Raw genomic sequence first — 72089 nt, forward strand, 5'->3', positions numbered from 1 at the left:
GGTCTCCAGAACTCCCCAAGGCTACAGGCAAACAGCAGGAGGTAGGGAGTGGCTGGAACATCAGGCAAAGGTCCCAAGATCTTCCCTTCCCCTCCATGGAGTGGGGGTAGTCAACCCACCCAGCTAGGGGGACCTTCTGCACAGTATGGCTGAGCTCCCTGGGACTTCAGCAGTCTGGCTTAGAACTGTACAAAGCCCTTACCTAGGGTGGGGGAGGCCCTGAGTTCCATCCCCAGTAGTAAGGGAGGACAGGCAGGAGAGAACAGGAAGGAAACAGCGATGTCACACGATGGCACCATCAGAAAGAGGCTTTCACACCCACATAGCCGTGCACGCCAAAGGCAGTGGTCTAAGAACAGAAAATGTCTGGAAGCCACAGTCAGCAAGGCTTCCTGCCTCAACCTCCTGACTGTGGCCATAGCTTCATTTGGTCTCTCTTCTCCACCAATAGACTGACCAGGAAATACCCACCTCTCCATATATTCGGGCAAGGGAGTGAACACTGAAGACAACCAAGTTCAAAGCCCCTTCTTGGGAGTCTGTGCAGCATCTCCACACAGGTCCTGTTGGGTCTCACAGACAAGGCTGAGTTGTCTACTGAACATATATATCCCAGAGTCCCCCAGCTGTTACAGGGTCTGCCCTAAAGTCTTCAGCCCAGGGGCTGGGCTGTCCTTCCCTATACAGTCTAGACATTTTGGTTACCTAGTCCCTCTCATCTACTCTTTGAGTCTCCGGCTGCTGCACCTGGTCCTCCTCGCTCCCTTCCCCTCCTCCACTCCTCAGGTGGCTCAGGGTCAGGTGCACTCTGGACCCTCCAAGTGTCCCTGCCTCTGGCTATGCTCTCCCACACAGCTATAACCTCCGCCGCCACCACACTTAGGAGCAGTCACATCCTGTCCTTTTTCTTGTCTTTGTCCAGACTCCATCCTGATTGTGGCAAGAGGAAGCCTAGGATGTATGAAGACTGTCAGCCAAGAAGCAGAGGCTACCTATGTGGATCTCAGGGGCCAGCTAGCCTAGACTAAGTCTGTAGCATGTAGCATTAAGCTCCGTATAGTATGTATTTTATAGGCCTCGACACAGGGCCCTTGTTTGGAAGCCTGCATGTGTAATTAGTACCAGCCTGTGATCACAGTGACAGCCAAACTGCGAACTGCACAGCGCTGAGCTTGATCAAATAAAAGAAACCACTCAACTGAGATCCCATGAGCAATGATGTCACAAGAACACAAATAGGGTTTCGATGGCAATGTAAGCCACAACTAAATGACCCAATTCCCCTCACACCTTCCAACTTGAAGCTGTCACCGCAGGTGGAAGAAAGGAAGGGGTGGCACCCGCACTCCTCACTTGGTACCCCCTCTCTCCCAGCATCCCACAGCATCCCCGGTCAACAAACAAGGAGGGTTTTGTTCAGAGGATGAATGAGGACAGCTTTCTCCTTGGCATTTTATTAAAACTTGAAAGCCGTGGCTTGTTGCCATCGATGACGCCTGTGGGCTCCCCACAGCCAAACCTTCAAATGCCGCTTGTTAGCAACGGTCATCTTGCTGTGGCTGAATATTCAGCAAGCCTGAAGTGTGGGTCACGAAGGGTTTTCTAGAGTAACAGAGCAACTCGAGATTCTTTGGGCAATGCCTGGAAACACAACACAAGGCCCTTCTTCACTCTGAATCGTTCACAGAGTGACCAACATTTTATTTGTTTAAAAGTAGATAACACCAAAGTTATATATGGTACCCAAAATTCATTGCAAAAATGATGGCCAGTGCTTCTGGATCACCGCATGAACAGCTCAGACAATGGTTAGGACTGTATGTTAACCAACATGCAGTTCAGGGTCAGGCTGACTTCACGCACTACTGTTTGCAGCGGTTCCTGTGTGGGACACTGGCTGGGCTGTGTCAGACAGAGTGGTCACCCTAGGAGTCCTGACTTGTCTTTGGTGTCCTCCCATCTGGTCCGCTGATACTGAAAACCAGGCTGGTGCCACACAGCAAGCTCATCTCTAGAAACTAAAATCAAGCTTCAGGTTCTGTTGCGGGAGTTCAAGCTCTCAACACTGTAGCATGGGCTCAAACAGGGACACCCTCATCCCCATAGACAAGCTTTTCAAAACCACACAAGTCCAGGTAGGCAGTAGACGAAAGCACCTGTCTGTTGAAACAGAAAACAACGTAGTAGGTGCAGTGGTGTGCGTCTAGAGCTCTGGGTATCTGAGAGGCAAAGGCTGAAGGATCACTTGAACCTAAGAGGTCAAAGCTGGGTTGGGCAACAAAGCCAGACTGTACATCAAAAACGAAAACAAAACCAACCAAAAACACACCAGCAAATGGAAAAATGAAGGGTGTATTATGATCACAAAAGTTATTCTAGAAAGGTCTCCCTGCCAAGGAACTCCCACGTGTTTTAAGGACAAGAACTCGCAGAAACCACAAGGAAGATGCCTGCACCCATGAGTGGGGCTGAGGCAGGAGGGGATGCGATTAGACCCAGCCTGACTGTGGCCTGCTCCATATGTGTCTGGTGGGTGTCGGCAGCCCTTCTGTGCACTCGGCAAACGAAACCAAACCTAGGAAGTTAAAGCAATTCTGAGGGCCCGAGAGCCTGCGATTACAGAACCACAAAGTCTTTAAGGCGAGGTCTCTGCCATCAAGGATGGGGAGAGACAGAAAAGATCAGGCCAGACGGTGAAAAATAAGGCAAACTGGCTTCCAGGTTTAAGACCGCCACCAGGAAGGTCCACCGAGGAGGAAGAGGAGCCAGCGAATGGCAAATCAGTGGAGAGGTAAACGGGGTAACAATCACAGTTAGTGGGGTGACTTGGGCAAGCGATAAGCCCTTGAAACATCAAGGTCCATGTCTTTGCACGTGCAGGGTGTGACTCCAAGCAGCAATTTCTGGGGTTTGGAGGTTTGTCACTTTTTTGACCTTTCCCACCCACCAAAGGACACGACGCTGGAGCCCATGAAGAGATGAAATCAAGGAAGGTGTCTCTTCTGGGTGGGCTGGGCAAGGGTCAGGTGACTTCTGGTAACATGTATCTAGCATCTCCCCTATGGCTGGCTGGCCAAGTCCTACAAGCGCTTGTACGTGCCCAGGAGCACTTTGCAGTTGGGGCAGTAATGGTCCACATCTTGCAGGGCGTCTACGCAGAATGGGATGAAGCAGCAGCCGGCGACACACCTGGGAGGACAGACACACATAAGGAGCATGCCACCAACACCAAGAACCCCCGTGCTGGAGCCTCCTGAAGGGTCTGCGGCGGGCCGGTGTGGAGCTGAAGACCTGAGCTGGTAGAATCTGTCCCTGTAGGCACAGAGCCCAGCACCTGATCCCCAATATCAGGTGTGCAAGCCTATAACCCCAGCACTCAGGAGATGGAGGCAGGAGAAGCAGAAGTTCAAGGTCATTGCTGACTCCCTGGTGAGTTGGAGGCCAGCCTTGGATATATGAGACCCTGACTCAAAAAGGAAGGGGGAGGGTCTCTGCAAAAGTAATTAAATATCTTGATACAGGACCACCCTGGAAACTCGAGGTGGGCCCCTAAACCCAAAGATACTATCCTCTCAAAAAGCTATGACATGTGGCAGAGCCAAGCACGGTGCTACACACCTGCCACCCTATCACCAGAAAGACAGAGGCAGGAGTCAGCCTGGCTACACAGTGAGACTCACAAAGCAACAAAACCCCGGCACTGAGGATGTAGCTCAGTGGTAGAGCACTTGCACAGAATACGGGAGGGCTCGGCTTTAGCACCAGCACTTAAAAGAAAAAGTTAGGAGGAGCATTCTGGGGCTGTAGCTCCCTGGCAGATGGCTGGCCCACCATGCACAAAGCCCTGGGTTCCATCCTGAGCACCACATAAAACCAAACATGGTATAGGGCTGTAATCCCAACACTAGACCAGTAGAGGCAGGAGGACCAGGAGTTCAAGGGCATCCTTGGGTACAATGTGACTTCAAGGCCAGCCAGAGCTATATTAGACCCATAAAGGAGGGGGAGGAAGAGAAGGTCATCATCATCATCTCAGATGAGGGTGGCAAGCTGCTCTGTAAAGCGCCACAGTCCATGTGTTTGATGTTAGATGGCTCGTGGCCTGCGTTTTGTCTGGTAGCATGAACATGGAGCGCCAACAAGTGAGGCTGGCAGCACCCAGGCAAACTTACACAGGAGTGGGCAGGGTTTAGCCTGGGGGCAAAGTAGACTTCTGGGGTCCAGTGATTAGGAGATCCCCTTCCCCAGATGACTCCTCCCAACATCCATTTTCTGCACATGGATGGTACTTCCTACAGACTCGGACTCAGGGTGGAAACACGGCCTGCTGCTGACTGCTCACTCTTCTCACCTGTGACATCCCCTGTGACCCCAGACACACTGACCTCATCCACACCACACCCCCAGGAGACAGGAAGGGAAGTCGTCTGCCTCCAGGGATCACGGTGAGACTACCTCCCAAAGTTATTAAAAGTTGGGAGATAAAAGGCAGAAAGTCAGCCTTGACTTCAGGCTCAGCCGAGGATGAGCTTGTGCTGCCTCTTACCAGTTTCAAAGATAAGAGTTTTAATACAAAAAAGTTTCAAAGCAGCCAAAGTACCCTCCTTCCTTTCCTCTTTGAGACAGGATCTCACTGGGAAGCCCTGGCTGACATGAACTCCCTATGTAGATCAGGCTGGCCTCAAACTCTGATCTGCCTTCCTGCACCACCACAGTGGGCTGCTTTGTTTTTTATGCGTCTTTTTAGATAGCCCAACCTGGCCTTGAACTCACCTCAGCCTACCTGCCTACCTGTCTTCCGTGGCTAGGATGGCAGATGTGCGCTATTGGGCCCAGCAGCAATGTGTGGTACTGGGAATGGAAACCAGGCCTCAAATGCGCTAGGCGAGCTTTTCACTCCTGTTCTCTGCAGTATCCCCAGTCTTTATTTTACTATTGTTTTGGAAACAGGGTCTCATGTAGGCCAGGTTAGCCTCAAATTCCCTATGTGGCAGAGGCTGGCCTTAAACTGTGGATTCTCCTGCTCAGGCATGCTGAGCACACCACTACACACATCTTTCTTTCTACTTTGTGGACAGAGTCTGGTTCCCTTGCTCGGGCAGGCCCTGAGCTGGTGATCAGCCTGTGTCACACTTGAGCATGGGGATGGCAGACCTGGTCGCTTAAGCCCAGAGAGTGGAAGTGAGAGCCCACAGTGGAGCTGAATAGGCAGGTCGGAGAAGGATGGGTGGACAGGCCTGCGTGGCCCACTCCTTCCACAGAGAACAGAGGCCGAGGGCTCTCTCCACCCAGAGTCACAAGCGGAAAGTGAGGAGATGTACGTCAGTCACCGAGCAGCTGAGGTCCCTGCTCCTCCAGGCGAAAAAACGCAGCAGCGGCTTCCTAAGTGACGCACAGGCCAGAAAGGGTGAGGTTCCTGCTAGTATCTGCTTTAGGAAAACCATGTATTTGCTTTTGCTCGGATTTCTCCCCCAGAGCACAGACTAGCATGGCTTTTAGTGCAGACATAAATATTTATGTAATTCCCTGCTCTGGCAATGGGAAATCCCAGAGGTTGTAAGGGAGAAGCATGGCTGACAAGAGGCCTATAAAGTGTGTTAGTGCATGAAATGTTTGGAGCTTCTCTCGAAGTCATGCAAAAATTATTATTTAGGTCATGAAATTCTAGAAGGAAAAGAAGCCCAAGGGCCTCTCCCTCTGCAGATGTGAACAGCTGTTCAGCAGGTCTCTACATGAACACATCCAGCGATTTCCACGCATGTTTGAGCAGAGTTCCCAGCTGGGGGCAGGGGTAACTCCTGGTGGCTGCCCTGTGGGGAGGAGGTGCTGTGAACTTCTAGAAAGCTGAGCCCAGCTGTGCTGCTCCAGGCTTTCATTTTTAATTCATTCATTCATTCATTGTGTATATGTGAATACCTGTTCACAGTGCAAAAGTGGAAGTCGGGGGACAACTTTTGGGAGTCAGGTCTCTCTATGTGGGCTCTGGGGATCAAACCCAGATGGTGAGGCTTGGTGGTAAGCACCCTTACCTGCTGAGCCACCTGGACAGCCCTGTTTTGTGTTATTGAGACAATCTACCTTCACCTCCTCCTGCTGGTGCTGGAATTACAGCATATGCCACCACACTCAGCTTTACACATCCTAAAACAGGCTGAGCATGCAGAGACAGGGAACTAGCCTAGCAGCTGAGTACCCTAAAAACAGAAGGAGGAAAATTCCTACAGGTATCTGGGGGTAACTCAGCCAGTGGGGAACTTGCCTTGCAAGCATCAGGACCTGAGTTCAGTTCCCCTGAACCATGTGGTGAAAGGAAAGAAATGACCACGGAAAGTTGTCCTCTGACCTCGACACGTATACCATGGTATACGTCCATGAACACACACACACACACACACACACACACACACACACACGCACGCACAAGAAAGGATAAAAAGGGAAGTCATTTTAAAAATTATCTGTGAGGTAGTGAAGAACCAGGCTTATAATCCTGGGGTTGGGATTGTAGAGCAATGAGAGCTTGTCTCAATAGACAGACAAACTGCTAACCTTGGCCTTTCTACTCACACAAACACACACAGTCCGCCAATGCACAGAACAGCCCCTGCCAGTCTGAAGAGAATCTCCGCAGAGTGGGCGCACTCACCCCAGCAGACACAGACTGCCACAGGACAGCCAGGTGAGGGCGCCGGCATTGTAGGACAGCTGGGTCACGATCATCTTGCTGCAGGATGGGCAGCACATCTGGACAGGGCGGTCGAAAAAGGAGACGGGCTGCTGCACATACACCGTCTGCACGGCAACTGATGGAGGAAGATAACGCTATTCAGTGAACAAGCAGAAGAACGCTTGCTTACGTCTGCACATGAGAACTGGGGTTGCAGCGAACACCCCAGAACCTAAGCTCATAAAGGTGGTTCCCAAGGACGAAAGGAAAAATGCACTGCAGTTGCCTGGTCAACCACAGCTCAGCCTACAAGGGAAGCAGATTCTGACAGACACTGTGCTGAGTGAAATAAGCCAGTCACAAAACGACAAACACTGGGAGACTCCAGATGGATACAGAAACCCACTTTAGTCATTGTCTGGGGTCCAGACACTAACAGTGGACAACATGTCTGCCTAACACTACTGAGCCATGCTTTCAAATGTTTAAAGAGGTAGGAAGAACTTAAAGTTGGGAAGGGGACAGCTAGCAGAGGGCAGAGGGATGTGAAAGGGAAATGGATATGGGTGTGATCAAGACTACAAATAAATATATATGTATGTATATATATGTATATGTATGCATGAACATATATACATATGTATGCATGAAATGTTCTAAAAATAAATACAACTATTTTTTAAATGGAACAATTAAAATGGTCGATTTTTAAAAAACTATCTTTTGTGGTCATAAGATCTCACCATGTAGCCCACACTGCCTTTAAAACTGTGATCCTCCTGCCTCAGCAGCCTCCTCAGTTCTGGACGTTCAAGAATGTACCACTATACCATGCAGCCAGATGATAGATTTTATGCTGTATCTGTGTGGACACACTGTTTAGGAAGGGATGGGATGAAATAGTCTCTCGATGTAGTCCTGGAACTTACTACATAGACCAGGCTGAACCTGAATTTGTGGCAATCCTCCTGCCTGTGCCTCCTAAGTATCGTGCATGTTTTAAAACACACATACGCAGGAAAGAAAGAGAAGGAAGAATGATAAAGCGGACGTAGAAACGGTGACAGATGTCCAGCGTTTCCTGAGAGGTTTTAAAAGTCTACAGAAAAGAGATGAAGACTTTGTGTCCTGCTGGCATGTCCTCGCTCTCCTAGACCTCCTGTCCTGTGGGGTCCTTATTGAAGACACAGTTCCCAGGCTCTGGGCCTAGAGCTTGGACCAAGCATGAGCAGTAAGGTCCCCAAACTGCTTCTTCAGCTCTGCAGACAGCTCTACTGAGGTGGTTTGCAGAAGGTATTAGAGAAGCAGGGCATGCTGGGGTTTAGGCCTGATTCTCTACAGCCAAGAGTGGCTGCTGGAAGGTAAGAGGAGAAAGAGTGAGGTGGGGATGTTCTGAAGGTGGTGACTGCCTTCAGTACAGTACAGGGTAAACTTGAGGACTCATGAATTCCTTCTCTGCATAGCTGGAGAAAATTAAGTATTCTCTGCATATTTAAGTGGAAGGAAAAATTGCTATTAGGATTCTGGGAGGCAGGCACTGTCTATAGTCTCTGGTAGCACCTAATGTAAGATCACTGCCAACATATCTGTCTCCCCCCCCCCTCTCTCACACACACACACACACACACACACACACACACACACACACACGCCACGACTCCTGGTTAGACTCTGACCCCTGAGGATAATGGTATAAAATGTTTACCAATTGCGAAGCACAAACCCACAGCCAGGAAATTGAGCTGACACACAGCTCAAACACTGCTATGAGAACCATAAGCCACGAAACAAGACATTCATGGAGGTCAGGTGTACACAGAAGTTTCTGTCCTGCCTGGTCCCATAGTCACTCAGTTCCAAAGAAACACAAAGAGGCTTATATTAGTTATAAACTGGCTGCCCTATTGCTCAGGTTTATTACTAACTAGCTCTTACAACTTAAATTAACCCATAATTCTTATCTATGTTTAGTCATGTGGCTTGGTACCTTTTCTCAATAAGGCATTCTCATCTCTTCCTGTGTCTGGCTGGTAACTGACTCTCTGCCTTTCCTCTTCCCAGAATTCTCCTAGTCTGGTTGGTCTGTCTATACTTCCCTCCTGGCTACTGGCCAATCAGCATTTAATTAAACCAATATGAGCAACAAATTTTTGCAGTGTGGAAGAGCATTATCCCACAGCAGTCAGGACACAATCACTAGTGACAGAGGTCCTGAAGCTGCTTCAGCTGTGTGCCTGTCAATGACTCCCTCCACTGCTAGGTCCTTGGAAGGCCATTTATACAACCTGGAATTGGGGGACTAGGGACTACTGAGAATTAACTTGCTATTACCAAGACCCTGCTTCCAGAAAGCAAGAAGTATACCTTACTTAGCTATACAGAAATTTGGATTAAGTAATTTTTGTTCTGGTTCAAGAATAAGTTATTTCGCCGGGCGGAGATGGCGCACACCTTTAATCCCAGCACTCGGGAGGCAGAGGCATGCAGATCTCTGTAAGTTCGAGGCAAGCCTGGTCTAGAAGAGCTAGTTCCAGGACAGGAACCAAAATCTACGGAGAAACCCTGTCTCAAAAAAAAAAAAAGAATAAGTTATTTCTTGATCACTTGGTCTAAAAGAGACTAAAGTAGAGGGCTGTTGACACGGGCAACTGGCTGAGTGTCTAGTATGTGCAACCCCAAGGATTTCATAGACTGGGCATGGTGACGCAGGGTTGCAATCCTGGCACTCAGGAATTAGAGGTAATAAAACCAGGAGTCCAAGACTAGCCTGGTTTAGTGAGTTCCAGACCAACCAGGGCTACATAGTAATAACCTGTGAGCTCCCTCTTCAACCCAAGAATTCAGAACTGGACACAATGACCAGTTTCTTTATCAGGTTATGGCTCTGGCTTGACCCAGGAAGTTAATTTTAACAGAATGACTCATAAACTCAGGGACATGCTGATGAGGAAACTGAGCCATTAGAAAGGTGAGTAAGGGAACTGGAAATGTTTTCTTCACTCAGCCATTAAAAGCATTAGTTGCTCTTCCAAAGCTCAGGTTCTATTCCCACACCCACATGGTGGCTCACAACCACCTGCAAATTCATTCCCAGGTGACCCAAAGACTCCTTTGACTCCTTCTGGTCCCCTTGTGTGTCAGTCATGCAAAATGGTGCACATCCACCCATCCATCCATGCTAACACTTGCATACACACACACACACACACACACACACACACACACACACACACACACACACTTACTTTTACAGATTAGAATAAGGTGGCTAGCTCCTGCGGCTGACCTCTGGCCTCCACAGGTAACACACACAAACAAAACTAAAGCAGAAGGGCAGGGGACCAGCTCTGCTGGCCTGAGTCACAGGCTTGCTCTTTCAGATGGTTCTCATCAGCTTACAATGCTGAGTAGGTGCACACACGCACACACCTGGCCATCAAGGACTCTGCAGAAGCCACCCAAGGGTCCAGGTGAAATCCTGCCCCCACAGAGGGGCAGCAGCTTGGCCTCCCTTTGCTCACCCAGCACTGTGCCCACACCAGCTGGCCTCAGGACAGGAGTTCTCTAGTCACCCCTGGCTCTAAACTCAAACACTCCCACTCCCAAGTTCTCTCGGGCAAGGGGCAGTGGCAAATGCTATGAGCCCAGCAGGCATGTGGAGGCTCCTATGTATTTTGTTGGTTTTGGTTGTTATTTGTTTTGATTACATTTATTATTAATGTCTGTGCATGTGTATGTACACACATGTGCATGCATGCAGAGATTAAAGAATAACTTGGGGGAGCTGGTTCTTTCATTTGGGGAGAAAACTCAGGCATAGCAGCAAGCATCTTTACCCACTGAGTCATCTTGCTAGCCACTAAATAGGGAAATCACAGGTCTCAATAATGGGATGTCTGAAATATCCTATGAGAAACCCAGGGTGGGGTGGACGTCACAGTGCTTGTCACTTGGCTTTGATACTTTGGCACCTTGCTGTTGTCCTCTACCTCAGGGTCCACAGGTTTGGTGACTAAGGACTTGGGTGACATACATACTTGCATTGGCATTGGGAACAGGCAAAGGCTGGGTGTAGTACGAAGGTGGATTCATGCCCTTCCCGTCTGGGCCTGTAATGAGTCCTGTGGCTGGCCCCGGCATAGGTGCTGGGGGTGTTGGGTAGTAACTGTTGACACCCACTGTCTCTTCATAGGATGGGGGTGCGGTGGGCATTGCAGAAGGGCCTGCGGTCGCCTGGTAAGGTCCTGGAGCCGACATTTTACCTAAAGCAAAAACAGAAGACACCATAAGAAATTCAGCTGACCTGGGGGTGGGCACATGCCTGAGAGCCCAGTACTAGGGAGGTGGAAGCAGACCTTGAAGATCATCCTTCGCTATCTAACAAGTGCTGGAGACCAGCCTGAGTGACTTAAGACTCTATCTCAGAAACAACACCAAAGGGGGCAAGGAGAAAGAAGATGCTCACACGCCACTGCCCATCCCATCCCTCACAGCACAAACTGAACAACCAAGGAAACTATCACCTTCACAAGGACCTTCCAAGTACAGACGGAAAGTAAGTTATTACCCATAAAGACCAAACCCTTAACAAGCTGCCTCTGATCTGAGGAGCCTCCCCTTCAGCCCACACACTCCAAAACAGCATTTCTTCTATTTAACAATGTAGGTTTTCACTAATTGACTTGAGTCTTAGAAATGATGGCAGCTTTTAAATGCCAACCATGAGAAGGCGCAAGTAAAACCTGGTGCCCCAAGACACATGACAACCGATACCAGGGGAGAGAAATCTAGAAGGGTACAGGAGGGGCGCTTTGAGAGGCTGGCCATGCTCTCTTTTGTTATGTGGGGTTTTTTTTTTCACTTTAAAAAATCTCAATCGAGAATGGATTATTTATGTTCTTCTGTTCTGTTTGTTTTCCAGGTGAATGTGTACAGGGTACGGTGGCCCACACTGTAATCTCAGCACTGGGGAAGAAGAGGGAAGTCCAAGGACAGCCTGAGCTAGGTAACAAGGTGAATCTGCCTCCTTTTTATTTACTTTAAAAATATTTTTAATTGTGTGTGTTTCTGTGCATGCATGAACACAGTGCCAGAAGAGGCCATCAGAGGCTCTGGGGCTGGAGTGACAGAGTTTTGAGCCACTTTTCATGGATGCAGGGACCTTAACTCAGATCCTCTGAGAGAGCAATGTGTGCTCTTCAAGCCACTAAGCCATGGGTTGAGTCCTAGCGCCTCCGTGTAAAGGAGAAACTAACTGCTCTTTCGAGGACCAAGGCCACACAAGGCTCACAGCTACCTGGAACTCCAGCTCCAGAGGAGCTTTTCCTGGCTTCTGCAGGTACCGCACACACGTGAAGCATAAACATATACGCAGGAAAACACACAAACACATCACTGCTTTATCTTAAAATGAAGCATATTAGTTGGAGGTGTGGCTCTGTTGGGAAAGGGCTTGCCTGGCATGCATGAGGCCTTGGGCTCACTTGTAATCTCAGTACTTGAGAGTTAGAGAGACAAGCAGGAGGATCAGAGTTTAAGGTCATCATTGGCTATAAATCAATTCTGAGGCCAAACTGGGCTACATAGGAAGAGCCTGTCTCAGAACAGCCCAAAAGTGAACCCCCATCACATTACTTCCCACTTAGAAAGTGGAGCCCCAGGGTAGCTAGGGACATGGTGACTTCAGTGAGGGAGAGGGTTTTCTGCCCTTGGCAGAACTGGTGCCTGCCTGGACTGCTACCCGCCCGGAATTATACTCCAGAATCCAGGCTGTGCCCTGGCCTGCTGATGCTCGGCAGTCACGGGGCAGCTGCGGGGGGACACAGGGCCCCACTTTATGTGGTTGTTTCCCAGACAGGACACACGGGCAGCCAGGACTGAGGACGGTGTACCACAGCATCGGGGCTGGCCAGCCCTGCTACCTCCATCCACGGAAACCAGCTCCTGTTCCAAAACACGTGGGAAGCAAAGAGATGCAGGAAGAAGGCCCGAGTCCATCTTTAAACAAGCTCTACTGGCCCAAGGAGAGGAGTCTCCGGAAGTTTAGGAGGGCATTTCAAAGTGCGGAAAAAAGCAAGGGGTTGGAGGTGGGGGTGTAACATCGAGAAATGTCATGGCGATCTGTCAGTAAGGTGGTTCAGGGGGTAAGGTGGTCAGACAGTCAGGTGGCTCAGGGGTAACGGTGCTTCATGCTGAGCGTGATTATCCGAGTTTGGTCCCCAAGATCCACATGGTGAAGAGAGGGACCCTGCTCCTGCAAACTGGGCTCTCTGGATCCCTCCACAGATGTGTCACAGTGTGTGCGTCCACCACCGATGATAGATAGAGTGTGTCCACCCTAATTAATTAACCAATGTACACCCATCCCAATAAGTAAATACATAGGTATTTAAAAATTAACATCAGGCCGGGCGGTGGTGGTGCACGCCTTTAATTCCAGCACTCGGGAGGCAGAGGCAGGTGAATCTCTGTGAGTTCGAGACCAGCCTGGTCTACAAAAGCTAGTTCCAGGACAGGCTCCAAAATCACAGAGAAACCCTGTCTCGAAAAACAAAAACAAAACAAAAAAATAATTAACATCCACCAGGAAGTGGTGGCACACACCTTTAACCCTGTCACCCAGGAGGCAAAGGCAGGCAGATCTGAGTTCCAGAACGACCCAGGGCTATACAGAGAAACCCTGTCTTGAAAACCAAAACAAACAATATCAAGTTAGATGTCGATGTGAAGTACAGCCTAGATTTTAAAAACTTACTACACAAAACTAATGTGAGACAGCCCATCGGTAACTTAACCACTAGTTATATGATCAGTGGTACTAGTTACATGTGGAATTAGATTAATTTCAGTTCCATCGGGGTCTGTCTGTCTGTCTACCTTTCTTTTTCTTTTGTTTGATTTTTCGAGACACGGTTTCTCTGTAGCTTTGGAGCCTCTCCTGAAAACCAGGCTGGCCTCCTTGAACTCAGAGATCCGCCCGCCTCTGCCTCCCAAGTGCTGGGATTAAAGGCGTGCGCCACCACTGCCTGGCCTCTATTGGTGTCTTTTCTTTTCTTTTTTTTTTTCTTCGAGACAGGGTTTCTCTGTGGTTTTGGAGCCTGTCCTGGAACTAACTCTTGTAGACCAGGCTGGTCTCAAACTCACAGAGAGAGGCCTGCCTCTGCCTCGCGAGTGAGATCCGCCTGCCTCTGCCTCGTGAGTGCTGGGATTAAAGGCGTGCGCCACCACTGCCCGGCCTATTGGTGTATTTTTAAGAGCATTGCTACGGAAGAACTTCAGTGAGTGAGCTACATGATTCAAGATGAAGTCTGTATGCGCAGCAAACCAGCAACCCCAGGTGTGGGTGTCCGGGAGAAGAAGGAACCAAGTTCCCAAGGAGGGCAGGAAGGGGGTTTCAGAAGATCACAGCAGCGTGCTGTGAAAACCACTTCAGAGCTAAAAATAGACCAAAAGAATGAGAAGGGGCCCAAAAGCAGTTTGAGGTGTGCTGTGGGTTTCCTCTGACAGGAAAAGAAATGCAGAGAGAGGAAAAGTCACAGGCAGACCCAAAATCAGCTGATCATCTGGAAGATGCCCCTGCCCCCACCCCATCTGCTTTCGAGAGAGCACTGACTCGACCTGCAGAGACCCCTGACTTCTCTGCAGTAACCGACACTTGCCCTGTGATGGGAGGACAGGTGTGAAGGACGCGCTGCCCTTTCCTGTTCGGAGGACAGCCAGCCCCAAACTGCTTCATAGATTACCATGAAAATTAAGACTTATAAAAATTAAAAGATGGTGGTTCAGAAATTCTAAAATTGCCCCTGGTAGGGAGTGGGGCATGGGGCTACAGTGTGCTGAGGGGCAAGAAAGGGCTATAGTATAGTTGTGAAAATGGCCTGCGACCACCAGCTAAGCTAGAGAGATATCCTGGTACCTGCACTTGTTTTTTGATTAGGTAAGACTCCTATGTTGACCAGTCTGGTCTAGAACACATAACCTGCTACCTCCTCAGCTCCCCCAGGCTGGGATTACAGCCCTGGACCACCATGCTGGGTTTTAATAACTGACCTTCAGATTTAGGGATGGGCTGTGGGGTTCTCTCCTTCTCCTTCAAAGGAAGGAAGGGAGTGGACTTCCTGGCCTGGAGAGTAGGCCTTGGACCACCCCCACAACACACACCCCCTTACAGAATCTTCTGGAATATGCAGATGAACACTGTCTCTTTACTGCTTTTGGATCCAACAGACACATAAACACATTTATAATTCTACAAAAATGAAAAGGAAGAAGAGCAGCGACCAACAAATGGCTCAGCAGAAAGGGCACTTGCCACAGGGCTGGTTCTGCCACCCACCCACAGGCGGAGGAAGAAAACTGACTCTTGCAAGTATCCTCTGACCGCCACACAAAAGCTAGCTATGGCGGAAGTGTGCCTTGTCCTTCACAAAATCTGTTTGCTTAAAATTCAGCCTTGTAAGGTCTCTTTGGTGGCCCTGGGCAGTTGAGTGGTTACACTTGTCAAGTCAGGTGATCCTGACAGAATCTGGTTGCCATAGTTACTGGGAGCTGTGTGGGGTAACTCAAGCTGTCCCCCTTCCTATTACCACTGTTTAGCTGTCATTAAGATTTTTAATTGAGCTGGGCGGTGGTGGCAGAGGCAGAGGCAGGCAGATCTCTGTGAGTTTGAGATCAGCCTGGTCTACAAGAGCTAGTTCCAGGACAGGCTCCAAAGCCACAGAGAAACTGTCTCCGAAAAAAAAAAACATAAAAACGAAAACAAAACAAAAATCTTTTAATTATTCGTTCAGTCTTCCCTTTCCCAGCATTCACCAGGGAATCACGGGGAGCTGGAGTGGCTGTCCCACCATCTCAGGACTCCTCTGTCCTTAGCTAGTTCCAAACTTGGACAGGGGCATCCACGTACAAACCTGACAAGCTCAGATCTTGTTTGTTTGGTTTTCTGTTTTGAAGACAGGGTCTCACTATGTAGCCCTGGTTGGCCACCTGTCTCCACCTCCCAAATGCTGAGATATGGAGGTATGCCATTATGCCTAACTCCACAGCTCCTTTTTAAAGGTGAGAAGTGAGGCTGGCTTCACGGGTGGCATGTGTGTGTGAAGGGACAAGGCCAACTGCCTAGACACTCCAGGTCCTGCTTTTAGAAGGCCCAGAGCAAGAGTTCTCAGATGTGGGTCAAAACCTCTTCTGGGAGCTGGGTGGTGGTGGCATACACCTTTAATCCCAGTACTTGGGAGGCAGAGGCAGGTAGATCTCTGTGAGTTCGAGGCCAACCTGGTCTACAAGAGCTAGTTCCAGGACAGGTTCCAAAGCTACAGAGAAACCCTGTCTCTAAAACCTCCCAAAAAAACCTCTTCTGGGGTTGAAGGGCCCTTTCCCAGGGGTCTCCTAAGACCATCGGAAAACACAGATACCAACAATTCATAACAGTAACAAAATCACAGTTATGAAGTAGCAAAGAAAATAATTTTATGATTCGGGTCAACGTGAGGAACTGGATTAAGGGGCACAGCGTTAGGAAGGGGGAGAAACAGTGGCCTAGAAAGTCACACTCGGCACAATGTCCCTGCTGTGGCTACTCTAACTGAAATTCTTGGCACCTTTGAAGCCAGGCTCTGTGTTAGCATATTGTAGATGGTCTGAGGGTTACAGAACCAACTCCCACCTCTGCTGCAGACCAGCAAAGAGAAGTGGAGTCTGGGTCAATTCTGAGAATGCCCTAGTCCTGTCCCAACCCATTACTTAAAATCCCAAGACTCTTCATATCCGGGCCTCAGAGATTTGCTGTGGGGCAGATGGTATCTTAAATGACAGGCAGACTGTGTCTAGGAGGGACTCCCAGGAAGCTGCTACAGGGAAGGTCTTCTCACGCAGGCTCTTTCTATCACCACCACTCCATCCCAGGAAGAATAATTAAATTATATTTAACTCAATTAATTAATTTAAATATAATTTAATTTCTGCCTAGCAAGAGAAACTCAAATTAAGAAATAAGATTTTGTTGGGGAGAGCTGAGTTTGAGGTTCACACACTATTGTAATATTTACAACTTTGTTTTCACAGCCCCCACTTGGTCACTGCCCTGTGAGTGCACTCTTGAGAAGGCCAGCCTGTCCCTTACTTGGTGAGAGATGTCACCCTCCCAATACCACATTAACCCTTCACTGACAGAGCAGAGTCTGGCTCTCCTTCCATCCAGGCGGTCCGGCCCGGTCACAGCACATCTGTAGTGATGGAGACACACTCCTCTCCACTGCCCTGGGGCCAAGCACAACTGAGCTGGCTGCTGTCCACTTACACTCTGTCACTGGGTCACTCCTAAATCACCATCAGGTCCTTCAGACCCTTGTCTTGGGATTAACACTAAAAATGCTGTGTTTGGCCCAAGAGGGAAGAAGGCAGCGCCAGATGGCACCCGACATTGCCATTTATCTTTTATGTGTCGGATGTCAGGTGTCTTCCTTCACTGCTCTCAGCAAACCTGATGTTCAGTGAGGCTGGAAACCTGGAGTCCTGATCTTCCTGTCTCCGCCTCCCCGGTGCCGTATTACAGATACGTCTGGCCTTTTTGTGCTTTCTGGGGATCTGAACCCAGGCACTTTGCCAACCAAGCCCTACTGGGCATTTACCTTGAGGGAGCAAATCTCTTCCAGTGCCCACCTCCTCCCTGGATTCACACTAGGATGGGGCCTGGGATGTGACTTGGTGGTAGAGTACTTGCCAGCGTGTGCTGAGGCCCCGGGTTCCACCTCTCACGTTACCTAACAGACTGGTTCACCCCTTTACATGAGTCAGGGAGACAGAATATTATGGTTATTATCATCATCCCGATTTGTACCTGAACAAACGGGCTCAGGGGGTCAAGCTGCTCATCGGAAGTCACACAGGTAGGAAGGTGAGGGGCTGGGGCTTGAACCTCATCCACTAGGCTCCAGTGCTCTTTATACCTTACCAAAGCCCCTCCCAGCCCGGGAGAACATCAGAAGTGTCAGCCTTACTTTCCACAGGTTGCCCAGAAGCCAAGGTGACAGTCCCCAAACTGACTAGTAAGGGCCATTGCTTTCTCTGCCATCCTAACACTCAGTACATGACTTTAATAAAAGAAGTTTTTTAGCATAGTAAAATACTATTTCCACACACCCATACATGATATAAAAATTCCTCACCAAGTGTAGATTTCAACTATTTTATCACCAGACACTTCTGATTGAAAATTATCTGCTTTTTCCAAATCAGGGGTCTGGACTGGTTGGGGGTGGGAGATGTAAAATTCACAGGGCTGGTACCGCCACCACCTGCTTCAGAACAAAGAACCCCGAAGGCTCTGGGGTCCCTCACCTGAGAGTAAACTGGTGATCCTGCTGAAGGGAAATGTCCCAAAATCCATTATCAGGCTTAGTGATCTTTAGCGTTCTGAACTGTGGCCGGCGAACATCAGGGTGCGGAGAGACACCTCACACCCGGGCAGATTTGTTTCTAAGGAATTTGTCTTGAACAGCTCAGGAGAACCAGTTATTCCAGGCGCTGCCCACAAACCCTAGATCTTCCCGGCCTGTGCCCACAGCAGGTGTTCCTTCCATGTTGATTAAACCAGACTGGTTGTCCCCACACAAGTCACCCCAATTTAAAGCTAAAGATGAGGTTGCCAAAAGCCAAGAGGTCACTAGGTCACTAGCTTCTTGCTAGTGGATCCTGGCTCCAGCCATGGCTTGTAATGACCCTCAAAATCATTCTGCTAAGTCCAGACATCGAAGGCTTCCGATCCTGCAGCCCAAAAGGATGCCAAATGCCCCCAGACACAAAGGCTTCCGACCCTGCAGTCCGACTGGTGCCAAATGCCCCCAGACACAAAGGCTTCCGACCCTGCAGCCCGACTGGTGCCAAAATGCCCCCACATACCAAAGGCTTCCGGCCCTGCAGCCCGACTGGTGTCAAATGCCCCCAGACACAAAGGCTTCCGACGAACCTGACTGATGCCAAATGCCCAGAATAGGTAAGTCCATAGATATGAAAAGCAAGTTGGCTGTGGCCAGGGACTGGGGTATGGCACAAGAGGTGATGAGATATTCTGAAACCAGATGGAGATGATAGTCACACAATGTGGTGAGGTATGAAAAGCCACTGTTGCCTTTGAATGGTTAATTCTGCCAGGACATGCCTATAAGCTCGAATTCAGGCAATAGGGACAAGGGGACCTTAAATCTAAAGCCAGCCTGGGCTACTCGGTGAGACCTTGTTGCAAAAACACTAACTAGGAGTGGGGCGTTTGGCTCAGTCTGTAAGTTCCTGCCCACGTAAGCCTAAGTGCCAGAGTTCTGATCCCCAGCTGGTGGGCATCTGTCACCCCAGCATTGAGAAGGTATGTAGAGAACAAAGAATCTTGTGCACACAGAGAAGCCAGGAAAGGCAAACACACAGTCACCTAGGCAACGGAATGAGGTGCACAGCTTCTCTCTCAGGAATGCCAGCAATGATGCCGTTTTACAACCTGCTGATCCTTTGCTGTCTGATGGCACAGGCTGCCTTATCTCCCAGAATTTATGTTTTTAGTTATCCAAGACCGTTTTCCCTAAACCATAAGCATTGCTTTTAGACTATAAAACCCATCCTTATGAGTGAGGTCACTTGTACTGTACAACAGCCTAAGTGACTTCTGTGTTATCTTAGGGCCAGGCCAATCCTGACACTCACAGGCATTATGTTCACCTCAGTCATCCTCCTTAGACCTAAGTCTTGGGCACTCTCTCTGAGTCAGCAGTTCCCATTCTTGTGAAGGAAGCCAGATGTACTCGTAAAGAATCTCTGTGTGAACCTGTCTTAAATTGTGCACTTGGGACTGAGTTAATTGTTATCTGAATACTTTTTAAAAAAAAATTGTGCTGTGCTTAAATATGGTTAAAGTAAAAAAAAGTCCTGGTCCAGCACTGGTTACAATAAAATCGGGCTGAGTTTCATTCTTGTCTCTTCGTGGATCCCTCTTTTTCCCTGCATGCTGTGATTCTGTCTTAGAAGGCAGCACCCAAACTCTGGGGTGTGCTTTACTGTCTTCTGAGCACCTCTCTTTTCTCCTAGCCCCCCGTGCTTAAGCGTATATTAAAACATCTTCACTAAAATCTCCAACACTGGGAGTAGCGGACACATGAAGACGTTGCCAGAACTTTCCAGGTACAGCTTAATATTTGGGGCTCCATGTTGGTACTCAGGCATTCCAAGGACTGAAGACCTGAAACCAAGCTAGTGACCACCCAACCCCACGCCCTGATTAGGATAATCAATGTCCTGGCTTTCAAAGGCCAAGAGAGTTCCCCCTTCTGCCCACGGGATCTTGTTTAATCTCTATCATCACTGAGAATGTCCGCATTGGTAGCTTTGCTTCTATGTCCCCAGGCAGACTTACTTTCTCACTTTGCCTCCATAGGCCTCCCTTTGATAACTGGGCCAGCGCCTCCTCATTCCCTATACCCAGGCCTGCACTGTGTGCCTTTTGAGAAGTCACTCTGGCCTCCTCCAGTATCTCTACAAAGCTCAGCAAGGACACGGTTCACACATCCAGGTTCCCATGCCCTGTGAACGCGACGTTAGCGCATGGGTTTTCTTGCAAATGGTAGGTACTTCTTCTGGCTCTTTGAAGTACCCGTTTGAGGAGAGCACACAGAACACACGGAACAGGCACCCGGTCTTAGCTGCCAGTGTCCTACTTCTTCTGTAGCTGTCTTCACCTCGCTTCCTGACTAGCCTGTGGGTTCTGTGAGAACAAGAGCAGAAACGTGTTCATAACTGCATCAGCAGCTAGAACCACGGCCAAAACATCACAGTGCTTCACACGTGAGCCATACCCCAGTTTACCTGGGAGAAGACTTCTCTGAATAGGGAACACTTTAGGTACAAACCCCAGAAAAGTCCCAAGCAACTCAGGACAAGAGGGTCCCTCCTGGCGGCACTGAGGAAACACTTGCAGAGAACAGTAGCCATGTTTAAATGCCACAGGACACCCGTCTCCAACAACATCAAGATTTGGAAGCAGAGTTAGGTGTGGTGGCACAGGCCTGCTAATTCCTGAGGAAACTGGGAAAGGTAGCATCCTCTAGGGAGACAGATCAGCTGGTAATATGTTTGTTTTGCAAGCACAGAGACCTGAGTTTGATCCCCAGAACCCATGCTTGTTTGTTTTTAAAGCTAGGCATAGTACTACATGGTTGCGATAAAGCACGGAGGGGGTGGAAACAGGCAGAGGTCTGGGTCACTGACCAGCCCAGCCTGCTTGGTGACCTCTATGTCAGTGAGGGACCCTGTTTGGATGACTCCTGGGGACTACAGTCAAGGCTGGCATCTGCCCTCCACATGCGTGCACACACAGACACGATGGATGATCTGAGGAAAGGCCCTAACTTGGAATCTGAGAAGAGGAGGTGGTCACACAGGCACCACCCTCACACTTCCATTCAGACACAACGGTCTCCATACAACAGAGCAGTGAGGCTGGCCCCCTCAAACTGAGCCAGCAGCCCTTTGCGACCTCCAGATTCCTGAGGGTGCGATATGGCTCCACAGGGTACCTTGGAATATCCGAATAGGAGGTCAAGTCAAGGCGTGGGGTGGACAGACATGGAAACGGGAAGTGTGGAGGCGTTAGAGCAAGTTGAAACCAGACAAAGAAAAAAAGAAAATGCCAGTCTATTAGACTCAAGGCTTTGCAATCCTTCATGAAAGGTCATGAAGGGGCTTCTCCCAAGGTTTTGCCTCTACCCACTCTTGGTTCTAGGAAAAAATAAGAAGGGTGGAGGGGAGTGGTGGAAAAGCAGGACTCCTCCTCTCTATCACGAGGGTCAAAGGGATAACACAGGTTCAACGGTTCTAGAGGGTATCTGACCTCCCAAGGCCCTATAGGCTAAGCCTGTCAACATGTCCCAGCATCACCACAGCAGCCTGTCCTGAGGCCCGCCGTGAGATCCCTTCAAAAGCTGGACTCATGAGGAGCCTCTTCCTGATAACTCCCTACTTGGCTCAGAAGTTTCTGCCATTCTGAACCGACCCTGGGGCGTAAGTAAATTCTTGAAATTTTAACTTGGTGTATTACAGGCAGTGTATGGAAGGTTGCATGTCATCATAAGAGCCCTTATAAAAGGAAGGCAGGTCAGAGGTTATGCTGACACCTGAAATGTTGAGGAAGAGGCCATGGGACAAGGTAGAGCCCCACCTCAGAAGCCGGGGAAGCCCAAGGAGACACTTGAGCATGGGTCTTGCCCCCTGACATTCCTTACCTGTGAGTTATTTTTATTGTTGTTTTTAGGCAAGGTCTCATGTAGCCTAAGCTAGTTTCAAACACATTATGAACTTCCGGTCCTCCTTGCTTCTACCTCTCTAGAACTGAATTACAGGCCCGCGTCACCACAGCTGGGTTATGTGGTACTAGGGCTTAAACCCAGGTCTTCGTGCACACTAGGCAAGCAGTCTACCAACCAAGCGTGTTCTGAGCCCCCTCTGGTTTCGTTTTTAGTCCTGGGTTGGCTCCGTCTGTAATCAAGGCCAAAAGCTTCCAGAGTCTTCTGGTACAACAGCGTCTGTCTTCCCAGCCAGGACCTCTGCCCAGGCCTCAAAGGGGCCCACTTCTTATCTGTCATAGTGAAAAGTCCAGGTCTTGGCCTTGCCACCTATCTCTCTCACAGGCCCACCTTCCACATGAACTTCCCTGGCCTCATCCCCTTTCTAGTTTCTGTTTCCCTCAGGGTCTGGCTTGGGGACCACACCGTACTGGCAAGATAATGCCACAGCGACCCACACTTTCCAAACGGGTCTCCAAGAACTTGGGGTTTCATCACTCCTCAACCTCAAACCTCACAAATGGAACACAGTCCTTCTCTGGATTTATGTACCTCCAATCGTCTCTCAAAACAGGGAGCTGCCAAAAGACAGAGTTCACAGGCAGGAGAAGCGACGCAGGTTCTGTGAACCTGCCACCACAGTGGGAGAGAATGCCACAGCTCCGTGCTCCACACTCCTGGCCCATCTGGATGGTAAGAAAGCCTGTCACGGGGAACAGAGCCAGCATGGTCAAAATGGTCAGTCTCACAGCAAGTGAGCCAGAGACACCATTCTGGAACAAGCAGCAGAGAGGAAATGCCAACTAAATACAACGTGGATCCCGGGCACCGAAGTGAAACGTGGGGTCGGCTGAGAGCAGCAAGCCCACGTCTGTCCTGCCACGAGTCCAACCTGCCCTCAAAACAGAGAGCGTTGAAAACCTGTTGAAAACCTGTTCCCCGCTCCTCAGTTCTGGGAATACCCAGACAGCGTATTTTAGTGTGAAGGACCATTATAAAAAACAACTTAGCGCCCTTTTCCCCCACCACAAGGGGACTTGACGGAGGAAGGTCATTGGTTAAATAAAAAGAAACTGCTTGGCCCTCACTGGTTAGAAGATAGGTGGGAGGAGTAAACAGAACAGAATGCTGGGAGGAAGAGGAAGTGAGCTCAGACTCCACAGCTCTCCTCTCGGGAGCAGAAGCCTCAGAGAGAGACGCCATGCTCCCAGCTCCCAGGCAGACGCACGCGATGAAGCTCCGACCCAGGATGGACATAGGCTAGAATCTTCCCGGTAAGCGCTACACAGATGATTAGAAATGGGCTAAATTAATATGTGAGAATTAGCCTAGAAGAGGCTAGATAGAAATGGGCCAAGCAGTGATTAAATGAATACAGTTTGTGTGTTGTTATTTCGGGCATAAGCTAGCCAGGCAGCCGGGGTGCTGGGGACACAGCCCCGCCGCCCTTATTACTACAGGGACTCACAGTTCCTGCGACTGTAAACCAATGAGTTAAGTGCAGCCTGTCCCAGGACAAGGATAGGGTTCAATGGGTAGTGTTGCCTAGCATACATGAAGCTGCAGGTTTGAGCCCCAGCACCTGAACCTGGGTAGGGGGATGGGAAGTTCAAGGCCATCCTCAACTATACAGGGAGCTCCAGAGATTCACGGTGGGGTTGTTTCTAAAAAAGAGAAAGGAGGGTAAGAAGGGAGGGAAGAGGGAAGGGGGGAGGGAAGAAGAGAAAAGAGAGAGAAGAAAGGAAGGAAGAAAAGAAAAGCTGTTTAAAAATAGGATTAGAAGAAGCCTGACGTGATGGCACACCCCTTTAACGCAAGCACTCGGAGGCAGAGGCAGGGGGATCTCTGTGAGCTCAAGGCCAGCCTGGTCTATACAGCAAGTTCCAGGACAGCTAGAGATACATAATAGAGGGACCCTGTCTCACAAACAATGATGTCGTGCTAGAGCTAGGGCTCAGTTGGTGGCTGCTTGGCCAGCATGACAAAGCCCTGCGCTGGATCGTTTTATTACAGGCATTTCATGGGCCCTCTTACTGTAGTCTACAGACCGAGGACCGAGGACCGAGGACCAAGGACCGAGGAGATGGGTGCTGCCCTAGTGGGACAGAGTAACAGGCCAGCAGCTAGGGAAAGGGAGTGGAAAGGGGGACTTCTGAGTGCGACCATCCTGAGTCTCCAGAACAGGCAGCCGAGAGGCCCGACTAGGAATTGTGTGGGCCCTGCCTGCTCTAAAGTAGCAAAAGCCGGGCAGAACCATGGGCATGCCCTCAGGAGCTATGGGAGGCAGAGCGGAGGAGCCACATTCGGCAGAAGATACCGAAGCACTGTGACTGCTTTTAAACACATTTAGCAAAATGAAGAAAGAAATGACTTAGTGGAACTCATAACTGAAATGGAAATCTCAGCCTGGCTAGATAAACACACAACATCCCTAGAGGGACGAGGGTGTGGCCGGGAGCCCATCCTCTGAAGAGAAGAGCTTAGAAGGGGTCTGTGAACAACGACAGCATGCAGACATGTTGGAGATCTTCTAGGCAAGCTGGGAGCTCAAGGCCAGGTTTCCAGAAAAAGCCCAGAAGACCTTAAGACAACCCCACCCCACTCTAGTGAGGACCCCTCTCATCTAGTAGACGCTGAAGATGTAGGGGTGGCACAGAGCTTCCTCCCACCACACGTCAAAGATATGCAGGAACCTTGGTGCTACCCAGGCAGAGGCCTGTCACAGAGAGACACCACTGTGAATCCCCATGAGGGTGACAACTGGCGGAACCACAGGGGTGAAGTCCAGATAGCAAGTCTAGGAGAGCTCAGCAAAGCTGGGGGAAGTGGGGGACACGGCCGACCAGGACCTCAGGAGCTGGCACGTGGAAAGAATATTCTGCCAGGTGTGGCAGTGCTTCCTATAATCTTAGCACTTGAGAAACAAAGGCAGAAGAAAAAAAGGCCATGCATGGCAGGGGAGAATCTCTGTGAGTTCAAGGCCAGCCTGGTCTACAAACTGAGTTCCAGGACAGCTAGGGCTGTTACACAAAGAAACCCTGCCTCAAAAAACAACAGAAAAAGAGAAATAAAGAAAGCAAGGAAGGAAGGAGGAAGGGAGGGAGGAAGGAAGGAAGGAAGGAATAAATGAATGCAGGGGGACCAGGAGTCCAAGGCCACAAGGCCATTCTGGGTTACATAAGACCATGTCTCAAAAAGAGAAAGAAAAATATATAAAAAAAATCTGGAGGTATGAGCCTATGATCTCTGAATTTTTTTTTTTTTTTGATTTTCGAGACAGGGTTTCTCCGTAGCTTTTGGTGCCTGTCCTGGAACTAGCTCTTGTAGACCAGGCTGGCCTTGAACTCACAGAGATCCGCCTGCCTCTGCCTCCCCAGTGCTGGGATTAAAGGCGTGCGCCACCACCGCCCGGCTGATCTCTGAAATCTTAACTTTCAAGGGGAAGAGGCAGAAAAATAAAATCACAAGTTCAAAGTCAGCTTGATACATAGCAAGACCCTGTCTCAAAAGGGGGTTAGGGGCTAGAAAGATGGTGTAGAGGTTATGAGCAATTACTGCTCCTGCAGAAGACCCAAGTTCAATCCCCAGCACCCACATCAAGTGGCTCACAGGTGCCTCTAACTAGCTCTAGAGGATCCAACACCTCTAGATTTCTCAGAAACAGGCACCAGGGCACTCCTACAGACCTATAATGTAAATATAAATTTAACAGAAAAAAACCACAACTTTTGGTTTGGGAAAAGATTCATCAGTTAAGAGCATAACATGCAAAGGACCTGAGTCCAGTCTGCATCGTCCTATGACCTCTGTGCTGGAGGACAGAGGAGGATGGTCCCTGGAGCTACTGGTCAGTTTAGTTAACCCGATCATGAGGAGCAGGTACAAATGCACACACACGATTTAAGACCCTGCCTATTAGACTGGCACTCCCTTCTTCTCGCCCATTCCTCTCTGAGGGAGTGTCCTCACTCAGAACTTTATTCACGGCTTGTAGCTGAAAGAGTTTGTATCTCCCAAGTCTTATCCATATCTGACTTCAGGGAGACCCTGGACTGTGGCCTAGAGCTGGGCTGAACAAGACTCCTACACTATGGGAATGGAATGGACTTCACATGTGACAAGGACATGTGAGGGGCCAGGAGCAGAAGACTGTGTTCTGAATGTATTTAGTAACACACACCCACGCCCCACAAGGACCCTGAGAGGACACAGCGAAGAAAGCCCTCACTAGATACCAGTATCTTGTAGTTCAGCCTCGAGACCCAAGCAGACATGTTTCTATTTGTTCAGATTCACTCAGCCTCTTACAAAAATGAAGCGAATTAAGGTTCCACAGGAACTTTCTGGGCTAATCTGGTGGCTTTCCTGTAAATCTGAAGCTATTCCAAAGTACGTTGTTTATTTAGGACTGGAGAGATAGCTGAACAGGTAAGACCTTGTCACTACAGGGACTTGAGTTTAATCTCGGGGGCTTTGGGGCCAGCACAGAGTGTCGCGACATTCATTTGTAACTCCAGAGGTGGGGGGCAGGCAGGTGGGTTCCTGGGGCTATTAGACAGTGTAGTAAACCTGGATCGGGAGCTACAGTTTCAGCGAGAGACCCTGTCTCAGCGCACACATGGGAGCCCGGCACTGGGTTCTCCGGCAAACCAGTCTTGCCTATTTGGTGAGCTTCAGGCTACTGACGCTATTTCAAAAAGACGTGAGCAGTACCTGAGGAATAACACCCAGGCTGGCCTCTGGCCTCCAACTGTGCACACACATACATGAACACACACAATAAAACAAAAAGCTTATCTGGGAAGAAAAAAAGGTTTAACCCACAACCTGGTTAAAGCTCACGTGGAGCTGGCCGGGGTGCAGATACACAGGCCTCCACTGATGGTAAACTGAGGCTCAGGGTTCTGACCACCAGGATCCAGGGTTTTCCACAGAGCTGCTGAACTTAGCCGTGGCCTGCCCAGCCACCCTGCCACAGAAGGACATGGTATGCAGCCATCAAGGAAGAATCAGGACGTTCTGAGTGCAGAAACACATCTCTGAGAAATGCCATGCTGTGAACAAGCCGGAACAGCAACAAGGTACCGCCATCTGCGTTATCCATAGGCCGTTCTACACAGGCATTACAAACCTGGGCGGACACACAAGGGATGATGCTGTGCTCCTGCAGGAAGCAGGCGGGCAGGGGAAGGAGGGACCAACATTTGCCAGAGCCACAGTCACATACAACAAAGAAATCCTTTCCTTGGGAGAAAACAATGTCCTCAGCCAACCTGTCTGTGCCTGCCCCCACTCCCAGGCACCTGTCATCTTACGCTAAAGTAACATGACCACAGCCCTTTGTCCTGTGAACTGTGTCTCGGGTCCCTCCTGCTTGCGAGTGCGGAAGGCTCTAATTACAGGTTGGGGAGAACCTATCTGTGGTGTCCACATCCGCATAGCCAACCAAGCTTGGACTACAGACATTTGGGAAACACCAAACCAGCTGCGCTACGTATGCTCACACTTCATTATCCCCCAGACATTACAGTAGGATGATTATTTGCCTATTGTTACACTGTTCTAGCATTTCTTCTTTTGGATTTTAAAAAAGAATTAATTTTTTACATATATGTAAAGATGGGAAGAAGCAACATAGTGTGTCTGTCTGGACTTTTTGGTTCTGATTCATCCCTGGCTATACCAGCAAACCACCACCGCCTTCTCCAGCATGTGCTGTGAGCTTCCTGAGGACCTGGACTCCATCAGAACAAATGGGTAGGAACTCTTTCTTATATACTGGTGACTCAAAAAGCTGATGCCTCTGGGCTGGAGGTGTGGCTTAGCTCCTGGAGTGATTGTCCTGCATGCATGAAGCCCTGGGTTCAATCCCCAGAAACCCTAGTGGTGCAGGTCTGCACTCCCAAGACTCAGGTGGGAGCAGGGAATCGGAAGTTCGATGTCACTCTCAGCTACAAAGAGGTTGAGGCCAGCCTGGACTACTGAGACCCTGTCTTAAAGAAAGGAAGGAAAACTTCAGGGCAGGAGAGAAGGCTCAGCTGTTAAAACACCAGCTGCTCCCATGAAAGACTCCAGCTGCTGTTCCCAGCACACATCTGGCAACTCACAAACTCTAGAATTTCAAGTTCCAGGGGACTCCATGTTCTCTTGAGTTCTCTAAGAGCACAGTATGTGCGTGTGCATGCACACAAATTAAAGAAATTTACCCCCAAAGCACAGCCCTTTGACCTAAGGGAGTTTCAGGGCTTGGCCTTTTCCATGGAAGCAGAGGGAGAAGTGTTCTGACGGACTCCATCATCCTACCCCTCTGCCAGAAAGGTTCCTCATCTAGTAGGCTCATCCTAACAGCTTAGGAGAGGTGACTAAAAGTCAATACAATGTGTGGCTGGACTTTGTCACAGGCTAGCTGCCAGCTGTTACACAGACTGTCCTCCTGCAGTCACGTTGAGAGAACATGACTAAGTTTCTAGATGTTGTCTGTTCTTTCCTCTCGTGATGCATCTCCCGACAGAGCAAGTTACCCTCCCACCAGAGAAAGCTGTTCCTGGGAGTGACAGAGTCAGTGGGGCCATCTGCTCCTGTCATTGAGATCACCAGTGTCCTGAATCATTTAACCAAGGGTCCAACACTATGACACACACAGGAAATCCTAGCAAGTCTGCAACCAGCAAGGGCTACACCATGACTCAAGGCTGAGGAGCATGTGGGCCACATACATCCATACAAGATAAGTAAGTACTGAAAAGATTAAAAAGAACCCAGCACAAGACAAGCAGAACTTCTCACAGACAGAGCATTCTGGGACAAGCACGCGCTAACAATGGCTGAGTAGACCACGTCCCACATCTGCAGACTTTGTATTCTTTTTTAAAAAATAAAAATACTTTATTTTGGAATGGTCTTGCCAAGTAGGCCTGACTTGAAGCTGCAGTGATCCACCTGCCTCTGCTTCCCCAGTACTAGGATTACAAGTGTGCATTATCACACCCATCTTACTCTTTTCCTTCTAAAGGTTTGTTATATATACAGTGTTCTGCCTACATGTGTGCCTGCAAGCCAGAAGAAGGCGCCAGATCTCACTACAGATGGCCGTGAGCCACCATGTGGTTGCAGGGAATTGAATTCAGGACTTCTGGAAGAACAGCCAGTGTCCTTAACTGCTGAGCCATCTCTCCAGCTCCCACATCCATCTTATTCTGAACTCTCTAGAATACACAGCTTTTTAAAATGTATTTTTTATTATTACTGGGGGCAGGAAAAGGAGTTGGCGTGGAGGGAAGAGGACAGCTCTCTGGAGTCTGTTCTCTCCTTCCACTCTATGTGGTTTCAGGGATTGAACTCGGGTCGACAGGCTTGCATAGCCTTTACCTGACGAGCCTCCTCACCTGCCCCAGAACCAACGGCTTTTCCTGAGGCACTGTCCTGTCCACGTGAGTGATAGGCCCATTTGGAGTATCTTCTAGTGCTCAGTTATCAGAAGCCTCCTTCTAACTAGCCTGCTGGAGAACACCTTACTTAATCCCAGACCTCAGGAGACGAGGCAGCAGGCTGTCTTGCAATACATTAGACCCTGTCAAGAAAGGAAAGAAGGGAGGAAGGAGGGAGGAAGAGAGAGAAATAAAGAAGGAAGGAAGGAAGGGGGGGAAGAAAAACGAAAGAAAAAGAAAGGAAGGAAGGAAAGAAGATTTAGAATCTTGGAACCGTGTTTAGGTCGATCTAGTAATGGCCTTCCAGAGTCGGACAGAACCAGGGCCCATTCTTCTACCAGTAATCAGAATCCTGTGTTTTAGAGTCTGTTTACCAGGAGGAAGGGTCCAGCTACAATGTCCCCTAGCCTATAAATATCTAATAACTCCCTAATATTTGAGGTGCTGTGGTGTCTACTTCCTAGCCCAGCTCTGCAGGCGGCCAGCTGAGGTGGCTTTGGGAACTTAGGGTCATGCGATCCCCTGTGGCAGGCATCCAGCATTCTCTTCAGTCCTATCCTTCCTCCAGAGCCACCCACACACAAGCAGCCCTGATGGCATGTGACTACCTCCTGGGCCCTAATTGCTTCCCACTCTAGGCAGGTTCTGTTTCTGCAATGGGACTATATTATGCAGCTGGAGATGAAAGCCCACTTTGATTGGATTCCCAACTCCAACATGGCAGCTCACAACAGGCTGTGTAACTCCTTTCCAGGGGATCTGATGCCGTCTTTTGTCTTATGTGAGCACCAGGCAAGCAAGTAGTACACAAACATTCAGGTAAAATACTCATACACAAAAAATAAAATTAAACCAGGCAATGGTGGTGCACATCTTTAATCCCAACACTCAGGAGGCAGAGGCAGACTGATCTCTATGAGTTCCAGAACAGTCAGGGCTGTTATTATACAGAGAAAAGCTGTCTAAAAAAACAAAAATTCTTAAAGCCGTTTTATTTAGCCCAAGCAGAAGGACCAATACCTGTAATCACAGCTCTTGGGAGAGTGAGGCAGGAGGATAATGAATTTAGATATTCAGGGAGACAGGTATAGTGTGAATGTAATTGGGAGTGGTGTTATTAAATGTGACCTTATCGGAGGAAGTGTGTCATGGGGGTGGGCCTTGGGGACACCTTTGCCCCCAATACACTCAGTGTAAACTCAGTTCATTTCCTGTTGCCCACAGGTCAAGATGTAGGACTCTCAGCTCCTTCTCCAGTACCACAACTGCCTGCATGCCACCCATGTCCTGCCTTGATGACAACGGACTAAACCTCTGAAACTATGAGCCACCCCAATTAAATGTTTTCCTTTATAAGGGTTGCCATGGTCACGGTGTTTCTTCATAGCAATAGAAACCCTAAGACAAAGCTACACAACAAAGAGACCCTGTTTCAGAAAGTTCAGAGAGAGAAAGAGAGAGGGAAAGGAGTAAGGACTGGAGGGACATCTCAGTGGGGAGAGACCTGCCCTACAGGTATGAGGACCAGAGTTCAGATCCTGGAACCCATGTAAAACAGGCAGGCATTGCAGCTGCCTGTAATCCCAGCATTCCATAGTCAGGCACGGGTTTTGGAGGGCAGGGGCAGCTGGCTAGCTACACTAGCCAATGGGGAACTCTGGGTTCAGCACAAGACCCTGCCTCAATACAGTTAAAGCAGAGGTCAACTGAGGAAGAAATTTGAAAACTTTGGGTATACACATTCACCCATATATATGTGCACACCTAGACATGTGAACAGAAATACACACATACACTCATACACACACACACACACACACACACAGAAAGAGAGAGAGAGAGAGAGAGAGAGAGAAAAGCCAGGTTTAGTGGTGTATTCCTCTAATTCCAGAATTAAGGAAGTGGAGGCAGGAGGATTGGGAGTTCAAACTTAGCCAGACCTGGGGAGTTAGAAGCCAACCTGGGCTGCATGAGACTGTCTCAAAAAGAGAGTGGCAGGAAGGTTAAAATAAACTTAAAAGAGACGACCCTAGGATTTAAGCAAAAGGACAGTTTTCGAAGGCATGTCCAAGCTGAGCGCTGTCTCCTGGACCTCTTTTCAGCCACATGTGGGTGGTACATCTGTGGGAAATACAGGCTCCACAGGGGCTCCCTGGTAGAGAATGGCTTCCTAGATTTAGGTATCAGACCAACACACAAAGGGAAAGGCCTTCACAGAGATAAAGAGCTTTTTAACAACCAACATTTCTTCCAGAAAGAAAAGGAATTCTTCATTTCCACTCCTGTGCCCACTGTCCCACTGCCCCAAAGCTAGAAAGGAAACACGAGGCTGGGAGGCATTAATATGGAGATCATAGATGGGGAAAGGAGCTGGTGTGTGGATGGAGGTGAGCCTTAGAAAATGGCCTCTTTCCGTCTTTGTAAACAGAAGGCCAAGGGGTCTGCTCCGCTGGTCTTTGAGGTCTTGGAAAAGGGAGCAAAGTATCCCTTAGGATAGTGTGTGTGTGTAAAGAAGCAGGGCTGCATGTCCGTGAGCTCAAACACTGCTTACGAAGTCTTAAGTTCGGAGCACTGGCCACAATCTGTAAAACACAGGAATGGGCATCAGCTCCATTGCTGTAATGAAATTTAACCTGCAGATGACTCTGGCAGCCATTCAAGGAAAATGAATGGGGCTTCTCAAACGCTATGGATGAGGAGGAAGCAAGCTTGGACAAAAGCGCAGCCTAGGACCCTCTGTGGTTTAGGGGCTAAGACTCTGGAGAAGGAAGACAGTTTTTGCAGGGTGGGCGTCTGGCAGCCCTCACGAACTTGATTCCATACACCTTGGAGAGAAATTCAGAAGCTCTTAGAAAAGTATTTCAGAGAAATGTTTTCAAATTTCATCTTCTGAATTTCAGTGGTTTCTGCAGGGTCATGTGTCCCACAAGTCAAAGATAAAGTTACCACAAGCTTAAAGTCAGGTCCAAATGTGGCAGAACTACAAATTACATTGATCTGTGAAATGGAAAATGCTTCCACGGCCTGGAGCTCTGCCCCACAGCCAGGGTGGACCACTTCCCTGGGGATCCGCGGGGAAACCACATCCCAGGCTCCCCATGAATGCCAGCTTTTGATGAAATGGCACCAGAAACATCAATAGGCCTGCACCAGGCTACCAGATCCTGTGTGTCCTGATTAGTGGGACAAAAGACAGGGCCACCCAACAAAGAAAATCGGTATCCACTTCATATCGGTGTTCAAATTATGTCTGATTTCATCTTCCACATTTCCTGAAATCCTGCCGGGTTTTATTGTTTATTTTTAATTTTTAAAATTGTATTTATTTAGTTTATGTGTGTGTGCGTGCATGTGCCTATGTGTGCCACCATGCAAGTGTGGAGGTCAGAGAAGAACTTGGAGAGTTCAATTCTCTCCTTCCACTACACAAATTTTGATGACTGGACTCAGATCATAGGTCTTGGAGACAAGTGTCTTTACCTGCTGGGACATCTTACCAGCCCTACTGCTGGTTCTTAATATAAATTTTTCAAATATCAGTAATGGTCCACAAGTTTCACTGGAATCAGAGTTGAGCAGGTCAATGCTGTTTTCTGTTGCTGTTTTAGGTTTTGTTTTTATTTTTGCTAGTTTGGTTCCCTGAGACAGGGTCTCACTATGCAGCAGCCCAAACTGGCCGTGCAACAATCTCCCAGCCTTAATCCCCTGAGGGCGGAAGGAGGTGTGTGGTATTGTGTCCAGCTAACACTGAACTCTGAAGCTCCAAGGTAGCGCAAGAGGCTCCATGGGCCAAATGGCTTAATTTTTCCATTGTTATTTTTCTGAAAATCTTCCAGGTGCATCTAACCTGTGTCCTGCAGGCCATTTGCACCCCAGGGGAAATAAGACCCAACATAATTCTCTTTTGTAACCCAATTGCAGGGTTCTCCCATGTGAGCTCTGTAGATGCTATCAGTAATGATGCCAGACATGCTGCTGGGCTTTGGACCCTGGGGAGTTAGTGCTCTACAGGGAATAGCACTGTTGCTCATCCACCTACTGGTGCGCAGGATGACACGCAGCATACTGGTGACTGAACAGAAAGGGTCACTGACTGAGCCACAGAAGCACAGCCTCCCTCTGACTTCTTCCTGCCTCCCTCCCCAAGGGCAGGTAAAGGAAGTAGGAAATAATCTCTCCAAGGCTGTTGTAGAACCTGGGGCTATTAACCTCACCCTGCAGGAGCCACCTGGCTACTAAGATGCTGTGCTAGCCTGAGGACCAAGTTCAACATCCAGGGCCCACAGAAAAAGCCGAGCATTGTGTATAGCATAAGTTTGTAATCCCAGTGCTGGGGAGACAGACTTCACAATCTCTGGTACTCACTAGCCAACCAGTGAGTTCAGCTAGTCTAAAACGTCCAATCCACTCCAGAGCCATGAGAGATTCCACTTCAAAGGAGGTAGGCAGTACTCCAAAAGATGACCCAAAGCCAGAATTGTCCTCTAGTCTCCGCATTCATGGTTCCATGTACCCACCAGCACTTCAAAACTTCTTTAAGCTTTTATTGTTAATTATGTATATGAGTTACATGTCCAGATGTGGGCCTGTGCACAAAGTGCAGTGCCCACAGAGGCCGGAAGGTCCCTTGCAGCTGGAGTTTCAGACAGTTGTGCCTAACATGGGTGGTGGAAACTGAACTTGGTCCTCCGGAAGAGTAGCAAGTCTTCGCTCTAGTTCCCATACACGTTAATTAAAAAAAAGAATAGAGGAGGAAGAAAAACACTCCTCTCTTGCCTGATTATAGTTGTTAAAACCTGGGGGTCCTACTCTAGCCCCAGGAAAGAGACACTCACAGAGTACCGGAAGGACTGAGCAGACAGACTTGTCTGTCCCCACCATCTGTCATCCTTGCAGTAATAAACATCTCAGGGTCTTCGGTCTTCATGTGTGGAAGCTCTTGGACTTGTCAGGCTTTGCTATTGTTGTCTTGTTGAAGGCATTTTGGATGTGACTCTTAGGTTGTTGAGACAGCAACCTTACCTTTCAGTGTCTACAAATCTAATGAAAGACGTACAGGTCTAAAGACCTTTAGCCAAGTCACAATGTCAGTGGGTCCAATGCTGTCATCACTGTAGATGACATCCACAGCGTCAATGAATGTTCAACAATAAAATGAAGTTATGAGGACCCCTGGAGAGCTGCACTTGACCTTAAACACTACCTCGATGGCAAGTAAACACCAGTCATGTTCAGAAGCAGCCATTGGTGGCCAATGGGCTGCAAAGACAGAAACACAGAGCTGAGTTTATTTACCTGTGGATAGAAGCCACCTGGCTCCCTAGGCTATTTTCATGGCAGCAGAAAGCGAAAACAAGCAGAACAGAAGTGGCTGGGGCCAAGACTCCACGACTTCCTCATACTAGTTCTTTTCCATTCTCACGGCACTTCAGGGGAAATTCAGCAGAGAATTTGACAGTCACCGAGGTAGGAAGAAGGGGGAGGAGGGGTCCTGCCTGTCCCGCCCACTCTCACAGTGGCATCAAGCCATGCCCAGATCAGATGAAGGTAGGAAAGCAGGAACATCTTATCTTCTTGGCTGGGATGCCTGCCAGTTCCTTCCTCTCAGTGGTTCCCCCTTTGACCATCTTTGACCAGGGACTTGTCTGCATCTCCACGGTGGTTTTGCTGGGACCCTTCTGCTAATGTGTAGTGTGCTAAGACCTCAGTTTTCCCATATAACTTTCCTGTCTAGGAATGCCTCCCAACTGCCCTCACTGGGATTCCGAGCTGAGCTCTGAACATTTCAACAGCATGCCTACTTTTGATCTGTACCATTTTTTTAAAACCAGGAACCATGTTTTTTTTTTTTCAGCACCTTTACAGAACACGGTGTAGTGCTTTCCCCTCCCACAGCTAGCCCACAAGGAAGGACAAAAAAAAAATGTATGTACCAAAGCCATGGGAGCTACTTCAATCTAGTATTTTAGAGGCTCTAGAAACTGATGGTGGATTTTTAGAGAAATCACTGGGTCATTTAATTCAGTAAAACATCACACATTTTTCCAGGCAGTAATAAAACTATTCATTACTAATGCTTTTAGTGCGACAGGAAAGGGAGGTCAATGGGGCTCTCCCACAGTAGATCCACAACAAACATTTCTTAGCTGGCCTTCGCTTGTACACTTTTATAAGGCAATACAAGGACAGGCTGAGGCCAGAGCCAGGTAGAGCAAGTGACACGCCCTCAGGATCCTGATCCAGCTGATAAAGACAAACACTGGAGGAATTCCTGAAACCACCCGGAGCCATTCACAGCCACCAACATTAGTTCTGCTTTAACAGAGTCTACCTGAGAAGGCCGGAGTGAGGGCAGAAACGCAGGCAAGTGCAGACTGGAGGAAACAACTTTCCTTCAAAGAACTCCAATATGGAGTTCAGGAGTCCCTGAACCAACTCCAGCTCACGATGCCAAGGGGAGTGCAGCTAGATTTTGAAAAGGCTGGCACAACCCTGTAATCTCAACACCGTGAAGGCAGAAAATCCAGGAGTTCAAGACCAGCCTCGGCTACATATGGAGTTGGGATTCCAGCCAGGACTACATAAGAGCCTGTCTCAAAAGAGTAAAAAGCCGATGGGAGTTCAGAACGCCCCGTGACTCCCACAAACTATTTCCCATCAACTACCGCTCAGTCCAGCAGTGAATGACATCAGCTCCACTATCCGGAAGCACAAAACCAGAAAAATATTAGGGAAGATCCAAGCGGCCTGATCACTGGAGCTCCGCCTTCCTAGAACACACCCAATGCCCCTCTTACTCACTCCCTCTTAAGCCTGAACGGAAGGAGTGGGCACGACACCGAATGACAATTAAGCGCACGGTCTGGACCCACGCTGGCCTGGAAAGCCCTGGGAAGCAAGAACTTGTCAGGCAGGGGCCACGTCCACCTTCGTCACCGGTGGCCGCCTGGGTTAGGAGCTCTGCGAACGTACCGGGTCCTCTGCTCACCGGCAAGCCCGCACCCTTCTGGGAACCCGCGTGAAACCCACAGCGATAAGAGCAAAAGTGCCCACGCGTGGGCCCGGAGCAGCCACGGAGCATCTGGAAAGTTATCTTACTTTCTGTCCGCTTTTAGTTTCAGAGTCCGCGAGCAATCGTTCTCCAAACAGCAACTTAGATTTTAGACGCTACTAGAGAAAACCACGCCGTTTCCTATAAGCCCCGGGGAGGTTCCGATGGGAGCTGGGCAGTCACGGCCTGCCAACTAGAGACTACAGGAGCGCGGCTGGAACCCCTCGCCCTAAATCCCGCCCAGAACGCGCCACCCGCGGAGAGCGCGGCGCCCCGGGGCTCTAGGCAGGTGCCAGAGCGCGGTCCCCGCCTTCGAAGCCGCCCTGCGCCCCGCGCCCGGCATCCCCCACGCAGCACCCAGCGGCGCCACACTCACCGCCGCCAGCACCGCCTGTCGAGCCGGGAGGTCTGCTCTGGCCGCGCGCGCGGGCCGGGAGGGTTCCAGGGAGGCAGGGCGAGCCCGGGGCGGGGATGTTTCGGGGCGTGGCTTGGGAGGGGGCAGGCCGCGAGGGGCGGGGCCTGGGAAGGGCGGGGCGACATCCTAGAGGCAAGCGGGGCGGGAGGCAGCTGCGACCTGAGAGGGCTCCGGAGGGGCGGGGCGCGGGGAGGCGGGGCCGAGAGGGTCGGGCGGGAGGCGGACTCGTGAGCCACGAGGCCTGGGAGAGGGCGGAACAAGATTAGTCTTTGTTTCTAACATTCCCAACTACACATTCCCCGGAAAAAAGGCATAAAAAAAACCCACAGAATGGGAGACAATATTTGTAGGTCATGTAGCTGATGAAGGTCTAATATTCAAGTTATATCAAGAACTGTACAGGAGATAGAGGCATATATTCGAGGTCAGCCTGATCTACAACAGAGACCCAGGCAAACTAGGTCTCCACAGTGTCACAAGAACCCAAACACCAGCCAGAACTGCTCAGCTAGTAAAGGGCTGGCTGGCATAGCGTGCATGAAAACCTGGGTTCATCTACAGTGCCTCATAAAAGAGTACGGTGGCACAGGCCTGCAACCCCAACACTGTGGAAGGCCCAGAAAGTTTCTCAAAAAGTTGAGGCTGACCTGGTAGACACACACAGGAAGTTTGAGGACAGCCTAGGATTCACAGTGAGGCCCTGTCTCAACCCATCTTACACACACAAAAAGAAAACTCTCACAGTATAGATGTGTGTGTGTGTGTGTGTGTGTGTGTGTGTGTGTGTGTAGAAAGAGAGAGAGAGACAGAGACAGAGAGAGAATCTCACCTTGTAGCCCCGACTGGCCTGGACCTCACAGAGATTTGCCTGCTTCTGTCTCCTTTGTGCTGGGGCTAAAGGCGTGCGCCACCACCGCCCGGCCACCTCACAGAGCTTTGCCTGCTTCTGTCTCCTTTGTGCTGGGGCTAAAGGCGTGCGCCACCACCGCCCGGCCACCTCACAGAGCTTTGCCTGCTTCTGTCTCCCAAGTGCTGGGGCTAAAGGCGTGCGCCACCACCGCCCGGCCACCTCACAGAGCTTTGCCTGCTTCTGTCTCCCAAGTGCTGGGGCTAAAGGCGTGCGCCACCACCGCCCGGCCACCTCACAGAGCTTTGCCTGCTTCTGTCTCCCAAGTGCTGGGGCTAAAGGCGTGCGCCACCACCGCCCGGCCACCTCACAGAGCTTTGCCTGCTTCTGTCTCCTTTGTGCTGGGGCTAAAGGCGTGCGCCACCACCGCCCGGCCACCTCACAGAGCTTTGCCTGCTTCTGTCTCCCAAGTGCTGGGGCTAAAGGCGTGCGCCACCACCGCCCGGCCACCTCACAGAGCTTTGCCTGCTTCTGTCTCCTTTGTGCTGGGGCTAAAGGCGTGCGCCACCACCGCCCGGCCACCTCACAGAGCTTTGCCTGCTTCTGTCTCCCAAGTGCTGGGGCTAAAGGCGTGCGCCACCACCGCCCGGCCACCTCACAGAGCTTTGCCTGCTTCTGTCTCCCAAGTGCTGGGGCTAAAGGCGTGCGCCACCACCGCCCGGCCACCTCACAGAGCTTTGCCTGCTTCTGTCTCCCAAGTGCTGGGGCTAAAGGCGTGCGCCACCACCGCCCGGCCACCTCACAGAGCTTTGCCTGCTTCTGTCTCCCAAGTGCTGGGGCTAAAGGCGTGCGCCACCACCGCCCGGCCACCTCACAGAGCTTTGCCTGCTTCTGTCTCCCAAGTGCTGGGGCTAAAGGCGTGCGCCACCACCGCCCGGCCACCTCACAGAGCTTTGCCTGCTTCTGTCTCCTTTGTGCTGGGGCTAAAGGCGTGCGCCACCACCGCCCGGCCACCTCACGGAGCTTTGCCTGCTTCTGTCTCCCAAGTGCTGGGGCTAAAGGCGTGCGCCACCACCGCCCGGCCACCTCACGGAGCTTTGCCTGCTTCTGTCTCCCAAGTGCTGGGGCTAAAGGCGTGCGCCACCACCGCCCGGCCACCTCACGGAGCTTTGCCTGCTTCTGTCTCCCAAGTGCTGGGGCTAAAGGCGTGCGTCTCCACCGCCCGGCCACCTCACAGAGCTTTGCCTGCTTCTGTCTCCCAAGTGCTGGGGCTAAAGGCGTGCGTCTCCACCGCCCGGCCACCTCACAGAGCTTTGCCTGCTTCTGTCTCCCAAGTGCTGGGGCTAAAGGCGTGCGTCTCCACCGCCCGGCCACCTCACAGAGCTTTGCCTGCTTCTGTCTCCCAAGTGCTGGGGCTAAAGGCGTGCGTCTCCACCGCCCGGCCACCTCACAGAGCTTTGCCTGCTTCTGTCTCCTTTGTGCTGGGGCTAAAGGCGTGCGCCACCACCGCCCGGCCACCTCACGGAGCTTTGCCTGCTTCTGTCTCCCAAGTACTGGGGCTAAAGGCGTGCGCCACCACCGCCCGGCCACCTCACGGAGCTTTGCCTGCTTCTGTCTCCCAAGTGCTGGGGCTAAAGGCGTGCGCCACCACCGCCCGGCCACCTCACGGAGCTTTGCCTGCTTCTGTCTCCCAAGTGCTGGGGCTAAAGGCGTGCGTCTCCACCGCCCGGCCACCTCACAGAGCTTTGCCTGCTTCTGTCTCCCAAGTGCTGGGGCTAAAGGCGTGCGTCTCCACCGCCCGGCCACCTCACGGAGCTTTGCCTGCTTCTGTCTCCCAAGTGCTGGGGCTAAAGGCGTGCGTCTCCACCGCCCGGCCACCTCACAGAGCTTTGCCTGCTTCTGTCTCCCAAGTGCTGGGGCTAAAGGCGTGCGTCTCCACCGCCCGGCCACCTCACAGAGCTTTGCCTGCTTCTGTCTCCCAAGTGCTGGGGCTAAAGGCGTGCGTCTCCACCGCCCGGCCACCTCACAGAGCTTTGCCTGCTTCTGTCTCCCGAGTGCTGGGGCTAAAGGCGTGCGTCTCCACCGCCCGGCCACCTCACAGAGCTTTGCCTGCTTCTGTCTCCCGAGTGCTGGGGCTAAAGGCGTGCGCCACCACCGCCCGGCCACCTCACAGAGCTTTGCCTGCTTCTGTCTCCCGAGTGCTGGGGCTAAAGGCGTGCGTCTCCACGCCTGGTTTATATGTCTTACCTTTGCTTCACTATGAACACAAGACCTGACATCTTGAGGAAGGAAAGATTTATTTGGGTCACAGTTTCAGAGGGTTTCAGTCCATCTTCACCATGGGCAAGATCTGGCAAAGCTGTCGAGATGATGCAGCCTGTTCACATCACGGTGGACCAGGATGGAGAGAAGTAATCGGGATCCAGGACCAGGAATAACCTCTGGTGGTCCACCCCTAGTGACCTACTTTTACCAGCTGGGCCCTGCCGCCTAAAGATTTCATACCTCCCAATGTGGAACCACCAACTGGGGACCAAGAGTTCAAAACATGAGTCTGGGGGAGGGGGGGGTCAGAGGATTTCAGATTTAAGCTATAACACACCCAACAACGAAGAGACAACTCAGGTGGGGGTTTTTATTTGTTTTTTGTTTGTTTGTTTGTTTGTTTTTTGAGACAGGGTTTCTCTGTTTAGCTCTGGCTGTCCTGGAATTTACTCTGTAGACTAAGCTAGCCTCGAATTCAGAGATTGGCCTGCCTCTGCCTCCAGAGTGCTGAGATTAAAGGCATGCCCCACCACCACCCGGCCCAAGACAACTCAGTTTTAAATTGGGCAGTGGGATCTGGTGTGATGGGGAACATGAGGCAGTTCCTCAAGTTCAAGGCCAGCCTGTTCTGCATAGAAAGACTCTGTCTCAGAAAACCAAAGGGGCTGAGGGAGGGAAACAGAACCAAGGAGATGGATCGGTGGGTGAAAGGACAAGCCTGAAGACGTGAGTTCAGATCCCCACAACCCATTATTTTAAAAAAGGCTGGATTCAGTGGCACACATCTGTATCCTAGGACTCCCACTGTGAGAGAAACAGAGGCAGGAGAAAGGCCCTGCCAGGAAGCTCTCAGGCAGCAGCCTGTAGTAGGCAGCTCAGCAGAGGCAAGAGAGTCCTCTTAACAAGGTGGACAGTGAGAAAAAACCCCAAAGATGGACTCTGACCTCCATGTGTGCCTTTCCCATGTATGCCACGACACCCACATGCTCAAACTCACACATACACAAATAAATATTTTTAAATTATATTTTAAAACAAATTTAAGCCAGGTGGTGGTGGTGGCAGCAGTGCATGCCTTTAATCCCAGAATTGGGGAAGCAGAGGCAGGTAGGTGGGTCTCTGAGTTCAAGGCCAGCCTGGTCTCCAGAGCAGATTCCAGTGAGTTGCAATGCTACACAGAGAAACCCTGTCTCAAAAAGCAAAAACAAAAGCACAAACCCTTTCCTCCCCGAGTCGATTTTATCATAACCTTACAGACAAGCAAACTGGGTGTATGAAAATGCCTACAGGCATGTGGAAAACTGTCCAGGTTCCTTAGTCATCAGAGAAATGAGATGAAAACCACAATGAGAAGTCACTTCACCCAGTGAGAGTCGTAGAATGTTTTTGTAAGAGAAAAAAAATGGGGGGGGGGACACAGAAAGTGCCGGGAAGATGGCTCAGTATACAAAGTGCTCACCGTGCAAGCATGAGGACCTGAGTTCAACTTAAAATCTGGGCAAGGCAGAGTGAGTCTGTGACCTCAGAGCTGGGACTGCAGAGGCAGGAGGATGCCTGGGTTCACTGGCAGCCAGCCTAGTGGAACTGGGGAGCTTCAGATTCAGTGAGAGATTCTTCACACACACACACACAATGTAGCGGAGTACTTTCCTGGCAGGGGAGTTGTCTTGCCATGGTCATGTGACTGCTTTTCCCAGGGTAAGACTCATCCATTGTATTCTTCATGTGCTGATCCTAGGATTTCCCCAAACATGGGGACCAACATTGCTGGATTTATGGTGTGAGGCTAGTGGTGGGTAGGGAGAAGGAGTGCAGACCGTATTCAAACTCTCCCTGAAAACAGTTTTTAGTTAAAATGAAAAATAAGACGGAGAGCAATTGAGGAAGTCTTGTGACACTGGTTCTACATGCATCTGTGCACGTGTTCACATGTGTGCTCACACACACAGTAAATAAATAAATGTGTTGGAAGGAAGAAATTAGCCCCCTGGTGCCACAATGTAGACAACGCTAGGGTGCAGCTGCTGTCCTGCTTCCAGGGAGCACACAAAACTGAAAACAGCCTGTACGATTGTTGAGGGCAGCGCTATTCCCCAAAGTCAGAGGGAGTGAACAGGCAAACGGCCAACAGACCAATGGATAAACAAAATGTGGCGTATCCACTCAGACCTACCACAGCCCGAGAGAGACCTCAAAACACTATGCAAGGCAAAAGAAGGCAGACCACAAATGATCATCTTACCTATGGTCTCATTTACATAAACTATGCCCAGAACAGGTAAATCCGTGGACAAAGCAGATTAGTGGCTGTTGGACTGGAAAGACCGGGAGGGAGGCGAGACCACTGACAGGGATGGTAATAAAATTGTTCTGCACACAGATAGTGGTGATGGGCACACAACACTGCACACTTTAGGGCAACCAGTACACAGTTCAAAAATGACTAAAATGATAAACTTTATGGTATGTTATGTTCCTTATTTCTTTCGTTTCTTCTCCAGACAGGTTTGTAGCCTGCTGGCTTCTAACTCACAGCAATCCTCGGCCTTAGCGTCCCCAGAGCTGGCATCTTAGGCATCTGCTACCACACCTGGCTTTATCTCACTGTGTGTTGGTGGAGTGTTCACATGTGTAATTGTTTGTCTCTGTGGGTGTGTATGAAAGCAGGTGCACCTGCCTCTATGTGTGTGTGTGTGTGTGTGTGTGTGTGTGTGTGTGTGTGTGAAGTCAGAGGTTGACTTAAGGCAGAGGGTAATCAAGGAAGACACCTATGTTTTGAGACAGGGTCTCCCACTAGACCAGGAGCTTGCTGATTCAACTAGGGTGGCTGTTCCCTGAGTGTCAGGGATTCACCTGTCTCTGCCTCCCCCAGCACTGAAGTTTCATACCACTGCATTTGGCTTTTGTGTGGGACTGGGCATCCAAACACAGGTCCTCATGCTCAAGCAACAAGCACTTTACCTACTAGGCCATGTCCCCAGCCTCTTAATAGCTTAAAAGAACAAAATCAGGTACATTGTACAGGCCCCAGTGCGGTTTAGACAAGAAGAGAACAATGCAGTTGGTTGGTGTGATGTAATCTGGCATTTCTCTCCCTGTTGCCAATTACCCAGCAGCAGTTTCCCAAATTAGCACACAGAGGCTTTTATTCATTGTAAATGCTTGGCTGATAGCTCAGGCTTATTACTAAGTAGCTCTTACATTTTAAGTTAACCCATATTCATTATTTATGCTCTGCCATGTGATGGTATCTTTATAAGCGTAGCAGATTCATCTCTTGCTCCCTCTGTGTCTGGCTGGTGACTCCTGACTCCTCTCTTCTCCTTCCCATCATCCTTAATTTGATCACTCCACCTATAGTTCCTGCCTGGCTACTGGCTAATCAGAATTTTATTAAACCAATTTGAGTGATAAATTTTTACAGTGTAACAAAGGATTATTCCATAGGAATGTGGGAAAGACACAAAAACCATCCCCCCTTCAGAAGTGAGTTTTATTAAGAGACAGAGACTTGAAATTATGACTGTGTGTGTGTGTGTGTGTGTGTGTGTGTATTGGGGGTTGCAGCATTGGAGAGGGAAAGAGAAAGAACAATAATGAATAAAAATGCTTTGTAATAGTCTAGAGGCTGGAGAGGTGGCTCGATTGTAAAAAGTACTTACTCTGCCCAAGACTCTAAGCTCCCAGCACCCATGCAGGGGATATGACACCCTCTTCTGACCTCTGCAGTAAGCACATGCAAGTGAGCACACAAACATACACCTAAATAAAAACAAATTGAATCAAAAATACCTTGGTATGGTGTTGCACGCTTCAGTCTCCATTGTGAGGCTAGTCTGGACTACGTGAGCTCCTGCTTAAAGCATGCAAAATAGCAATAGGACCATTGGGTTGAGAGAGCCTTAGGAGTGATAGCTCAAAGTGGAAGAGAGAAAACACAGCCATCGTGGGCCGCTCACAGGGGACCTGGGAGGAGAAGCAAACTTCAGAGAAATCCCTCAAATAAAGGGGTCTCTGACTTTCATAAGTCTTCTGGGGTTAGTGGGAAATTCCACATCATTTAGTCTAACAAAACCTGCCTGACAAGAAACCAGGCACCACATAGGACCACAGTTCAGCATGGGGGGGGGGGGAGACAGAGACAGAGCCCACAGGCACGTGAGGGCATACAAGCCAGTACCTGAGTGGCTTGTGGACCTGCAGTCTAACGTTTTGAGCTCCACCCTGTGTCTCTCTGGTGTGAAGGTGTTTTTTTTTCTCATCTCTCCACTATACATCATCTTTATCACAGTCAAAGAAGGCTGAGACGGTGAACAGAAACCAGAAGAGTTCCTGAGGATTTTAGCCCCAGACCCACCCAGCGTCAGCAAGACATTAGACCATAAACTCTTCTTCCTCTCTTCTCCCTCCCTCACATCCTCCTTCTCTCTCTCTCCCTTTTTCCTTCCCTCCCTCTCTCTTTCTCCCTCCAACCAAAGTCAGACCAAACTCCTCTGGCCCTCCCCATCCCTGGCCCTCCTTGTCAATCTGGGACACAGGATTGACTAAAAACACCACCACAGGGATGCGGTGGCCTTGCAGTTACAGGTTCAGGGTTCCTCCTGTTGTTTGCCACACTGCCCTTGGCACATGGGCCAGGCTCCATCACATGGTGTGAAACTTGCCAACTCCTGTGAAACCCCCTTTGTGGGCTGGAGAGATGTCTCCGTGGTTAAGAAAGAGCACTGGCTGCTCTTCTGGAAGACCTGGGTTCAATGTGCGGCACCCACATGGTGGCTCACAACTGTCTGTAACTCCCATTCTAGGTGATCCGGAACCTTGACATAGGCTGGCATGCAGGCCAAACACCACTGTACATAAAATAAATAAATCTTTGCTGGGTGATGGTGGTGTATGCCTTTTATCCCAGCACTTGGGAGGCAGAAGCAGGTGGATCTCTGTGAGTTCAAGGCCAGCCTGGGCTACAGTGATAGTTCCAGGACAGCCAAAGATACACAGAGAAACCCTGTCTCAAAAAAATTAAAAAAAAAAGAAAAGAAAAAATAGAAATCCCCTTTGTTCTATGGATTTGAGAGGATGGTGCCCTCTCTCCTCTTGGGGCCCCACAGTGACTGGCTATATAGGAACCTGTGTCTGTCCTAATGGCACCTCGCTTCAGACCTGAAGGCCTGCTCTGCCCCTCTAGGCCTCATGTCCTAATTGTCTTTCTGAAGGGTGACCTCATGACAGTTCCTGTCTGTGAACTGCAACTTTCCTCTAAGCAGAGGGAAGAGTTCAGAGTGGCTAGAAAAGTGGAAGAAGGGCACTGAGGCCAAGAGCCACAGCCTTTTCAGTGGAAAGAGTCCCGGAGAACCAAGGCCCGGCACCTGCGGGGTTGAGCTTTCTGGGGCCTAGAGGCAGATGCCGCAGGCTGGAAGCGCTTCCTCTGACTTAAGCACACAGAACTCTGGCTAAAAGACAGTCTCCAGTTCACAGGGTCTGGAATTATAAGCCTCTGGGTTTGAAAGCTCACAAGAAGCCTGCGACGCTAAGAAGTTAGAGAAGCCATCTATGGTTTTATGCAAGAGCAGGAGGACCCTCTCTGCTCATAGGCCCTGGGCAGCCTCTCTCTCTCCTGCCCCTGTCCCTTCCCCACCACCAACTGCTTTTTGCTTAATGTGTCTTGGGCCCTGAGCTGTACGTCAGGGACTGGAGAGAGGGGAACTAGAAATGTCACTGTCCGAGTTTGCTTTCCGCAGCTCTCAGAAGCAGCATGACCAGAAGCAGCTTGGGGAGGAAAGGGTTTGGGCAGGAATGCAAGGCGGGAGCCTGGAGGTAGAAGCAAAGGCCACGGAGGATCACTGAATACTGGCTTTCATGGCTTGTTCAGCCTGCTTTCCTAGACAACCAGGACCACTGGACAGAACTGCCTTCAGTGGCCTAAGCCCTACACATCCATCAAGAAAATGCTCTGAGCAGTACAACTGGCCAGGTCAAGCACTCAGGAGAAGTGTGGGCAGCAGCACAACAGGCCAGGCCAGGATGCCAGGAGGAGAAAAATGCACAGCAACGCAGTGGGGCGTGACAACGGTGGCCTCCGCAAATTCTGACCACCACAGCCCTTCAGCCTCAGCCCAGTGAGGTAACCCAGAGCCCAGGAGGAGCGATCATGGGAGCCTTGGGCCTGTAGGCACCTGGAGGAACAATCACCAAAGGAAATTCCTCTGTCCACACCTGAAGGAAAGATCATCAGAGCCACAGCCCCCAACTATACCAACTGGAAGAAAGGGGACCCCCCCTGAAACACAGGCTCCATCTGTTCTGATTGGAGGAAGAGATGGGTAGACAGCAAGGTAAGAAAGAACACAACAACATGTAACGGCGTAAACGAATGCAGACAGATTGTATATACAGCTTTAATGGCGAAATAGACTTACAAAACCACCGTTCCTGCGGAGACCAGGAAAGCAGAAGGGACGGCTGGGAGCACGCTCCCAAATTTATAGGCAAACATTAGCCCGAGGCGAACGCGCCCCCCCAAGTGGCGGGACTTATCCCTACATCTTCCCTTTTTGTCTAAATAAGACAGAACCAAACCAAATACAACTATATACAATAACAACAAATAATAAATATAACAAACAATATTGAGAACAAAAGCTTTGCTAAACATTCTATCTCAAGGAGTCCAAATAATGTAGAGAGTTACTATAATTATATAATCTTCAACTCCGTCAAAGATCTGAGAAGGGAATAAACACTACTCAACAAACGAGATATATCCAAAATGTGCAACAATTGACAGAGACAACTGACTACCTGGGCAATCACCCAAAGTCATGTTTGCAATGTTGAGTCAACCAATTTTGGCTAAGGCCTAACATAACTGACATACCATTATTAAAGGCAAGGAACTTTTCAAAACTATCTTACCCTGTCTTGGCAGGATATGACAGTCCTGTTTTATCCATTGATGCACGCTCTGTATCTCTGTCAGTGGTTGAGGTATGGGCATTTCTTTGCCCAAAAGCCAGTTCTGCCAAATAGAAAGGCTCCAGGTGGAGTGTCTTTGGTGCTCAACATTCTCTTGGGAATAGAGCGGTGTTGCCAGGAGCAATTGTGTCTCACTATCACGAAACTCTGAGTTAGATTAAAGGCCATTTTCTACAGCTCTTTGAAGAGGTCGAAGATTATCTATCTATACTGAGTATAATCTCTATATATCTAGAGAACCTGATTAGTCTAATTATAAATGACAAACTTAGATGACTATTTATCTATATAATTCTCAATATCTATCTAACTTAAAGACTAAGACAATAAACAACTGTGTAACAAATGAGGATAATGACCTCCAAATATAAACACTGTACAAATATACATTACAATATGGTAAATATATATATACCAATACACAAACATTATATAAGTATCTTAATCAGAGGTGGAAATGTACACTGCAATATGGTAAATATATACAATATATATTTATCAATACAATATATGTCAATACATAAAAAATGTTTTAAACAGAGATAGAAACATGCATGCATACAATAGTCAATATAATTTAACTTTGTATCAATATACAGGAATGGATACCAATATATTTGTCTAAAAGCAGTAACTCACAATTATAAATCTATTATCCCATCATTCCCTCTTTTTTTTTTCAAAATGATCCCTGAGCTTATAAAATTCCTCCCCCAACCTCCCAACCCCTAAATGATGTCCCTAAACCCAGGGGTAAACTTTACTGGGAGAGGGGACGTCGTCCTCTAGAATTACTTCCAGCTGTCATGGGGGCGACGTTCTTTCTGGGGGATCCTGTGAAAGTAAAATGATGGTTAAATTTCAAGATCAATGTCTTTTTAAAATTGCAAATAGTCTCTGAGTATTTTGTGGAGGTCTGGCCAGAATGTTGTACAAGATGTGCACCATTTCAGCTAACCAAGTTGGGATCGTCTTGTGCAGCTGGTATCCAAAACAGGTCTTGTAGTAGCGCTATCAGTATCATGACGTCATATCAACCAGGTAGAGTTGTTGTTGTGGGGCCCCATTTTCTTCCTGGAAACTTCAAATGTCACTTCAGGAAAAACTCATTGTTCATTGTGAAAAACTTAAACATTAATCATATAGACATATATAGACATGCATATATATATTCAATGAAAGGCATGATAGATATATTCAATGAAAAGTATGATAGATATGAAGAAAAGCAAAGATGTTTTCTAAACTCATATTTCTTTCTGTCCCATATCATGGCTCTTGACATGAGACAGAAACTCCAGAAACTCTGGGTTTTTCTCTTACTAACAGGCTTGGAATTGGAGAGGGACTGAGCCAGAGTCCAACTTCAAAACCAGCTCTACATATTTATAAAGAAATGTTTAATAAGACATATATATATATAAATTAATACTTACAAAATGTGTCCATCCATCAGTAATTAAATATTCAGGGTCCCTTAATTTCTTTGAAGATGAGTATTTTCCTGTGGAGATAAGAAAAGAACCCTGCCTCCAACCTATCTGTATTTCTTACCATCAGTATGCTCGCCATCCTTATGAAAGAATTGTTATTTATCTTTTCCAAGTGGCTTCTCTTCTTCAAACCGAACCTTTATTAATTTTGACGGTATCCACAATTTTTCCTCACCTGTGGAGATAAGAGCAAAACCCCTTCCCCAACGTAGCACATTTCCTGGCTTCCATTGTGAGGTCAGCACATCCTTGAAATAAACTGGTTGATTTAGTTCAGTAGACTTTTCCATTATCCAATGTCTTTCTACAGCTGTTGTTCCCTTCTCATTAGCGTTGAGAAAATTCAAGGTTAACAAAGCATTATGTAACCTATTTCTGGGGGTGTTTTCCACCCCTTTCTGTTTGTTCAACATATCCTTTATAGTTCGATTTGATCTTTCTATGATTGCTTGACCTGTAGGATTGTATGGTATACCTGTAACATGCTTGATATTGTAATAATCAAAAAACCGTTTCATTTTCCTAGAAACATAAGCAGGACAATTATCTGTCTTTATTTGTGTAGGTATACCCATGATAGCCATGACTTCTAATAAATGAGTGATTACTGAATCAGCTTTTTCTGAACTTAAAGCAGTTGCCCACTGAAAGCCTGAATAAGTGTCAATGGTGTGATGAACATATTTTAATTTGTCAAATTCTGCAAAGTGGAACACATCCATCTGCCAGATTTCATTCCTTTGGGTGCCCTTTGGATTAGCCCCTGCAGGCAGTGGCGTTTGGTTATAGAAAGAGCAAGTAGGGCATTTCTTTACAATCTCCTTAGCTTGTTGCCATGTAATTGAAAACTCTTTCTTCAAACCTTTGCTATTAACATGATGTTTTTTATGAAATTCAGAGGTTTGTAGCACACTACCAATCAATAATTGATCAATTTCTGCATTACCTTGTGCTAGAGGACCTGGCAGACCCGTATGGGATCGGATGTGTGTTATGTACATAGGGCAAAGCCTGTTCCTGATCAAATCTTGAACCTGGAGAAACAATGAGGTTAGTTCTGTATCATCAGGTATAAATTCAGCAGTCTCAATATGTAAAATAACTCTTTCTGCGTATTGTGAATCTGTAACTATATTAATAGGTTCTTTAAAATCCCTTAGCACCATAAGAATGGCATATAATTCCGCCTTCTGGACAGAATTATAAGGACTTTGTTCCACCTTACCCAAGTCTTCTGATTTGTAACCTGCCTTCCCTGATTTATTGGCATCAGTATAGAATGTACAGGCTCCAGTTATTGGAGCATCACGAACGATTCGAGGAAGAATACAAGAAGTTCTCTTTATGAAGTTAAGCCTCCTGCTTTTTGGATAGTTGTTATTAATGTCTCCCAAAAAATTAGCACAAGCTCTTTGCCGTGGTTCATTATCTTCCCATAATTTCTTTAGTTCATCAGCAGTGAAAGGCACTGTAATTTCTTCTGGGTCTATGCCTGCTAGTTGACGAAGTCTCAGCTTGCCTTTTATAATTAACTCAGAGACTTTTTCCACATAAGTTTTCAGTTTCTTACTTGGTTTATGTGGTAAAAAGATCCATTCCAAAATAATATCATCTCTCTGCATTAAAATTCCTGTAGGCGAAATTTTTGATGGTAGTATGACGAATCGAGCTCTGGATTCACCCTGTCCACATGTGCCTGTTGTAATTTTTCCTCAATCATTGTCAGTTCCTTTTCTGCTTCAGCTGTTAATTCTCTGGGACTGTTTAAATCTTTATCACCATCCAAGGTTTTGTTCAAATGAACTATTAGATCAGGTGTTATTCCAATAGCTGGTCGTAGACTGGAAATGTCTCCTAACAGTCTTTGAAAGTCATTAAGAGTCCGTAGGCGATCTCTCCTAATTTGTGCTTTTTGTGTCTTAATTTTTTGCAAACCTATTTTATAACCTAAATAATTAACAGAATTAACAGAATCTCCCTTACTGGAAAGGCAGGTAGAGCTGTAGGTAGAGCTTTGTGGAAATTGTCCCGGAGAGATTTACCCACAGATGTAGTTAAAATTTGCCTTTCTACCCTTTGCTCTTCTTCATCAGAATTTAGAAATTCCTCAATCTTTTCAATTCTATTCACCATTGCCTTCTGCAATGTCTGAATCTCCTGTCCAGAATTATGTTCCAAAGCCTTCATTGAGGATTCTAAAGCATGAAGTTTGTCCGTTAGAGATAACATCTCATCTTTGGACATAATTTTTATGGCATAAACCGTGCCTTCTTGTTTTGACAATCTTTCCGTCAATCTGTCATAAGCTTTAGACAAAATCCGATTGTCACATTCAGCAGTTTTGATTCTCTCAGTTAATGTTTCATTTCCTACAGAAAGGGACTGAAGCTTACGATCCAAATCAGCTGTTCCCTCTTCCATAGTAATGAATTTCTCCTTAACATCAGCCTGAAGAACTTCAAACTGATTCTTGAGAAGATTGTTGTCATTCTCAATTGTTTTTAAGCGTTCAATCTCTGCCTTAAGAATCCTGGATTCGTCTTGTAAAGACTTTATCATATTTCTATTATCAAACCATTTAGTGCCAATGAAAACTATGAATCCCAGAAGGATCCATAGATGTGGGGTGATAGACACCTCTTGTAAAATCTCCCACATGGTACAATAAAAAAAAAAACTGTTAAATTCTTGAACAGTAATGTGTTTAGACATTTTATTTATAAAAGAAAAATTTTTTACCTGCAATGATCGGTTCCTGTCAGTGGTGGTCTCTGTGTTTTTGGAGCCTGTCCTAGAACTAGCTCCTGTAGACCAGGCTGGCCTCGAACTCAGAGATCCGCCTGTCTCTGCCTCCCAAGTGCTGGGATTAAAGGCGTGCGCTACCACCGCCTGGCCGGCCTCAAACTCACAGAGATCTGCCTGCTCTGCTTCCCAAGTGCTGGGATTAAAGGCGTGCACCACCACCGCCTGGCCAGCCTTGAACTCACAGAGATCCGCCTGCCTCTGCCTCCCAAGTGCTGGTATCAAAGGCGTGTGCCACCACCGCCCGGCCAAGTCACTTTGTATCAGAACAAATCTGCCTCTGTGGAAGTTTTTGTTACAAAACCGCAGGTACTTGAGTTTCTGCTAATTCAGGCAGTGTTGTTCGGCTCCAAACTTAGCCAAGGCAGGCAGGGAGGGGTTAATTGCTCTGGCGAGCAGGCTGGGCAGAATGGGCCTGTGTGGCCAAGTGTGTCTTGGACTCAGCACTGGGGCCCAAGTCACAAACTTTCGAGACCAGCCTGGTCTACAGAGCTAGTTCCAGGACAGGCTCCAAAGCCACAGAGAAACCCTGTCTCGAAAAACCAAAAAAAAAAAAAAAAAAAAAAAACAGCACCCAGGAGGGTGCTGTGTTAGCTAGCGGGCTACCCGCTTGAGTCGGGGGGCAAAACAGCCCCTCGTTGGGCGCCAAAATGTAACGGCCTAAATGAATGCAGACAGATTGTAAAAATATATATACAGCTTTAATGGCGAAATAGACTTACAGAACCACCATTCCCGCGGAGACCAGGAAAGCAGAAGGGACGGCTGGGAGCACGCTTGCCAAATTTATGGGCAAACATTAGCCCAAGGCGAACACGCCCCCCAAGGGGCGGGACTTATCCCTACAACAACATAAAGAGCAGCATGGCACCACCAGAAACCAATGACTCTACAACAGCAAGACCCGACCATCCCAGTGCAGATGAAACAGAAGAAAGCAACCTTAAAAATAACTTTATGAAGATGATTGAGGCCCTTAAAGAGGAAATGAAAAATTTCCTTAAAGAAACAGAGGAAAAGATGACCAAAAAATTGGAAGAAATCAACAAATCCCTAAAAGAAAACAAACAAAAAACAATCTAACAGGTGAAAGAAATGGTTCAAGACATAAAAACTGAAATAGGGGCAATGAACACGCACACACGGAGGAAATTTGTTCAGCTATGTTCATAGCAGCATTATTCATAATAGCTAGAACCTGGAAACAACCTAGATGCCCCTCAACTGAAGAATGGATAAGGAAAATGTGGTACATTTACACAGTGGAGTATTAGTTAGCTCTAAAAAATAATGGCACCTTGAAATTTGCAGGCAAATGGACAGAACTAGAAAAAAAAAAACTTCAGTGAGGTAACCCAGACCCAGAAAGACAAATATAATATGTACTCACTCATAAGTGGCTTTTAGACATAAAACAAAGAAAAACTGGCCTGCGGGCTACAATTCCGGAGAACCTAAACAACAAAGAAGACCCTAAGAGAGAAATACGTGGGTCTATCCAGGAAGGAGAAAAAGACAAGATCTCTTGAGTAAATTGGAAGTATAGGGGTTAGGGTGGAAGGGGAGAGGGGAGGAAGGAAGGGGAAAATGTATAGCTTAATTAAAAACAATAAATAAAATTTAAAAATAGAATTTGCCATTTAAAAAAAAAGAAAATGCTCCACAGGCTACCCCACAGGGACAATGTGATGGGAGCATTTCCTCAGTCAAGCTTCCCTCTTTTCAGGTGACTCCGACTTGGGTCAAGTTGACTAAAAGTCAGTACAATGTCCAACTGACCTAAAGAGTTTCTATCCTGGTTTGCATGAGGGGAGGCAGATCCAAAATCAATACCAAAGGAGGGCTGGGGCACGGCTTAGCAGGGACCCCTTGCCTGGCATGTGTGACACCCCGACTTGCACCCCTAACTCAGCAAAACATGAGCAAATAAGTAAATGAATATTGTGTGACTGGGCTCACCAGCTGGCTCCTCCTGTGGCTTCCAGGAATCAGGCGTCCCACGGTCCAGCTGAACTTCATTCTCTGAGTTCCAGTCTAAACAGGAGCAAGTTTGAGGGGGCTGGGAGTGGCTGAAGCATGACTCACAGAAACATGTTTATTTCATGATCAGTCATGTGTCCATCACACACTGCTGTCTCTACAACCCCACAAGAGAAATAGAACTCCTTTACAGGGTTAGCAGTTGAAGCCCAGAGAGGTTTAGCAAATTGTCAAGGGCCACACAGCTACTCCTTGCTAGCTGTGGGATTTGAACGCAGCCTGTCTGGCTCCACATGGATACTTGGCCATCAGCTTGTGGAGGGCTTGCTGATCAGAGCTCATAGGTGGCCCAGACCTGTGGCTATCGGGGCATGTGACCCCAGGACCTTCCCCTGCAGTACTGTCTCACCCATGGTCCCAAACAGCAGGAAGCAGTTTGGCATATGGGAGCTGAGAAGTAGCCAGCCAAGTTTCATTACTTTACAGCTGGGGCCCAGAAAGGGGATAAATGTTTTGACCCACGGTCAGTGCAGGAGTTGAGAACACACCTCAGCACACTTGAGTCTTCAAGGGCCCACAGTCTCTCCAGGGCCTGAACCTGTTTTTCTGGGGCAACCCCAAGCCAGTCTTACAGAGGGACGTTCATTCCAGGGCTGTCTCTGGGATATAACTGGCCGAACCACGTCACTGCTATGCTTCTTCAGATTTGACCCTAAATATCAGTGTTTGTCCTGGGGCACCTGCAGCTGGCGGGTCAAGGCTAGTCTCTATTTCAGAGGCCAGGAGAAGCACAGGTGGGGACAGGCAGAGAAAGGCCTCACATTGTCTCATCTCCTGGGGCAGGGGCAGGCTTCTGTGGATTTAGGAAGTGGTTCTAGAAGTGACATTGGGGAGCATTGACGATGGCCTCCAGCTGTTACTCAGGCCAGGCTCCCTTAGGCCAGCCTCACACAAATTTGGGCAGGCAATCTACCAACCAAGCTCATCCTTGGCCCCAGAGACATTTTCTTATTAAATGTCTTTTATAATTCCACCTCAAAAAAGAAAATGATCCCAGGCAGGAAAGCCACCCACCTCCACACCTCACTATTTAGGTATCCCATAGCGGGAGAGCTATGAACCGCCAGCCTCCTGTTTCCTCCCTGCCCCCATCACCCTAGACATAAGCACTTCACTCTGCTGTGTGATATTTTGTTTGCACTCTGACACTCCCTGTAAAGTTTACTTGAATCAGAGGGCAGAGCTGACCAAAATTAGCCATAGAGGTTTTGAAAGAGCAAGGACATACAGGGAGACACAGAAAGTAGTTGAGAGGGGCTTAGAAGGTTCTCAGCCCTTTTGGATTGAGGAAGGAAAGAGAGAGGAAGTCACTGGTCGCTTCTCTGCCACTTCTCTGATCATTCACGTTTTTACCCTGATATCTGACTCCCAAGTGTTTATCGATAAAGAATGATTAGATAAATGCTTCATCTGGCGTCCAGCGCAGAGCACGAGATCACAAGGCAGCCACTCGTGGCCAACTTTGCAGCCATCAGACTCACCATTGCAGATGGCTTTCCCTCCTCCTCCCCCAGGCCCTCCATGAGAGAAACAATTAATAATGGGACCTCCTGAAACTGAGAAGTTTCTGTAAAGCAAAGGACACGGTCAATAAGACAAAACAGAAGACTACAGAATGGGAAAAGATCTTCACCAGTCCCACATCAGACAGAGGTCTGATCTTCAAAATATACAAAAAACTCAAGAAATTGGTCATCAAAAGAACAAATAATCCAATAAAAAAATAGAGTACAGACCTAAACAGAGAACTCTCAACAAAGGAATTTAAAATGGCTGAAAGACACTTAAGAAAATGTTCAACGTCCTTAGCCATCAGAGAAATAAAAATCAAGACAACTCTGAGATTCCATCTTACACCTGAAAGAATGGCTAAGATCAAAAACACTGATGACAACTTATGCTGGATAGGATGTGGGGTAAAAAGAACACTCTTACATTGCTGGTGGGAATGCAAGCTGGTAAGACCCCTTTGGATGTCAGTGTGGCGATTTCTCAGAAAATTAGGAAACAACCTTCCTCAAGACCCAGTAATACCACTTTTGGATATATATCCAAAGGATGCTCAATCGTACCACAAGGACATGTGCTCAACTATGTTCATAGCAGCATTGTTTGTCAAAGCCAGAACCTAGAAACAACCTAAATGCCCCTTGACGGAAGAATGGATAAGGAAAATGTGGTACATTTACACAATGTAGTACTACACAGCAGAAAAAAATAATATCTTGAAATTTACAGGCAAATGGATGGATCTAGAAAACATCATATTGAATGAGGTAACCCAGACCCATAAAGACAAATATCATATGTACTCACTCATAAGTGGCTTTTAGACATAAACAAAACAAAACAAAACCAAAAAACAGCCTACAATTCACAATCCCAGCAAACCTAGGCAACAATAAGGACCCTAAGAGAGACATACATGAGAAACAGAAAAGACAAAATATCCTGCCCTGAGTAAATTGAAAGCATGGGGACCATGGGAGAGAGGAGAAGAGGAGGGAAGGGGAAGGGAGGGGAGTAAAGAAAAATATAAAGCTCAATGAAAACAACAAAAAATGAAGGTTTTAATTTTAACGTGGTAAAGTTACATATAACAAAATAGGTTTCAAGCAAGAATTATAGGTACATTATTTAGTCCATTTACATTTGACAAATTAAGGAAAATACTCTTTCATTAATCTTATTTTTGTGAATCTAAAGTTTTATATCTAATTTACCTTTTGTAATTATAACTATTTTTCTTCAACTCCATCAAAGGCTCCAGAAGAATATATTACCTAAGTAAACAGGAAGTGCATTGCAAGCAACTTCTAAAACTCTAGAACTGACAGTGACATATTGCTTCCTGGACAGTCACCCACAGTTCTTTTGTAACACTGGGGCACCCATCTTCAGCCTACAGGCCTGTAGTATCTGGCAGACTTTTCCATGAAGCAGGAAATTTTAAAGATAGTTCTGCCTATATCTGCAGTTTGTCAGTCACTTTCTTCTGTGTCCTGCAGAATGTCTGGAAGACTCTTTCATGAAGCAGGAACCCTGAAGGACTGTCTTGCCTTCTTTAGGCAACTTCAGCAGTCATTTTTCTGTGGGTCCTGCATGTCCAGTTTATATAGCATACCATCAAGCAGGCCAGACAAGAGCAGTTTCTTGCCCAAATGGCTAACAAACTCTATAAGGAGTCTCTTCAATGTCCATTATCCTCTTGAAGTAATTGGTGCTGCCAGAAGCAGACATGCCTTGTTGTTGAGGAAAATCTAAGTTTTTAAAACAGTTAAATGCCATATTCTGTAAGTCTTTGAAAGGTTTGAAGAATATCTATCCATCTGATATACATCTCTGTACATCTACAAAACCTAACATGACAACAAGTTTAACTTTTTTTTTTTTTTTTGGTTTTTCGAGACAGGGTTTCTCTGTGGCTTTGGAACCTGTCCTGGCACTAGCTCTTGTAGACCAGGCTGGTCTCGAACTCACAGAGATCCGCCTGCCTCTGCCTCCCGAGTGCTGGGATTAAAGGCGTGCGCCACCACCGCCCGGCTAACAAGTTTGACTTTTATAGACAACTATCTATTAATCTGTATTTCTCAATATACATTACATTTTTAAGTGAGCTGCATAAACACAATACCTTAATCAAGAGTATAAATATATATAACAAAATTGAATTAAATATTTATCAATAAACCAAGATCCATACCAATGCAAAGTATTCATCTCTATATTATATCCCTCTTTAAATGTAAACGAATACTTATAAACAGTATTTGGGAATTTGGGTGTAGTTCTCTCTAAACTGCTTCCTGCTTTTTGTTGGGCAAAGTGTTTGTGGAGACCTTTCAGGGGTCTTGGTCCATCAAATCACATTAGTCTAGAAGGAATCCACTGGTCCTCACCCTCTGTGGAAACAAAAGTAGAGCTTCTTTTCCAACATATCCTTAGACCCAAATTTTGAAGTCAAGATACCTTTTAAGTGTATATGTTGGTTTAACTTAGCAGCCTGTACAATACTTAGCTGTACTTAGCTCATTCACAGTCAAAGAGTTAAAAGAAAACACAATAGCATACATAATCCAGATTCGCAATATATATTCCATCTTTACCTGGCTTATTTTCTTACTCTATTACTTTTTCTACAAGTTCAATATTTATTATCTTTACTCCTTTAATCTATGACTGTACTCTTTTATGTTATAACTGTCTATACTCTTTTCCTCTCTCTCCCAGGCCTACATACAATTTTAAACACACTAAACCCATTTAGAGGTTTATTTCTATCTGAATCTTTACTGCATCTATCTGTAATCATTTTCTGACCAGGAGTGCTTTTAAAATGGTTAGCAGCTTGGTTGCAACAGTCCTGGATGCTGACTCCACCTCTCTCAGTCTTTTAATATGGTGGAGCTACCTTTACCGCCAGCTCTGGGACCACCAGATGGGAGTTGTGCTTACACCTCAACTCTGGGAAGCACCATGCAGCACATAAACCCTTTTTATCTGAGTAAAAGCTAAGTCTACCATGCAGCACCTGTACAGCCTAGAAACATCTCTGTGTATGGTGGTGGGAATCTGCCTTGCTCTCTTGTCTGTGCATGCCTAGCAGCCCTGATCCAACTGTTTTACCAGGCATGGGGACTGAGCAGCTGACATGCTCTCAGCTACTTTCCTCCTGACCCCAAGTGGATATACAAATACCTGGACCCAAATTGTGTGGCTGGTCATGTGGGTTAGCTCCACATTGACACATCCTTTTGTAGGTGGAGGGTGTTTGTTTGTTTCCTGGCCACTCAGACCCAAAATAATCACACAGAAACATTAATTAAAACACTGTTTGGCCAATAGCTTATACTTCTTATTAAGTAACTCTTACATCTCATATTAACCCATTTCTATTCTGTGTATTGCTATGCAGCTGTGGCTCACCAGGTAAAGTTCTGGCTTCTGTCTCCTTTGGCAGCTACATGGCATTTCCCTGACTCTGCCTATTCTCTCTCTGTATCTCTCCCAGCCTGGCTATACTCTGCCCTGCTATAGGCCAAAGCAGCTTTTTTATTAACCAATGGTAATAAAACATCTTCACAGAATACAGAGGGGAATCCGACATCAGGCTGGCATTAGACTAATGGATAATGGAAGCAGTTCAATATGGGACAGGAAAGGTAACTCTTTGCCATTGAGAAATGCCTTATGGGGCCTTTTGCAGGCTTCCATGTCAAATTTGGTTCAATCATTCCCTATCAGTATTGGGGAAACTCCTCCACAGAACAATTAAAATACTTAATGCCTATCGTTAAAAGCCATACTGTTCTGGTTGACATAACAGTTCATTAGACAAAACAAAAATTTCAGGAAAGACCATAAGACAAGTATTTTGGCAAACTTCTATAAATGATCAGAGACCAAAGATAAAACTACAAATAAAAGGTATTGAAGTTGAAGGCTTGGTAGACACCAATACAGATGTAACAATAATTTTACCAAAATCTTGGCATCCAGATTGGCCTCTCCAGGAGGTAAATATTTAGCTTCTAAAGATTGCTTCCCAGGTAAAACAAAGTACAAGGTGGGTTGAATATATAGGGCTAGAAGGACAAAGGGGTAAATTAAAGCCATCTGTGGTTAACACAGCAATAAATGTATGGGGATGTGATCTGTACACAGTGGAAAGCCCAGATTAACATTCCTTCAATCTCAGAAACAAACCATAAAATAAAGAATGCTTCTGAGACAAATATTAAAAGGTATTATCAAAAACAGTCCTAGACTGTTCTGGTTGTACATAAACAGGGCTCAACAGCTGTTGATCTTTCAAAGGTACCTGCTGTGGGCCACAGGATTATACAGTGAGATCTCCGTTGACAAAATCACAAGGCAGACCTACTGGGATCATTACACATTCTGATGGAGGAAACCTGATTTGCAGAGCTTTGGGGATACCTGCCTTTTGAATAGTCACTGTCATTTCTGTAAAACCCTTGGGAAGCTGTAGCACTCCCTTTTCCATAGTGGGATTTGACTCCAAAATCCCAGCAGTATTTTAATCAATTGTTGGGCATACCTCCCTCATGTACTGCTATACTGGACAACCTCCTCCCACACTGCGGGGTCCTGGTGTGAAAGTATTCACACAGTCTAAAAACCTTTGTTCTCACAGTGAAAGCCATGCCCATTCCCTGATATAAACTTAGAAACAAGCTCCCCACAATTATCTTTCACGGCAGAACATCCAGGCCGGAGAGAAGCCTTGCAAATCAACGAAGAGGCACTGAGAAGGAGGACTGGGCTCCCTGATTTTTCTAACAATTGTCTTAGGGGAACACAACTCACTGCCCCCCCTCTACCCTAACAAGCTATTAATATTCTATATTTACCTTTACCTCAGTTTCATACAAGATCTTGGTAATTAACTATTTGTGCCTTTACCCCTGGAGATATAAGAAAAAGCTCTGGATCACTTAACCAGTCCAGAGAAAGTAATTTCTGCTTACCTGGGCATCAGCAGGTATGAGTGTCCCACTGCTTAGCCCGGGGCTGGAAGCAGCAGCCTCTGGATTTTACACTATATAATCATAGCTTTTCCTTTGATCTAGGGCTAACATGTTTCCTTTAACCAGTTAACATTTGACGGAAATGCTAATATGAATCAAGCACCATCCATTTTCCTACCATAGTTTACACTGGTTGCCATGGTTATTACAATGCTGTGTTCCCAGCCACTGCAGAGGGAAACAGAAGACAGTGCTTGGAGAGAGCATAGTATTGCCACGTTTTCACCCTTTTTTCTACATTTACTAATTACAAACTTCTAGCTTAACTAGTCACACTTAAGAAATGTAGTTAGTACACAAAAACATTTTTTCTCTCCTAAGAATTCAATACTGACTTAAAGCTCCCTCCTTAACTAATCCTCCCAGTATCTCCTGGCAAGTCTCACAGCCATACATTCTCTGAGACATAAGTAAGTTAATAGGTGCCCACTTTGTCAGACTTATCTGTCTTCACAGCCCTGTGGAAAACATGCCTGCTATCTTTGCTATTGCCAGAGAATTGCTAACTGTGTCTGTGTGTATAGAAACTGGAAGACTTCTGGGAATGGGAAATCCTTTGTAGGAATAAAGAGACATGAGAAGAAGGCATGCGTAAGCTGATTCGTTCACCCTGTTCCCTTTAGCCATCCCCCCTTGCAGTAGGCATTCTGTCTGAGCACAGAGGGGGCACTGAGACTGGCACTCACCAGAAGCCCTATCTTGAAAATGGCTGACAAACCTGCCTGGGTGGAACAATGGCCTTTGACATCAGAAATTATAGGTATTAGAACAGCTAGGACAGGAGCAGCTAAACATGCTAAGCATATTGAGGAATCAACTAGTCCTGGGAATTCTCCTATATTTGTCATTAAAAAGAAATCTGGAAAATGGAGAATGTTAATAGATTGAAGAGTCATAAATAAGATGATTCAGCCTGTGGACTCTTTACAGCCTGGGATTCCCTTGCCTTCTCTATTACCTAGAGAATGGTTTAAAAGACTGCTTTTTTACTATACCTTTACAGGAACAGTATAGAGGAAAACCTGCTTAATTCCTTAGCCTGTTAAAAGTTTTCAGTGGAAAATTCTTCCACAAGGATTCTTTTTTTTTATTGAGAAAAGGAGAAAAAAAAAAACCAAATTTTCACCTCTTCCCAGCCTCCCATTTCCCTACCCCTCCTCCCACCCTTCTCCCCCTCCTCCCACCCTTCTCCCCCTCCCCCCACTCCTCTCCCCCTCCCTCTCCAGTCCAAAGAGCAGTCAGGGTTCCCTGCCCTGTGGTAAGTCCTAGGTTCTCCCCCCTCCGTCCATTTCTAGGAAGGTGAACATCCAAACTGGCTAGGCTCCCACAAAGCCAGCACATTACGTAGGAACAAAACCCCCATGCCATTGTCCTTGGCTTCTCATCAGCCCTCATTGTTCGCCATGTTCAGAGAGTCCAGTTTTATCCCATGCTTTTTCAGTCACAGTCCAGCTGGCCTTGGTGAGCTCCCAATAGATCAGCTCCTCTGTCTCAGTGGGTGGGTGCACCCCTCGTGGTCCCGACTTCTTTGCTCATGTTCTCCCTCCTTCTGCTCCTCATTGGGACCTTGGGAGCTCAGTTCAGTGCTCCAGTGTTCCACAAGGATTCTTAAACAGCCCTACCATGGGTCAATATTTTATATGACCACCATCAGTAAGAATTTGTAAAAAGTTTCCTCAATCTATAATTTACCACTATATGGATATTATCTTAGTAGGTAATTCAGACTCAGATGCCTTAGAAAAATGTTTGAAGAGGTAAAGAAAATTTTGCCGTGTTGGGGATTGCAAATTGCACCTGAAAAAATACAAAGAGGAGATTCTATTAATTACTTAGGATTTAAGATAGGCTTTTAAAATTCAACCACAGAGAATACAAATCAGGAGAGATTAATTACGAACTCAGTGATTTTCAAAAACTGCTAAGAGATATTAACTGGCTAAGGCCCACAATTGGATTGTCAACTCAAGAACTAAGTAATTTATTTCAAACCTTATAATGTGATAAGGACTTAAATAGTCCAAAAAAATTATGATCTGAGACTGAGAGAGACTGGCTCTGGCTAGAAAAGAAATTAGAAGATGCACAAGTGGATCATTTGCACCCAGAGCTTGATTAAATTCTGGTTATTTTACTTTTTATGCATCTTCCCATGGGAATTCTTATGCAGAGAGCAGATAATATTTTAGAATGGATATTTCTGACACACATCTGACCAGACAACAGTGGCACACATCTTTAATCCCAGTACTCGGGAGGCAGAGGCAGATAGACCTCTGTGAGTTCAAGGCCAGCCTGGTCTACAGAGCTAGTTCCAGGACAGCTAGGGCTCTTATACAAAGAAATTAACCTTGTCTGAATATATATGAAGGATGAAAGAAAAGGTTTCTGAATTGATTCTGAAAGGAAAATTAAGACTTTATTAGTGAGCAGGAATAGACCCAAAAGAAATTGTGGTGACTTTTACTAAAGCTGAAATTGCCTCATTATGGAAAGAAAATGAACATTGGCAAAGAGCTTGCAGCAATATTTTGGTAGAGATTAGCAACAAATATTTCAAAAGCAAGAGACTTCCATTTATAAAGAGAACTAATTGCATCCTTCCTCACATTGTATGGGAGCACCATTTCTAGAGGCCTTCCATTCTATACTGATGCAAACAAATCAGGAAAGGCAGGGTGTAAGTCAGGAAATTTAAGTAAAGTGACCCAAAGCTCTTATGATGCTGTTCAAAAGTCAGAATTACATGCTATTCTCATGGTATTATTATATTTTCCACAAACTCTTAATATAGTATCTGACTCTCAATATAAAGAGTTGTTTTACATGTTGAAACACTGAACTTATTCCAGATGATTCAGAACTAACTTTTTTATTTTTTTCAACTACAAGAAATAATCAGAAATAAAAATTATTTCTTGTATATAGCACACATCAGATCCCATACAGGGCTACCAGGCCTTCTAGCACAAGGTAATAATGAAATTGATCAGCTACAGGTAGGAAATGTGCTAGAAGTCTCAGAAACACCATGTTAACTGCAAAGACTTGAAGAAAGATTTTTCTATCACTTGGCAACAAGCCAAGGAAATTATAAAGAAATGCCCTGCTTGTTCTTTGTATAACCAACTTCATTACCTGCAGAAAGTAACCCAAAAGGCACTCAAAGAAATGAAATTTGGAAAATGGATATGTTTCATTTTGCAGAGCTTATAAAATTAAAGTATGTGCACCATACTGTAGTTACATATTCAAGAATTCAGTGAGCAACTGCTTTGAGTTCTGAAAGGGCTGATTCTGTAATTACATATTTATTAGACGTTATGGCCATTGTGGGAATACATGTACAAATTAAGACTAACAGTGCTCCAGCATGTGTCCAAAATCTCTGTCTCATGTCACAAGAGTCACCTGTATGGAACAGAAGAAAATCCAAAATTAAGGGACTATTCTATATATCATAATCTCTTAATCCTTTGGTTTTATTTTGACTCTTTAAAACTTTTCTTAAGTTATAAATATTATTTCAAAGTTTATAAAATGAAGATTTGTATACACACACATACCCCCACATACATATTTTCTGTTGTGATATTAATGGTCATACAGAACACTAACTAATTCTACAAATAGGCTCCATCTAGCTTCCTGTACATGATTTCTGGCTTGAGTCTGAAGCAATAGCTAGGAATTAAGTTCGTGTACCCTAGATATATTTAACAAATTGTCATCCTTTAACCTCTTCAAGATCTTGTTGCGCTAGACTTGCTGGTCTTCCTGCAGGGGCTATACTGCCTGATACCTCCTCTCTCTTCCTATCCCACTCAGCTTGCATCCAGAACCCTCCCCCTTCTGCCTCCCTCACCTCTTTGGCCACATAACATCTCCCAGCTCAGCCTGTTCGGGCGCTGGGACCGAATCCAAATCGGGAGGGCAACTGGGAGGGCAGTAGTTCCTTTGTCTCAATAGCCTGCCTGCAGCAAGCAAGGTAGGCCCTTTGTGTACGAGCTACCCAAGCAGCACGGAGATCCGATCTAGGCACCAGGAGAGCCATCACTGGGGAGTGACATCACTGGGAAGGTACATCAGTGGGCAAGGAGACCTGATCCTGTAAAAGAGGATCCATAGGGGACCATTCGGAGGAAGAGATGGGCAGGCACCAATGCAAGAATTCACCCAACAATCTGAAAAACAACATGAAACCACCAGAACCCAGCGACCTCACAACAGGAGGACATGAACACCTTAATCAAGAAGAAGTAGAAAAAATTGACTTTATGAAAGTGATAGAGGCCCTTAAACAGCATGTAAAAAACGCCCTTATAGAAATGGATGAGAAGTATAACAGAAAGTTTGAAGAATTGAGTAAATCAGTGAATGATACCCTAGGAAACCTAGGAAAAACAATCAAACAGATAATGGAAACAGTTCAAGACTTGAAAACTGAAATGGAGGGAAGGAAGAAAACACAAACAGAGGGCCGGCTGGACATGGAAAATCTAGGTAAACAAATAGAGACTACAGAAACAAGCATAACCAACCGAATACAAGAGATAGAAGAAAGAGTCACAGATTCTGAAGATACCATAGAGAAAATAAACGCACTGATCAAAGAAAACAGCAAATCCAACAAACTCTCATCACAAAACATTCAGGAAATCTGGGACACAATAAAAAGACCAAACCTAAGAATAATAGAAGTAGAAGGAGAAGTGCAGCTCAAAGGCCCAGAAAATATATTTAATAAAATTATAGAAGAAAACTTTCCCAACCTAAAGAAAGATATACCTATGAAGGTTCAAGAAGCATACAGAACACCTAATAGACTGGATCAAAAAAAAATCCCCTCACCATATAATAATCAAAACACAAAGCATACAGAATAAAGAAAGAATATTAAGAGCCGCAAAGGAAAAAGGCCAAGTTACTTATAAAGGTAAACCTATCAGACTTACACCTGACTTCTCTATGGAAACTATGAAAGCCAGAAGGATAGAGGTTCTCCAGAAACTAAGAGACCATGGATGCAAGCCCAGACTACTATACCCAGCCAAGCTTTCATTCACTATAAATGGAGAAAACAAAATTTTCCAGGATAAAAACAAATTTAAACAATACGTAGCCACAAATCTAGCCTTACAGAAAGTAATAGAAGGAAAATCACTAACCAAGGAGTCCAACAATGACCACAATAACTCAGACATCTAGAGACCCTTCACCAACACAACCCAAAGAAGGGAAACACACAAACTCTACTACCAAAAAAGTGACCGGAGTTAACAACCACTGGTCATTAATATCACTTAATGTCAATGGACTCAACTCACCTATAAAAAGGCACAGGCTAAGAGATTGGATACGAAAACAGGATCCAACATTCTGCTGTTTACAAGAAACACACCTCAACCACAAAGACAGGCACCTACTCAGAGTAAAGGGCTGGGAAAAGGCTCATCAAGCAAATGGACCTAAGAAACAAGCAGGTGTGGCCATACTAATTTCTAACAATGTTGACTTCAAACTTAAATCAATCAGAAGAGATGGAGAGGGACATTTTATACTCATATCAGGAACAATTCATCAGGATGAAGTCTCAATCCTGAATATCTATGCCCCTAATATAAAAGCACCCACTTACGTAAAAGAAACATTGCTAAAACTCAAGCCAGTCATCAAACCACACACACTAATAGTAGGAGACTTCAACACTCCTCTCTCACCAATGGACAGGTCAATCAGACAGAAACCTAACAGAGAAATAAGAGAATTAATGGAGGTAATGAATCAAACGGACTTAACAGACATCTATAGAACATTCCACCCAAATAGGAAAGAATATACCTTCTTCTCTGCAGCTCATGGAACCTTCTCGAAAATTGACCACATACTCGGTAACAAAGCAAACTTACACAGTTACAAAAAAAATATTAGCAACCACCTGTGTCTTATCAGATCACCATGGATTAAAGTTAGAATTCAACAACAATGCTACCCCCAGAAAGCCTACAAACACATGGAAACTGAACAGTCAACTGCTGAACCACACCTGGATCAAGGAAGAAATCAAGAAAGAAATTAAAGTCTTCCTTGAATTTAATGAAAATAAAGAAACAACATACTCAAACTTATGGGACACTATGAAAGAAGTTCTAAGAGGAAAGTTCATAGCACTAAGTGCCCACTTAAAGAAAACAGAGAAAGCACACGTTGGAGACTTAACAGCCCACCTGAAAGCTCTAGAAAAAAAAGAAGCAGACTCACCTAGGAGGACTAGAAGACTGGAAATAATCAAACTGAGGGCTGAAATCAACAAAATAGAACCACAGAAAACAATCCAAAGAATCAATGAAACAAAAAGCTGGTTACTGGAGAAAATAAACAAGATTGATAAACCCCTATCCAAACTAATCAAACGGCAGAGAGAGAATATGCAAATTAATAAGATCAGAAATGAAAAGGGGGACATAACCACAGACACAGAGGAAATTCAGAGAATCATTAGTTCTTACTACAAAAGCCTGTATGCCACAAAACTGGAAAATGTAAAAGAAATGGACACTTTTTTAGATAAATACCATATACCAAAGTTAAACCAGGACCAGGTGAACAATCTAAATAGACCTGTTAGTCACGAAGAATTAGAAGCTTTATCAAAAACTTCCCTACCAAAAAAGCCCAGGACCAGATGGTTTCAATGCGGAATTCTACCAGAACTTCCAAGAAGACCTAATACCTATACTCCTTAATGTATTTCACAATATAGAAACAGAGGAGTCATTGCCAAATTCCTTTTATGAAGCTACAGTTACTCTGATACCAAAACCACACAAAGACTCAACCAAGAAAGAGAATTACAGGCCAATCTCACTCATGAACATCGACGCAAAAATCCTCAATAAAATACTAGCAAACCAAATCCAAGAACACATTAGAAAAATTATCCATTTTGATCAAGTAAGCTTCATCCCAGAGAAGCAGGGCTGGTTCAACATACGAAAATCTATCAATGTAATCCATCATATAAATAAGCTGAAAGAAAAAAAACATATGATCATTTCATTAGATGCTGAAAAAGCATTTGACAAAATTCAACATCCCTTTATGATAAAAGTCTTGGAGATATTAGGGATACAAGGGACATACCTAAATATAATAAAAGCTATTTACAGCAAGCCGACAGCTAACATCAAATTAAATGGAGCAAAACTCAAAGCCATCCCACTAAAATCAGGAACACGACAAGGCTGTCCACTCTCTCCATACCTCTTTAATATAGTGCTTGAAGTTCTAGCAATAGCAATAAGACAACATAAGGGGATCAAGGGGATTCGAATTGGAAAGGAAGAAGTTAAACTTTCGTTATTTGCAGATGATATGATAGTGTACATAAGCAACCCCAAAAACTCTACCAAAGAACTCTTACAGTTGATAAACACCTTTAGTAATGTGGCAGGATACAAAATCAACTCCAAAAAATCAGTTGCCCTCCTATACACAAAGGATATGGAAGCAGAGAGGGAAATCAGAGAAGCATCACCTTTCACGATAGCCACAAACAGCATAAAATATCTTGGGGTAACTCTAACCAAGGAAGTGAAAGATCTATTTGACAAGAACTTTAAGGCATTGAAGAAAGAAATTGAAGAGGACACCAGAAAATGGAAGGATCTCCCTTGCTCTTGGATTGGGAGGATCAACATAGTAAAAATGACAATTCTACCAAAGGCAATTTATAGATTCAATGCAATCCCCATCAAGGTCCTATCAAAATTCTTCACAGATCTTGAGAAGATAATAATCAACTTTATATGGAAAAACAAAAAAACGAGGATAGCCAAAACAATCTTATACAATAAAGGAACTTCTGGAGGCATTAACATCCTGATTTCAAACTCTATTACAGAGCTACAGTAATGAAAACAGTGTGGTATTGGCATAATAACAGAGAAGTAGACCAATGGAATCATATAGAAGACCCGGATTTTAAACCGCAAACCTATGAACACCTCATTTTCGATAAAGGAGCTAAAAGTATACAATGGAAGAAAGAAAGCATCTTCAACAAATGGTGCTGACACAACTGGATGTCAACCTGTAGAAGAATGAAAATAGACCCATATCTTTCACCAAGCACAAAACTCAAGTCCAAATGGATCAAAGAACCTCAATATCAGTCTGAACACTCTGAACCTAATAGAAGAGAAAGTGGGAAGTACCCTACAACAGATGGGCACAGGAGATCGCTTCCTATGTATAACCCCAGCAGCACAGACATTAAGGGCAACATTGAATAAAGGGGACCTATTGAAACTGAGAAGCTTCTGTAAAGCCAAGGACACTGTCACTAAGACAAAAAGGCAACCCACTGACTGGGAGAAGATCTTCACCAACCCCGCAACAGACAAAGGTCTGATCTCCAAAATATATAAAGAATCAAGAAACTAGACTTTAAAATGCTAATTAACCCAATTAAAAAATGGGTCGCTGAACTGAACAGAGAATTCTCAAGAGAAGAAGTTCAAATGGCCAAAAGACCCTTAAGGTCATGCTCAACCTCCTTAGCGATCAGGGAAATGCAAATCAAAACAACATTGAGATATCATCTTACACCTGTCAGAATGGCTAAAATCAAAAACACCAATGATAGCCTTTGCTGGAGAGGTTGTGGAGGAAGGGGTACCCTCATCCATTGCTGGTGGGAATGCAAACTTGTCCAACCACTATGGAAATCAGTGTGGCGGTTTCTCAGGAAATTCGGGATCAACCTACCCCTCGACCCAGCAATACCACTCTTGGGAATATACCCAAGAGATGCCCTATCATATTACAAAAGCATTTGTTCAACTATGTTCATAGCAGCATTGTTTGTAATAGCCAGAACCTGGAAACAACCTAGATGTCCTTCAATGGAAGAATGGTTGAAGAAAGTGTGGAATATATACACATTAGAGTACTACTCAGCGGTAAAAAACAAGGACTTCTCGAATTCTGCATGCAAATGGATGGAAATAGAAAACACTATCCTGAGTGAGGTGTCCCAGACCCAAAAAGATGAACATGGGATGTACTCACTCATAATTGGTTTCTAGCCATAAATAAACGACATTGAGTCTATAATTTGTGATCCTAAAGAAGCTAAATAAGAAGGTGAACCCACCTGCCGGGCGGTGGTGGCGCACGCCTTTAATCCCAGCACTCGGGAGGCAGAGGCAGGCGGATCTCTGTGAGTTCGAGACCAGCCTGGTCTACAAGAGCTAGTTCCAGGACAGGCTCCAAAACCACAGAGAAACCCTGTCTCGAAAAACCAAAAAAAAAAAAAAAAAAAAAAAAAGAAGGTGAACCCAAAGAAAAACATTTAGTTATCCTCCTGGATATGGGAAGTAGACAAGATTGCCGAGCAAAAATTGGGATCTTGGGGGTGGGGTGAGATAGGGGTAAGGGGAGATGGGGAGAGAAATGTGAGAAGGGGAAGATGGGGGGAACTTGGGGAATTGGGATGGTTGGGATAAAGGAAGGATGGATATGGGAGCAGGGAAGCATATATCTTAATTAAGGGATCCAGCTTAGGGTGGGCAAGAGACCTGAACCTAGGGGGCTCCCAGGTGCCCAGGGGGATGTCCCCAGTTAGTTCCTTGGGCAGCTGAGGATAAGGAACCTGAAATGGCCCTATCCTATAACCACACTGATGAATATCTTGCATATCACCATAGAATCTTCATCGGGCGATGGATGGAAATAGAGACAGAGACCCATATTCGAGCACTGGAATAAGCTCCCAAGGTCCCAATGAGGAGCAGACGGAGGGAGAACATGAACAAGGAAGTCAGGACCATGAGGGGTGCACCCACCCACTGAGACAGAGGGATTGATCTATTGGGAGCTCACCAAGACCAGCTGGACTGGAACTGAAAAAGCATGGGATAAAACCGGACTCTCTGAACAATGACGACTGATGAGAAGCCAAAGACAATAGCACTGGGGTTTGATCCTACTTCATGTTCTGGCTTTGTGGGAGCCTAGCCAGTTTGGATGCTCACCTTCCTAGACCTAGATGGAGGGGGGAGGACCTTGGACTTTCCACCTGACTGCTCTTTGTTCTGGAGAGGGAGGGGGAAAGGAGTGGGGGGAGGGGGAGTGGAGTGGGAGGAAGGGGAGGGAAATGGGAGGATGGAAGAAGGCGGAAATTTTTTTTCCAAGAAAAAATAAATAAAAAAAAAGAAAAAAAGAAAAAAAAAGATCTTGTTGCATATGACATTTTAAAATGTTTACGTATTCTGCAGTGAACTCTAACCACTCCTTTGAAGTCTCCAAAAAGATGACAGGACCCAACAACAATTCCACCTGGATTGTGGTGATGCTATCAAGTTAACAAACACCACCCAAAGATCAGACTGCAAAGCTGCTAGCTGAGAGGGTCCAGCCTCACAGACTGCACTTTCCCATTGTCCAGAAACTGGACAACAAATGCTACAGCCAGTTTTCTGACTAGATAGATAATTGACCATTATCTCAATTTCTCAGGGTCTTCTAAAGGGGCTGTTACCCCCAGACAACAGGAAGTAATTTTAAGATCACAGCACCCACATTCCCAAGAGGTGGAATGGGTGTTTTTTTGGTCATTGGAAGGATTATGGATGTCAGCCATCACTTAGAGGGGTTGCAACTTGTTACTGGTCATGGTCACAGAAAAAACTGAGCAAAGGAGATATCTGGCTCCCAAGTTTTTATCGATCAAGAATAATTTGATAAATGCTTCATTGTTCCAGCCACATAGGCTCTTGCGCCAGTATGGCTTACCACAGGACCTTTGCACCTGCTTCCTGCTTCCTGGTCTACTGCCACCAAGGTACCCATGCTCCTTGTTTATTCCCTCAAGCATTGCTTCAGCATCACCTTCTCATCCAGGCCCTCCTGAAGCATCTCACCTGAAGTTACAGCCTGACTCTTGGTCTCCTGAGACCACCAAGCAACTTCTCTAACCCCCTTGGGGTTTGTTTTGTTTGTTTGTTTTGGTTTTTATTTTTGTTTTTTAAAGAGGGTGTCTCTATGTAGTCCTGGATGATCTGGAACTTACTGTGTAGACCAAGCTGGCCTCAAACTCGGAGATCCACTTGCCTCTGTCTCCTAGGTGCTGGGATTAAAGGCATGTCCCACCACCTCCCAGCATCCCCTTGTTTTTATTGAAGCAAGTGTCACCATGTAGTTAGGGCTAGCTTGCAACTTGCCATCTTCCTGCCTGAGCCTCTCAAGTCTGGGATTACAGGTATACATCACACCTGACTTCCACTGCCCACTTCCACACATTCACAGGAGCTTCAACCTGATGGGGGCATGCACAAAGTCCTGAGTTCCATCCTCAGTTCTGCAAAAGTAAAAAATAATTATGTAAGGGTTGGAGAGATGGCTCAGCAGTAAAGAACATTGTCTGTTCTTCCACAGGACCAGGGTTTAATTCCCAGGGCGCACATGGCTCACACCATCTATAACTTCAGACTTAGGGTATCTAACACGCTCTCCTGGCCTTGTAGGCATTGCACACACCTGGTACATAGATGTGCATGCAGGCAAAACACCCGTACACATAAAAAATAGTTTAAAAATAGCTGGGCAGTGGTGGCGAATGTCTTTAATCCCAGCACTCAGGAGTACAGGCAGGGAGGTCTCTGTGAGCTCAAGGCCAGCATGGCCTACAGAATGAGTTCCAGGACAGGAGAGCAATACACAGAGAAACCCTATTTCAAATAAACCAAAACCAAAAAACAGACAAAGTTTAAAATGATTAATAAACAAAATTTTATTTATAAATAGTCCTGGAGCCTGCATATTGTTCCAAATACTTATCTAAAAAATAATACAATGGACTAGAGAGGACTTGGCGGTGCACTTGCTGATCACGCAGAGGACCTGGGTTTGGCTCCCAACACTCACGTGTTGGCTAATAACCATCCGTAACTACAGTTCCAGAGGATCTGATGCCATCTTCTGATCTACCTTGGGCACACGTGTGGTACACAGACAAACACACAGGCAAACATACGTATAAATAAAAAGAAGTATTTAAAATAACAAAGGCTGCGACACAAGCCAATCGTCAGTCTCGTAGCCTACTCACTTGCTTAGCCCCACAAGAGAGCAGGAGGCAGGAGCTATGGTTATTACCTGTCTGAGGCAATCAGCTCTCAGAGACGGCAATGCACTTGCCCACAGTCACACAGCTGGTTAGCTCAAAGGCAAGGCTA

The 72089-nt window shown here is 46.7% G+C and overlaps 1 protein-coding gene across 2 annotated transcripts; it reads right to left on the bottom strand.

Moving 5' to 3' along the window:
- Positions 1-1677: 1677 nt before the first annotated feature.
- Positions 1678-36915, bottom strand: Litaf (lipopolysaccharide induced TNF factor). 2 transcript variants are annotated; one of them, XM_041676553.1, is made up of 4 exons: positions 36842-36915; positions 10705-10929; positions 6647-6803; positions 1678-3189 (listed from the first exon to the last, which is right to left on the bottom strand). In XM_041676553.1, exons 2-4 carry the CDS (start codon positions 10922-10924, stop codon positions 3081-3083), a joined length of 486 nt encoding a protein of 161 aa, XP_041532487.1. In that variant the 5' UTR covers positions 10925-10929; positions 36842-36915; the 3' UTR covers positions 1678-3080. The 2 variants fall into 2 exon arrangements, with proteins under 2 accessions (XP_041532487.1, XP_041532488.1); XM_041676554.1 differs by lacking the exon at positions 36842-36915 and adding an exon at positions 36513-36598.
- Between the last annotated feature and the right edge of the window lie 35174 nt (positions 36916-72089).

The sequence above is a fragment of the Microtus oregoni genome, unplaced genomic scaffold (assembly GCF_018167655.1).
Source record: "Microtus oregoni isolate MIOR12 unplaced genomic scaffold, Mior012 000027F_ref0000203, whole genome shotgun sequence".
In the NCBI taxonomy this organism is placed as follows: domain Eukaryota; kingdom Metazoa; phylum Chordata; class Mammalia; order Rodentia; family Cricetidae; genus Microtus; species Microtus oregoni.

Excerpts from the sequence above, each read along its gene's own strand:
- Litaf (XM_041676553.1), bottom strand. The coding sequence starts at position 10,924 with ATGTCGGCTCCAGGACCTTACCAGGCGACCGCAGGCCCTTCTGCAATG. Across the intron at positions 6,804-10,704 it reads TGTTCCCAATGCCAATGCAA|TTGCCGTGCAGACGGTGTAT; the intron begins GTATGTATGTCA and ends TTCCTCCATCAG. Across the intron at positions 3,190-6,646 it reads GGCAGTCTGTGTCTGCTGGG|GTGTGTCGCCGGCTGCTGCT; the intron begins GTGAGTGCGCCC and ends CTGTCCTCCCAG.